Source organism: Haematobia irritans, chromosome 1 (assembly GCF_050003625.1).
Source record: "Haematobia irritans isolate KBUSLIRL chromosome 1, ASM5000362v1, whole genome shotgun sequence".
NCBI classification, from domain to species: Eukaryota; Metazoa; Arthropoda; class Insecta; order Diptera; family Muscidae; genus Haematobia; species Haematobia irritans.
The window spans coordinates 64,693,866-64,765,954 of NC_134397.1; the positions used below are offsets into that span (position 1 = coordinate 64,693,866).

Here is a 72,089-nt window from a genome sequence, read left to right on the forward strand (position 1 = left end):
TTGACTAAATTTTCTATAGAAATAAAATTTTGACAAAATTTTCTATAGAATTAAAATTTCGACAAAATTTTCTATAGAAATTAAATTTTGACAAAATTTTCTATAGAATTAAAAATTTCGACAAAATTTTCTATAGAAATAAAACTTTGACAAAATTTTATATAGAAATTAAATTTTGACGAAATTTTTATTGAATTTAAATTTTGACAAAATTTTCTATAGAAATAAAATTTTGACTATAGAAACAAAATGTTGTCAAAATTTTCTATATAAATAAAATTTCGATAAAATTTTCCATAAAAACAAAATTTTCTATAGAAATAAAATTTTGACAAAATTTTCTATAGAAATAAAATTTTGACAAAATTTTGTATAGAATTAAAATTTCGACAACATTTTTTATAGAAATAAAACTTTGACAAAATTTTATATAGAAATTAAATTTTGACGAAATTTGTATTGAAATTAAATTTTGACAAAATTTTCTATAGAAATAAAATTTTAACAACGTTTTATATAGAAATTAAATTTTTACAAAATTTTCAATAGAAATAAAATTTTGACAAAATTTTCTATGGAAATTAAATTTTGACAAAATTTTTTAAAGAAATTAAATTTTAACAACATTTTTGTTAGAAATAAAATTTTGACAAAATTATCTATAGAAATAAAATTTTGACAGAATTTTCTACAGAAATAATATTTTTAAAAAATTTTCTATAAAAATTCAATTTTGACGAAATTTTTATAGAAAATAAATTTTGACAACATTTTCTGTAGAAATAAAGTTTGACAAAATTTTCTATAGAACTAAAATTTTGCAAATTTTCCTATAGAACAATTATTTTGACAACACTTTCTATAGAAAAAAATGTTGACAAGATTTTTTATAGAAATAAAATTTCGATAAAAATTTTTAGAAAAAAAACAAAATTTTGGCAAGATTTTCTATAGAAATAAAATTTTATTTGTTGTTTTGATCTCAGCTTTGGTTTTAAAGCTGAGATCAAAACAACAAATATGATTGAAGTACAAACCCTTAATGAAAAACAAAACACGAATGAAGAAAGAGAAAGCACGCTCAAAATAAACCTAGCCAACTGCACTCAAATCGATGATTTGATGGTGGCAAAGGATAAGAGAAATGCTTGTTTGCATGTATTTCGGCATAAGCCGGCTATCATAAACTTGTATTCGGAAGGTTCATGTGTGGTTCACCAGGTTCATGTGTGGTTTACCATTTTGACGAAATTTGTATTGAAATTAAATTTTGACAAAATTTTCTATAGAAATAAAACTTTGACAAAATTTTATATAGAAATTAAATTTTGACAAAATTTTCAATAGAAATAAAATTTTGACAAAATTTTCTATAGAAATTAAATTTTGACAAAATTTTTTAAAGAAATTAAATTTTAACAACATTTTTGTTAGAAATAAAATTGTGACAAAATTTTCTATAGAAATAAAATTTTGACAAAAATTTATATAGAAATAAAAGTTTGACAAAATTTTCTATATAACTAAAATTTTGACATTTTCTATAGAAATCAAATTTTGACAAAATTTTTTTATACAAATTAAATTTTGACAAGATTTCCTATAGAAATAAAATTTTGACAAAATTTTCTATAGAAGTAAAATTTTGACAACATTTTCTATAGAAATTAAATTTAGACAAAATTTTTTTTATAGAAATTAAATTTTGACAATATTTCCTATAGAAATAAAATTTTAACAAAATTTTCTATAGAACTAAAATTTTGACAAAATTTTCTATATAATTAAAATTTCGACAAAATTGTCTATAGAAATAAAATTTTGACAAAATTTTCTATATAATTAAAATTTCGACAAAATTTACTATCGAAATAAAACTTTGACAAAATTTTATGCAGAAATTAAATTTTGACAAAAATTTATATAAAAATAAAATTTTGACAAAATTTTCTATAGAACTAAATTTTGACAAATTTTTCTATAGAAATAAAATTTTGACAAAATTTTCTATAGAACTAAATTTTGACAAATTTTTCTATAGAAATAAAATTTTGACTAAATTTTCCATAGAAATAAAATTAGAAAGAAAAAAAATTTTAACAAAATTTTCTATAGAAATAAAATTTTAACAAAATTTCCTATAGAAATAAAATTTCGACAAAATTTTCTATAGAAATAAAATTTCGATAAAATTATGTTTCGAAATAAATTTTTGACTAAATTTTCTTTAGGAATTAAATTTTGACAACATTTTGTGTAGAATTAAAATTTTATCAAAATGTTTTAAAATATTTTTTTTTTTAAATTTAGATGTAGCCGCATATATATAGGTTAGGTTAGGTGGCAGCCCGATGTATCAAGCTCACACAGAAAAAAATTTAACGAAAATTTTTCCAATTAAAATTTTAATTGAGTTTTAAAAAATATTCAATTAAAAATTTAATTGATTCAACAAATTGAAACAAATGAAACAAAAATCAATCACAAAAATTTATAGTATCAATTAATTTTTTAATTGGATCAATTAATTTTTTAATTAATCTTCAATTAATTTTTTAATTGATACTATCATTTCTGTGATTGAAGACATTTCAATTAAAAAATTAATTGGATCAATTAATTTCGTGATTGAACCAGAAAAAATTTTTTTTGTGTGCACTTAGACTTTTCAGACCACATTGGTCTGAAAACTTCTCTCGTATCACAGAGTGCTGCCCGATTCCATGTTAAGCTCAATGACAAGGGATCTCCTTTTTATAGCCGAGTCCGAACTTCGTTCCACATTGCAGTGAAACCACTTAGAGAAGCTTTGAAACCCTCAGAAATGTCACCAGCATTACTGAGGTGGGATAATCCACCGCTAAAAAATTTTTGGTGTTCGGTCGAAGCAGGAATCGAACCCACGACCTTGTGTATGCAAGGCGGGCATGCTAACCATTGCACCACGGTGGCCCACACCCTCAAACAAATCGCTTCTGTAACATATACCCCAAACACATTTTGCTTCAAGCATATATATTTTCAGGATTGGTCCAAACAAAATATTGTTTGTATTGTTCAAACGTATTATGTTTCACCTTAGTAGTAAAAAATTTTAATGAAATTTTCTTTGTGTGGATATATTTTTAAGGCGCCAATTGATTACTTCCACTATTTTACTTGCAGCATACTCTCTAGATCTCTCTTTCTAAACACATATATGTTTATAGGCTATTTCCAAATTAATATATGTTTGCATCTAAGCTTATTATATATACAAACATTTTATGTCCCAAACATAAAATGTTTGGGACATATGCTAGTTTACGAACATTATATGCTTGCACTTAAAAATATTGTGTTAAAAAATTTGAGTTTTAAACATGTAATTTTTACACCCAAGCCTATGAAAAACAGTCTTTTTCGTCCATGTATGTGAGACGAGCGGTGTAAAAAAGTGAGCAACTTGTAGATGGTTGCAAGACATATCAGTCACCCTATATGATTAATCAATTTATTTCCTGCTCTCATATTGGCGTAATCGTATTCATGATCCATTTCTTTGTATAGTTAAAGCCGAGAAATTGGTTGGTTGTGGGTCTTACATAGGCACATTAGTCCGTATACAAGCTTTCTTACTTGTTTGACTGATAGACGTATGTGTCCTTTATTTCTTTCATATGTATTAAATTTTTTTTATTGTATTTCGTCAACAAACGGAACTCGATTAACTCATTTCCGTTTCCTATTGTTTGAGTAGACACTCTCATGCCAATGCCAAGAAGAAAAAAAGGCAAACAATTTGCCATGAAATTATTACTAATGAATGATGAGTATGGGTGGCCAGAGGATAGCAAAGAGCAAAAAAACAAAGGACTCTCATTAAAAAAATAGAAGAAAATTAAAAAATTAGAATAATAGCAAAAATCAATTTTCTGCTGAAACAAGGTGCAAAATTATATGAATGAAATTTCACAAAAAGAAAGAAAAACATAAAAGACTAAACTAACATAATTTTTACAAGTAGCCACAACAGATGGATTTCAGTCGGCTAAAAAGTGCCAAAACAAAAAACTACTAGAAAAAATAAACCATTAATGCTCATTTAGCCACAAAGGTATCTAGAAATGAAAATACCATAGAAAAACAAAGAAAATTACACCTTTTGGATAAAAGTGGATTTATGTTGAATTTTTCTACAATAGTAGAGAAAAAGTCTATTGGATATTTGTAGTAAATCGTAAAAACAAAAATTTTTAGTTTTTTTCCTAAGTCCAAACGAAAAAAAACCTTTTGAATAAATATTTTTTTTAGTGGAATTTGTACGTCTCCTTATCCTCTAAGACAATCCACAAGCTGAGATAAGATCATAGAAAAATAAAACAATAAAGGATGGACGGCCTAAAGAACGGATGCTTGAATGGACACATACCAAGATCCATGGCTAGGTGGAAGGTTTAAGGTCAGTTGCATCCAGCCACCCCTATGAAAGAAAAAAAAACATTTGTTTGACAAGCCATTTCGGCACCATCCCTTTTCGTGCTTATATGAAATTTTGGAATTAGAATTTCATCATGATAACCAATGTCTGCCAAGAGAAAAAAGAGAAAAGGAAAAAAAATCATTTCAATTATTTTTAAGGATGCTGAGTGGTATGCCACCAAAGGTCAATGCTTAGAATAAATTTGTATGCGTTTCTTTATGTTAGAAAGATCACCACCTTTGTGGCAAGATGCTGTCTTCCTCGATCTTATGTACGTGTGCCATAGTGAGACTACTTTAGAGAATTTGGCTCATCGCATGCCACACTTCCCTAATAGAGGAAATCATGTTCGGCATTTTTTGCTCTAAGATGCGGTTAGGTCAGATGTGGTGATTTTTGTGGCAAGATAAAGTTGTTAGATCTCCGAGGTATTAGGCTATTATAAAAAAAAGGATACCATGTTCCTTTTCCTTGGATTTTGTTAATAATATAATTGGCTGATTATGATAAGAAATTCATCATAGAGTTGATGTATGATGATCTTAAACTGGGTGATGAGATTAAATTGAAGATGATTGGCTATGTGGTTTTCAAGTTGCTACTATGGAATTCAGCAAAAAAGGGAATGTGATGTAGCTTATGGAGGTTTAAAAGAAAATTATTTGCAAGGTAATATCATGAGGCTAACTATCAGCACGTAACTACTATATTTTCATAGCAATCATATTTACTGAAATTCTAAATTTAGTAGTTAATTGTGCCGTTTGAATTTTTCACTTCCATGGAAGTTCTTTTGAGAAGCTTTTGTAAATTACGATATTTATTAATATACAATACAAAAATATATGCCGAAAATTTTTTTTAGAAAAATCTAATATATAAAAATAACTCGGGTTTTCATTCCTGACGCAATAACTCCAGAACGCACGAACCGTTTTCTACGGTTTTGCATTCGTTAGAAAGGTATCGGGCTCCGTGAGGTTTATAGCAAAGAAAATTCAAGAAAAGGACGCCCTGCTGTGTCAAAATTGGAATTATAATTTGCTTGAGATTTTCTGGGACGCCTACAAAATATATACTTTAGGCTAGGTTGCTTAGATGGCAGCCCGATGTATCAGGCTCACTTAGACTATTCAGTCCATTGTGATACCACATTGGTGAACTTCTCTCTTGTCACTGAGTGACACAATATACGTTACATCATTTTTCGATATTGGGACGGGGAGGGAGACCTCCTCTGAATTCTCAAGTGTACTTGAAATTTTCAAAGGCCGTAGGGGAAGGCTATGAAATCAATATGGTGTACTTGATTTTTGGGTATTTGGATGGGAACTTACTCCCTGCCCCACACTATGAAACTTGAAGGAAAGATTACAGATTTTCTTGGAATTTGCAGAGAAAGTGTCGTCCCTTTACAAAAAAAGGGCAAAGTCTAACCTCCTCCGATTTACTTCAAATTGGGAGAAGAAGGGTACGTGAATTTACGATATCTGGTTGGGGTGGAGCGAAGGAGGGGGAGGGGGTTCCCTTTTGCCCGATTTTTTGAAAATAGAAAGTAGAGGATTGTCGATAATTGGGAACTCGGTACATAATTTTATGATTTTTCCACAGGCTTTTCTAAGTAAAACAAGTAAGAAAAGTCTAAAGTCGGGCGGGGCCGACTATATTATACCCTGCACCACTTTGTAGATCTAAATTTTCGATACCATATCACATCCGTCAAATGTGTTGGGGGCTATATATATAAAGGTTTGTCCCAAATACATACATTTAAATATCACTCGGTCTGGACAGAATTTGATAGACTTCTACAAAATCCATAGACTCAAAATTTAAGTCGGCAAATGCACTAGGGTGGAACACAATGTTAGTAAAAACAAGGAAAATGTTGATATTTTGACCATTTTTGTCGAAATCAGAAAAACATATATATGGGAGCTATATCTAAATCTAAACCTATTTCAATCAAATTTGGCACACATTACTATACTACCAAATGTACTCCTTGTGCAAAATTTCAAGCTAATCGGGACAAAACTCTGGCTTCTGGGTCCATATAAGTGCATATCGGGCGAAAGATATATATGGGAGCTATATCTAAATCTGACTCGATTTCAACCAAATTTGGCACGCATAGCTACAATGTTCAATCTACTCCCTGTGCAAAATGTCAACCAAATTGGGCCAAAACTCTGGCTTTTAGGACCATATTAGTCCATATCGGGCGAAAGTTATATACGGGAGCTATATCTAAATCTGAACCGATTTCAATGAAATTTTGCACACTTGACTATACTTTTAATTGTACTCCTAACGCAAAATTTCAACCAAATTCGGCCAAAAATCTGGCTTCTGGGGCCATATAAAACCATATCGGGCGAAAAATATATAGAAAGCTATATCTAAAATTGAACCGATTTCAATCACATTTTGCACACTTGACTATACGACTAAGTTTTATGTTTGTACAAAATTTCAAGCAAATCGATATAAAACTCTGGCTGCTGGGTCCATATTAGTGCATATCGGGCGAAAGATATATATGGGAGCTATATCTAAATCTGAACCGATGTCTTCCAAAATCAATAGGGTTCTATTCTGACCCAAATTAGGAACATGTGCCAAATTTGAAGGCGATTGGACTTAAATTGCACCCTAGACTATGATCACAAAAATGTGTTCACAGACAGACGGACGGATGGACGGACGGATGGACGGACGGACAGACGGACATGGTTATATCGACTCAGGGACCCACCCTGCGCATTATTGCCAAAGACACCATGTGTCTATCTCGTCTCCTTCTGGGTGTTACAAACATATGCACTAACTTATAATACCCTGTTCCACAGTGTGGCGCAGGGTATAACAACTTAAATTTACATGAAGTTGACAAGACAACATAGAGGGTGCTTCATTTTCCGGTAAATGTTTGGGAAAGGCATGTTCTCCGTGTCCAACACTTTAACAAATGTTAATATGGTCAATTTTTAAGTACTTTTTTCGATTTATTGGTCGGTATGAAGTCTACCTCGCCTTGACAAACCACGCTTGAAATTCACAGGAAATATAAAAGATTGTCCAACGATTTGAACACAGAACAATTAAAAAAATGGTTGAAAGTGAATCTGCATAACCGCCCTATTTCTGTATATAAACGAAAAAGCAAGTAGTCCTATTTTTTTGAAATGTACGGTACACGTGTGTGGAAACCATGAAGTGATTTATCAGTACTTCAGTTTTTGTGCCAGACTTCCCCTGATCCTACTCTTTAAAAGAGTTCAAATCTTTTCGAATTTGTTTTAAAATCGAAGGATAAGGTTGACTAAGTTAAGGAAAATATGCTTCGGGAGGCGCAGCGAAGCGGGCCGGGTTACGCTAGTATATTCTGTTATGTTTGCATGGGCTCGTGGGCGCTGCAAACTATGCTATATAAATGTAACTTATAACGATAATTGTCTACTGGTACCTATAACAGCTACGTAGCCCAGTGGATAGTGTGTTGGATTACAAACTGTATGGTCCTCGGTTCGATTCTCCGTCCAGGCGAAAGGTAAAATTTAAAAAATTTATAAAATTGAAAAACTAAAAAATTTCGTGGAAGTGAAAATATAAAAATAAAACAAACATATTAATGTTTCGGCAGTATCCAATAATATATGTGCTTCCTTCAAAATATGTTTGAAACATATGTTAGAGAAGCGATTTTTTTGAGGGTGTGGCTTTTTTCATATTTTTAATTGGAAATTTAAATTTTTTTTATTTCAAATAGGTTAAAAAAGATTAACAATTTATAAAGTGGTACATTGCGAATTTTTGAAAATATTTGATGTCAAACGTTGAAGACAAGCGTTAGATTGCATTAAAAATCATAACAAATTTTAAAAATGAGTTATTTGTCAAAATATCACAAAATTTCTTAATTCACATCTAAAACACTGAATTTGCATCACACCTTAAGAAGTGATGCGAATTTAGTGCACCGGCTGTCGAAATGGTGGACATCCGTCCTATGACAAGCCCATGTTAAATTCATCGCTTCTGCGCGAATTTTGCACCACTTCCGGATCCAAAAAGAACATTTTCGCCACTTTTTTGCCGACGCTTTTTTTTCGCTGGGATGCTTCTGGTATCCAGTTTATACAACACATAAAGTTTTACTGTTTTTTTTTGAAAGGATCTCTTTTATAATCCATTTTTTGAATGGGGAATACTTACCTTTCATCGAAGCCTTTGATTTTTTCATTAAAAAAATTCAAATAATTCACTTCAATATTTTGTTTTGTCAAAATTTTTAAAAATTTGATATATTTTTCTTTATCTTCTCAAATGATTCACATTTTGTTTTTTCCTGTTTTATTTGGTTTGTTTTTTTTTTTTTTGTTTAGTTTTATTAAATCTAGACTTCATTTCCGTTTTTTAAAAAACATCTAAAATGTAAACTTAACCTGAATTCATAAATTGTGTATGTGTGTGTTAGTATGTATATATGTGTAAGGATGTGGCAATTCGTTATGTTTTAGAGAAATTAAGAAAATCTATCTAAAGTTTTTTCCCAAATAAAAAATTAATGAAATTTTTGTTTTTATTTGCCTTATATACAACACATAGTACATACATAAGTTGTATTAGTAGTACAAATTTTACATGTGATAAATTTTTGTTTGTTTTTTGTTTTCAATCAAATTTTAATTTGTTTTATTTTTTTATAGTATACTGATATTTGCAAGACTATCCAAAAATTCGTATATTCGAAATTTTTTTTACAATTTTGTTTTTTTTTGTTAATCTTTCGAAATTTTAAAATTTTACAGAGTTCATTTTTATTTTCTTTCAAATAGGTTTATGGATATTTTATTTAATTTATTTTTTTTTTGTCGGAGTAAAAATGCATTTTTCTTAGCTGATTTCGTTTGAGTTACGCTTTTGAAAATTTTGTACTTTTTTGTATAGAGGAAAATAAATATTGTCTTTTCGTCGTCTTGTGTATCGGAGTGTATTGGTGTATGGTTTTCGTTCGTGGTGAAAAATTCTTTATGAAAAAAAAACATATTTCATATATTTTTAGTTACATTGTTACATACATTTAATTTATTGTTACAAAGAAAAACATAATTTTGGTTATGATTTTTACTAAACAAAGAACAAAACGAATTAAATGTTTTAGGCTTTTGGTGGTAAATGGTCTAGCTTTAAAAATTATTCTGTAACAAAAAAATTGTTCTTGTGAAATTTAAAGTCTCAGTTTCCTGTGATTTATTTTTTTTTATTTTGTATATAATAATAATTTATTATTAATTATTATTATTTTTTTTTCAATAGGTATTAGTTACTATATTGTATATTGTATATATATTTAATTTAAAAATCAACATGTCTTAGGTTTTTTGGTTTGTTCACAATTTGTTTTATTTCACTTTAAACAAGAGATCGAGAGATTTGCGAGATTTATTTTTTCTTTTGATTTTATCAACACAAACGAAATTTAAAAACTCATAAGAAAAACATTTGAAATATGTTGGTTTGGTGGTTAAATTGTTGAATTTTAATTTTAGTTAGTATTATGACATTCATCCAAATTAAGTTAGAAAATTGTTAAAAATTTTTGTTTTTTAAGTTTTTTTTTTGTTTTTAATTTTCAAAAATATTTTATCCTGTATTATTTTTTTTTGTTTGTTTGAGGGGAAGGTTTTCATTATTTTCGAAAGACATTGTAGTTGAAGTTTGTTGAAAATCTATTGTTAAAAATACAAATACTGACTTAAATTATTCGTAAATACTATTGTAATATACTGGTTTATGGCTTACTATTGTGGCTTATGGATCTAGTTCTATTGTTGTTTTTGTTTTTTGTTTTGTTTTAAATCTGTTGTGGAATAATATTTAGGTGATTGCAAATTTAAATTCAAACTCATGGGAGAAATTTTGAAACAACAAAAACAAATAGTTGCTGGAATTAGGCTTTGACGAATATAAAGACCAAACGTTGAAGACTTCTTCGATTATCAAAAAAAAAAAAAAAAAAGAAATAAAAATCTATTAAATGCGGTAATAATTCCTCAAAAAAGTATATACATATTGACATATTTTTAGTAAAATCTACTGTTCGATACTTTAAATCGAAAATAACTTTTAATTGAAAATAAGGCTAATTTGAAGAATTAATAATTTACTTTTCATTGACTTAAATCGACTAAAACACTATCGATATTGTTGAAATGCGATTAATAGATATCATCATAATGGCCGAGAAGTCCAGTTTCGAACTCGAAACTTAAGTTTAGCCATCTAATGTGGAAGAAAGGAAATTAAGGATCGATTTTTAACGAATCGCTAAATATCTGAAAGTCGAAAACGACTTTATGAGTAATTGTTAAAAAAAAAATCATGGTCGACTTTGTGCAAAATTTACATTAAAAAAAACATGCCCTGTTCCAAAGATTTTGTCTTTACAGTAATGATTTTGGTATTGATTCCGAGGCAAATAAGTAGAGAATTGAAATAAGGATACATTTAAGACACAATTCTCTTTTAACTGCAAGTTTTGCGCACTTGATTCTCGGAAGATTGGGTTAGGCTAGGTATAGTGGCAGCCCGATATTTCAGTTTCACCACTGTGGTATCACAATGGACTGAATAGTCTAAGTCCATTGTGATACCACAGTGGTGAACTTCTCTCTTATCACTGAGTGCTGGCGATTCCAATGACAATGGGCCTCCTTCTTATAGCCGAGTCCGAACGGCGTTTCACATTACCGTGAAACCACTAAGAGAACACCCAAAAAAAAGTGATCCCACCGTGGAAGAAAACGTAGGTTTATTTTAGAAAATTTTAACTAAAATAGTTTTCTAATTGCAACATGTTACAAATAAGTTACTACTTTTTGTCAAATTGAAGAAAATTTTTCAAAAATAATTAATTTTTATCTGTTGTTTAAGAAAATTTCATATGTTGGAAGTAAAAATTGGATTTAACAATTGTTAAAATGTCTTTAGCGCTGTACGAAGTTCGAGACAGGTAAATTTTAGTAAAATTTACTCATTTGAGAGACTTATCAACTCTAGTTAAGCAAACTTCTGTCATTTTCGGAAAATATGAACTATATTATTTTTTAGTAAAATTGTGCACTATATTTGTATACAACTTTTTTCTTATTTTTAGTTCACGTCATTAAAGTTAGCAAAAAATTATTCAAATAAGGAACATTTACTCATATTGTGCAAAATTTAACTAAAATCAACTAATCTTCATGAACTTAAATAAAGTTCAGTTGGCATTAGAGCCCCTTTTTTCTGGGTGAAGCTTTGCAACACCTGTAAGTTCGGACAGGCCGAATTTTAGGTCTTCTTCCACCATGGATTGCGTAGAAAATTCTACTGTCATCTACAATCGAATTACTTCTTACTTCGGTTGTGGTAACATTTGTCTTAGTCCATATGGAGGTAGATAGAAAAGCCCATATATGCCAACAAAGTTCTTAAATACAATTTTCGTACTGTATTTATGGGGTATAGACTAACACAAAAAATTCCAACCAGATTGTAAGAAATGTGTATTTGCAGGAAGCTCGGAAAATAAAATCTGGGGATCGGTTTATATAAAAGTGGTTCGATATGACCCTCGTACAATACCATTCGACCGACATCAATAACAACTACTTGTGTCAAGGTTAGGTTAGGTGGCAGCCCGATGTATCAGGCTCACTTAGACTATTCAGTCCATTGTGATACCACATTGGTGAACTTCTCTCTTATCACTGAGTGCTGCCCGATTCCATGTTAAGCTCAATGACAAGGGACCTGCTTTTTATAGCCGAGTCCGCACGACGTTCTACATTGCTGTGAAACCAATTATAGAAACCCTCAGAAATGTCACCAGCATTACTGAGGTGGGATAATCCACCGCTGAAAAACTTTTTGGTGTTCGGTCGAAGCAGGAATCGAACCCACGACCTTGTGTATGCAAGGCGGGCATGCTAACCATTGCACCACGGTGGCTTCCTTGTGCCAAGAATCAGGGGCCAAATCACCGCAGTCGAAATCGAGTACTTCGTCATCGTAATGTAGTTTACGCGGATCACCGCAGTCGTTATCGAATTGTTTCTACTCGAAGTTGAACACGATAGGTAGCATGCTATCGAAAACGAAGTATGTTCTGATTTAGGAGCAGAAAAAAGGTAAACAAAAAGTGAAAGGTGAATATGTAAGTATTATTCTATTTGGGCAAAATAGATTTAAGAATATTACTTGCATTTAGGGAAACGGATCAAAGAAAGGAATGCTCAGTGGCCGAAGCTTCTTTTGACGGACGAAAACGTCTTTTAAAACTGTTTAATTAACCCTAGACAGTCATTAACCCTAGACAGTCATCCTACGTCAAAACTACGACTCACAATTCCATTTTCGATGTAAAATGCGTTCTTGATGATAGGGAAATAATAAATTTAAATTATACTAATTCAACCATTCTATGAAACAAAATAAATTGAATAAGAAAATGAACTCAATTTTGGTTATCATTTTTGCTCATGATGCAAAATATAGCGTCTTAAAATAGGCCGTAGTCCAAATGACGAAGGATGACGTGTACAAAAAATAAGGACGACTTTCCAGGGTAAAAAAGTGATGGATTTTTTGTTTTTAATTTTTAACTAAAAATTTATTTCAAACAATCAATTTTGTATTCAAACTAAAAACCAGTGTTCCCAGTATTGGTGATATTTGCCCAAATTGGGGATATTTTTCCGTGAATGGGAACGAAATTTCTGTGTTGGGGACTTAGGGATTTGGTGGGGAATTTCCATAAATTTGGGGATTTTTTATTTCTATAAAAATTTTTGCCAGGATTTTATGTCTATAGAAATTTTTGTCAAAATTTTATTTCTATAGAAAATTTTGTCAACATTTTATTTCTATAGAAAATTTTGTCAAAATTTTATTTTTATAGAAAATTTTGTAAAAATTTTATTTCTATAGAAAATTTTTGTCAAAATTTTATTTCTATAGAAAATTTTGTCAAAATTTTATTTCTATAGAAAATTTTGTCAAAATTTTATCTCAAAATTTTATTTCTATAGAAAATTTTGTCAAAATTTTATTTCTGTAGAAAATTTTGTCAAAATTTTATTTCTATAGAAAATTTTGTCAAAATCGTTAACAATTTTACGAAAAAAAAACATCTACAATTTTTTTCAAATTCTACCAATTTTGGCAACGTGTCTATCACCTAATTTTACTACGTGAAGATTTAGAAGTAAATTTTGGTTGATAAATGTAAGGTCACCATTTGGGAGCCACCTTGGTGCAACCTAACGACTAGAGGTCTGCACAATTCCATTTGTACATGCAGAGTACACGTGTACTTGCTACATGAGTACATCTATTTGAGAGAGTCGCAAAACTATTGGTACACATTTTGATGAATACCAAAAGCCACGAGTAACTTCTTGTTGCTACTCTGATGTCATCACTACCAACAAACACATATTCCTCTTTCTTTCTTATTGAAGTGTACTCAGAGTGATCACGTCAAGTATGTTGCGAGAACAAAACTTCATAGAGTACTCCATGTACCACGTGCAGTTTCAGAAATACAAAAAAACAGTTACTCTCCATAATATATGTTTTGGTTTGTTATAAAGAACAGCAAACGTTAAGGTAAGTGTGTGACATACATAAATATATGAAATATGTGAAATACATACATATCTATGATTAATAATAATGGAAAGTTTGCTTCGCACATAACTGAGAAATACTTGTGGTACCACGTGAAGTGAAGAGAATCCATGTTGTACTTTTTCTCAAGTACTTACATTTTTATTGTTCCTTTTTTTCGGAACACATATTGTTTCGGATAAGTCTTTGGTGGTATTTGACAAGCAAGTGTTCTCTTCACTTCACTACTTGCGCTCTGAGAGAAAGACAGTGTATGTACTATATTCGACAGCGAATTGCATACATGTAGTGAAAAGTTATTCGATGCAGACCTCTACTAACCACTCTCTTGGTGTTGTGGTTCGAAATCTTGATTTTATTGCATTTGCTGGATTTGACAAAATGTTAATTTTTAAATTATTACTGATTTTCTACAGCAGAGCCTTTTGCTTTATTAAAAACAAGTAAGAAAAGTCTAAAGTCGGGCCGGGCCGACTATATTATACCCTGCACCACTTTATAGATCTAAATTTTCGATACCATGTCACATCCGTCAAATGTGTTGGGGGCTATATATAAAGGTTTGTCCAAAATACATACATTTAAATATCACTCGATTTGGACAGAATTTGATAGACTTCTACAAAATCTATAGACTCAAAATTTATGTCGGCTAATGCACTCGGGTGGAACACAATGTTAGTAAAAAATATGGGAAACATTTAAATCTGAAGCAATTTTAAGGAAACTTCGCAAAAGTTTATGTATGGTTTATCGCTCGATATATTTGTATTAGAAGTTTAGGGAAATTAGAGTCATTTTTACAACTTTTCGACTAATCAGTGGCGATTTAACAAGGAAAATGTTGGTATTTTGACCATTTTTGTCGAAATCAGAAAAACATATATATGGGAGCTATATCTAAATCTGAACCGATTTCATTAAAATTTGGCACACTTAACTATAGTACTAATTTTGCACAATTTTAAGCAAATTAGGGTAAAACTCTGGCTTCTGGGGCCATTTAAGTCCGTATCGGTCGAAATATATATAGGAGTTATATCTAAATCTGAACCGATTTCTTCCAAAATCAATAGGGTTCTATTCTGACCCAAAACACATACTTGTGCCAAATTTGAAGTCGATTGGACTAAAACTGCGACCTAGACTTTGATTACAAAAATGTGTTCACGGACAGGTGGACATGGCTATATCGACTCAGGGGCCCACCCTGAGCATTTTTGCCAAAGACAAAATGTGTCCATCTCGTCTCCTTCTGGGTGTTGCAAACATATGCACTAACTTATAATACCCTGTTCCACAGTGTGGCGCAGGATATAAAAACTGGTCAAAAATGTATTGGGGAATTTTTGTGAGGAATTTAAGTTTAAATTGGGGATTTTTGGGGACGAAAACATTATAATTTGGGGACAAGAGCCAGAAAAATACTGGCAACACTGCTAAAGCACTAAGTCAGTTAAGAAAGTAATTGCAAATAATTGCGGCTTTAATAAATAAAATTAATTGAGTTTTTTTTTAAATTTTTTTAAGTGAAATTTTTTTCCATCACGAAATTATTTGAACCAAATTTTTAATTGAAAAATGTCTTCAATCACGAAAATGATATTATCAATTTTTTTTTGGTATAAAAAAATATTTGATAAAAAAATTAATTGGTTTGATTTGAACTTAACTTTTTAATTGATTCAAATAAAAATTAAATTGATGTTGATTTTAATTAATTGTTTTCGAATTAAAAACTATTTTCGATTACTTTCGTGACTTTGTGTTATTAGTTTGATATAAAGTTTTATCTAAAAATTAAAAAAAAATCCATTGGAAATATTTTGTTGATATTTTTTTCTGTGCGAACATATAGATAATTCTTATAATTGTATTTCATATCAACAGAGTATACACTTGAAGAATATATACGAAAATGAAAAAAAAATTGAGATAAACTGGGGCATCGGTATCAGTTCTTTTACAAGTCCGTTACGGTCAATTTTGCAGCAAATTCCCAATAAATGGATTTTTTTTGTGTTTGCGACAATATTTTTTTCAACGAAATTGTATGCCAACGAATTAATAGTTAATTTTTATTTTACTTCGCGTCATTTCATAAAACCTCAATTTAACATTCATTGTTTTTTTTTTTTTAATTTGGAAGTTGAAAATCTTGTAGAACTTTAGAATATCACTGAAATTAATTCGACATCGAGCGTATCGACCGCGGTTTTCCATGACCCTCTGAATTGAGCTTCGATTTTACTTGTTTTGAAAATTTTTAATATTTTTTTCTTTTAAATAAATTTTATTTTTTTTTTAATTATCCCATGAGCTTGACTTTAAATTTTTGTTACTGCAAAGAAAATCTATGATGTATGCTGATATATGGCTATTGTTGGTTTTGCTGTTTGTTATATACGTATGTCTATGGAAACTTAAAATTAGTAGTTGTTGTTGTTGTTGCTGCTGCTGTTGTTTACAAATTAAATATGGTTGGTTGTTGGTTGGTTGATTGGTTATTTGAGTTGATATCCCAAATATTATTTGGGATTTAAGATTATGGGTGGTTGTAGTTTGGTTGGTAGTGGCTGTTTTAAATTTGCGTTCAATAAAAACTGATGATGGATCAAAATAAAAATGTTCTTGATAAAAATCATGAAATAATATTGAAAGAAAAAAAAAACTCATGGAAAAATGCAATAAATAAAAACAAACTGAATATTTAAATTTTCAAAAAAAATTAGATTTCTCATTTTATTTCTCTTCTTGTGTGATTTTATAATTTTTTTCGTTTTGGTATTCGTTTAATAAATTCTTAAAAATTACAATCTCTCTAATAATTGTTAATAAATTCCTTTATATTAAAAATACACAGCAATAAAAACATTTTGGTTTATGAAAATATTTTAGCATTTTTATTATTATTATTATTAACTAAAAACTTAAACAGAACTAATGACTTTGATTGTTTTGATTTTCGTTGTGGTAACTTAGAAATTAGAGAAAATCGAAAGAAAAAACAATAATTAAAAAATAAAAATCCTTGTTTTCTAGGGCATTTGTTTTTGATTTTGGCATATTTGTATATTTTATATATAAAATTAATTAAAAATAAAACTTAGAATTAAAATTTTTAAACCTTTAAAGGTTTTTGTTAAAATTAGCAGAGATAAGGAGTAGCAGGAGGAGAATCATACATAAAAATTAAAAACTAAAAAAAAAAAACAGAAAATATTTAAATTACGCTCGATTTGTTTGTCTTGCACTTACACTAACATAAAAGTGAAAAATTAATTATTTTTTTTAGAACATTCATACATATAAACATAATTTGTTTAAATTAAATTTATAGAAAATATAATTTTTCTCAAATCATTATAATTAAAAGGAACCATTTCTTGAGCAATGTAATATATAAAATAAAAATAATATGATATCTTAAAATAAAAATTAAAAACTAATTTGTTTTTTTTTTTGATATTTACAATTCATGACAACGTTTCGTTTGTAAAGATCTCTCTAGGGGCGCCTCGTTTTGTGTTTGTGTTTTTGGGTTCCCCAAGAAGAGATCCTACAAACTACTTAAAATTTTTTTCTATATACAATTCAAAGCAACGAAATAAAAAATAATAACAAAAAAAAAATTTACAAAAAAAAATTGCATTCAAGTCAAGTCAAGACAGAGTCGCAGGTATTTTCAAAGAGAGTGTGAGTGTGTATGAGTGTTGAGGGGGTGGGGGAGTGTGCTGAATTATCTTACGAATGGGCATTTCTGGCCATATGGACAAATAGACCCACTGGCCCATCACATTTCTCACCGCACATATTACATTTGAAGACATCATCACAGCTATGATAGCCCATGTGTATGGTATAGAGGACTGCATCCTTGAAGAAGATATCACAGTACTTGCACTCGTACATGGTGGTATTCGCAGGACTAGTGACCGCCGATGAGGAACTATTTGAGGCTGAGGTGGAGGAGCTATTGGAACTATTACCTGAAGATGAAGCCGTTGAACTTGCACTGGTATTGGCTGCATTGGCGGTGGGATTATGTGAATGCGATGTTTGATTACCCGTTTCCATGGACTCATCTGCCGATGAGGGATCATCGAGTTTCGCTTGTGATCCCACAGCCATGCCATTTGTATGTATGGGCGACGATGTGGTGCGTGGCATTTCAGCAGGATGTTGGGGTGAGGAGGGAACCGAATTCGATTGCAGTTGGCTATGGTTTTTCATTTGTTCTTGGTCCAATTTCAAAACTCGACCCTTACGTCTTACTGCCGCCGAGGAGCTAAAGAGTGGGGTGTCACCATGATCTTCAGCAAGTTTCAAATTCATGGCCATATCGGGAGTTTGTTGTTCCTCTTTGGTGGGGGTGCCTTGTGACAGATCCATTGCCGAGTCTACAGATTTGCGATCGAATTCCTCTTGTTCCTCCTCATCTTCGGCCTCTTCATCCTCATGCAAGTCCTCGGGGTCTTGGTTGAATTCCCCTGCCATTTCTCCTTGTTTCTGTTGCAATTGTTCCCTCATACGAGGCGATAGCTGGGCCAACACGGCCGCCTGCTGTTGGGCAGCCAACATTTGCAAATTCAAATTCCAATAAGGGAAGAAGGCCATATTTCTATTCTGTTGCAGCAATGAAGCCAATGGAGGCAAGAGGTTATTGATTTGCTGCTGCTGCTGCTGTTGCTGATTATTGGAGGCCTGTTGTTGATTTTCTGTGGAGACTGAACTGGGCGATTGTTGAGGAAGCCGGGCCTGTTGTTGCAAAGACATATTCAAAGTGAGGGCTGGTAAATCGGAGACCACAGAGCTATTACTTTTGGCAGGAGAGGCTGGCATTTGATTGGAGATCAAAGATGAGGCAGAGGTATTTTGACCCGCTTGCATGGGGAAACCCTGCAAGGCCGCAGACAATTGAGAAGTAGGAGGAATTTTCAAATCACTACAAGCCTTCTTTAGACCCGCGGCACCCGAGGATGATTTATTCTTGGGTCCTCTTCTGGTGCCATAGACATCAATGATTACCGATGGATTTGGGATGCCCTCTTCGTCTAGGACCATTCCTGGTTTATGCTCATATTTCCTCAAATGCAATTTGAAGGAGTGGCAATATTTGGTGGCATAATCACAATCGGCACAGCGATATTGATAGACCGAGGAGTGGGATTTACGATGCGAGTTCAACATGGATTTATTCACACAGGAATAGGAGCATTTGTCACATTGGAATGGCTTGAGATTCTTGTGCTTGCGTATGTGATATTCCAAATGATGCTTGAGTTCGGTAACAAAGGGACACTTGGGGCATTGTAAAATCTTCTCGGGCTTCATGTGGGTACGGGCATGTTCCCAGAAAGCCATTTTGGTAATGGCCACCATTCCACACGACTTGCATTTGTGATTCTTCATTTTTCCATGGGAATTGTAAATGGGCATGCGTATCGATTCATCATCCTCAGACTCAACTATGTATTTCAGATCCTCACTGGAGTTCGAGATAAGATCCTGATCTTCGTGGCTTTGTTGATGATCCACAAGCATGGCAGATCCATTCTGTTGATTAACGGAGGCAGCAGAATTTTGGTTATTTGAGCTCTTGGGTGACTTGGGAGGTGTAATATCCATGGGTGGTGTATGTCTTGGGGTCAAGGCCGACTTTTCCAAATTCTCATTTAGACAAGGACTAGGAGTCTGTTGGTGATGTCTTTGTTGTGTGGCCTGTGTATAATAATGAGACATGGCTGGCAATACAGCATTGGGTAGACCAGGAGGTGTCAAAGGATTAAAACCCAAAGGTAAATGAGAGCTAATTTGATTTTGGGCAGCTGCCTGTTGAGCCTGTTGGAAATGTTGTTGATATTGCTGTTGTTGCAACAATTGCATGTTGTTGTTGTTGCTGTTGGAGGCCTCAAAGAATTCCGAATTATTGGTGGGTGAAGGAGTCATGGCGGCGGCTGTATGTTGTGTAGCTGACACATCATTGTTGGCAGCAAATTGTTGATGATGTTGCTTTAGATAGTTCTCCAAATGGCTGGCTGTATTCATGGGTGAATGCTGGGGCGGTGAGACCACTGTGCCCGGCTCTTGTTTTATGTTGGCGGCAAACATTTGGTTATACCATGTGTTGTGTTCCAAAAAATTGTTGCTATTCGCTGATGTTTGTTGCATGGTGGCAGTGTCCCAATTTTGCATGTTTGTGAATGGGGGGGTTGGTGGTGGGTGAAGGCAATGTTTTTAAAGAGAATTTTGAGTTTTGTTACCAAAAACTCTCCCTTTTTAGGGGGGAAGGGAAAATCCTTTGGTTATTTTTGGAAATCCAGTTTTCCAAAATGGGGGGAATCTAAAAAGACAAGGAAAAAAAGGAAAATTAACAAAAATATTCAATATTCATAAAAAGGAGGCTTAAAATTATTTGTAAAAATTTGTGATTTTGTTGTTAACGGAATGTTAAAAAAATAGGCAGTAAAGGGGGGTTAAACTTCTGCAAATCATTAACAAATTTTGGATACAGCGCAAGCGCTAAAATTTACGCGTTTTCTGTGCAGATTTTCATCGGCGAGCGTATGTGTGGAATAACAACGACATTATCCTCTAGTGATTCCGCTGTTTTTGTTTTACTCTCTTTTTTTTGTAAGATTTTTAGGAGGGATTTTTATGGTCATTGATTTTTTTATTTGGTTTTGTAAGGGGAAATATGAAAAAACACACAAATAAATATCAGAGAGACGGAGAGAGAAAATTCTTAAAATTGGGGGGAATGAGCCCGAATTCTCCAAATAAAAACAAAAATTGTTTAAATTTACATAAAATCCACAAAAGGGCGACAAAAGGCTATCTTTTTATTTTTGTGTGCTTTTCTTTTTTATGGGTGGTGAGTTCTGTCTCCAAATGAGGGGTAATCATTTTTTTTACTTTTTAGAGGGTGTTGCGTTTTTTTTTGCCAGGCCATATTTAAACCAATCACGTTTTATTTTGAGAAAAAAATATCACTGTAATCCAAATGTGCGTGTGTTCTTGTGTATGGTAGAGAAATTAAGTCCTTGGTGATATATACCTTTATTGATAAAGAAATCCTTTTGAATGAGTTCACTCTTTATAAAACACTAATTTTTTGTTATTATTTTATTTTGAATGGAAATTTTTTTCCAACACTGTTTTTAAACTTCTTGGAAGTTTTAATTTCGATTTAAAAATATTTTTGATTTTCGTTACTTTTTAAGAAAAAAAATTTATAAACACTTTTATGTTTTTAAAAAAATCTCGTTTTCTTCAAATATCTCTTCTTGTGTGGGGAGATATTCCAAAAAACAGAGAAGAGAAATAAGAGAAGAAGAGCGTATATGTTTCACGTTTCGTTGATGAAATGCAACTGATGCTCAAACCAAAAAACCGACGAGTATTTAAACAACGTTGACTGTGTGCGGTGGTGGTGGCGGTGAGAAGATGTTGTAGGTTTGTGTCGTCTTCCTACAAAAAAGGACCCACAAGCAAACACACACATACACACGCACGATTTACGCATCTAAAACACGCACCATATTAAAGGCCCTAAACAGCAGCCGAAGCATCGGTGGCAGTGGTAGTCAGCCAGCCATACACAGCCTCTCAGCGAAAACTCATGGAAACGAAACCTAGCAACACGCACACACACGCAAATATACGCACATGAGATTAGTAGAAAAAAAGTCAATATTTATTCACTGAAGATAAGTTTGAAACGATGAGTAGAGGGTCCATACATGTGTGAATGTGTGCGTGTGTTTTTAAAATCAACGAAATCATTTGTGGGTCTCTATTCTAAACAACACAGGTAGTGGCAAACAAGGCTCTTTCTAATATTCAAAATCTACTCTCCTCTCACATAATTTCATTTCACTCCTCACACACACGCACACAGTGATTTGGTTCACCAACCAAACCGCGCCATTCAGGTAAGGTCAGGTATGTGTGTGTGTGTGTGTTTGTGTTTATGTTCGTTTTTAGTTTAGTTTTTGTTCTAATGTCGGCTTCATAGCTAACACTTCGTGGATCAATTCGGTTATGTTCATGTGTGTGTGTGTGCGTGTGCCTTGATTTTTAGAATGGATTAAAAACATAAGTCTCTCGCTCTCCCTAAAAGCCTGTGTTATGATTATTTTTTTAAATCGCTCAGATTAGCGTGCGATTTGTATGGACATTGCTTAAGTTGATCTCCTTTTAAAATGAACCTTACTTAACTTTTCACAAACATTTCACAAATCCGGGATTTTATGAACGGAATTAAGCAATCCTCCTACTTCGTCGTCATCTAATCATGCAATATTAGAGGATTTACAAAACGGATCAATTTTTTGTTTTGTAGGTGATTTAGAAAACTAGAGCGATCTATTAAGCTGGAAAAAAAATTCTCAACAACATAGGTCACAGATGATTTTAAGCCATGAAAACATATGTCTCTCCTTAAGAGCTAATGAAAAAAAATTTGCTTTTCCACAAAAAAGATCATAAACAAAAAAATAGTCATAAAAAAGAGTTGGGAAGTGTGGCATTTCCAAGAGCAAAAGGAAAGAGAGTGTGTGTAAAAAAAACACAAACAACCTGCTAGAATGTTTACAAAAACAAAATAAGGCCATAGAGGAAACTATGCATTAGGATAGTATGAATGACTTGAGATTTTTTATGAGTTTTTTTGTTTGCCAAAGAAACAATTAAAAAAGAAATGCAGTTTTTACCTGTTTTTTGTATGTTTTGCTAAAAAAAATAAAGGATATGAATATTATGTATGGGTCATCATAGACAAGAAAAACGCCACTGAGTTCGGTTGGACAGAAATGTAAGCATACTCTTCCTTAGATTTGAATGAGTAAGCTCATATTTTTTAATAATTTTAAAATCGAATAGATTTTATTAAATAAAATGCTACACTGAAAAATCAGTAAACCCACAAAGAGGAAAACTTTTGGTTAGTTTTAGAAAATGTAGATTATTTTTAGTATATTTTAACTAAATAGTATTACAAAAAAATTCAAAAAAAAATTAGATTAATTTTTGAAAATTTTAACTAAACAGTATTGCAAACGCTGGCATAACGCCGATATAACAAAAATAAGTAAATATTTTTCAAGAAAATTTATTATAGGTAAATAATTTTTTCACTTGTTAGAGAAAATTTTGTAGTTTGAAGGGAAAAATAGGAGTTCAAAATTGCAAGAATGTCTTTAGTGCCATACGTAGTTCAAGATGGGCGCATTTGTAGTAAAATTTACAAATTTAAAGAAATAATGAGCTATTGTGTGAGAAGTGTGAACTTAGTAAATCTTTATGCTTAATTTGGGTATAATTAGTTCATTTAACTAACGTAGGCACAAAAATGTTAGAGTAAAGGAAACTTTCTTCGAACATAAAATTCTATAAACCAAAATAAAGCTAAATTGGCTTTAGTGAAATAGAGAGTTCACAGTTTTTTAGTGTGATATATTATTAAATATAAATCACCTTTATAATATTTATTTATTATTTACTAAAACTTTTTGACCCAATTAGAAAGACTATTCAACCTTATCTTCGGCAGGCCGAATCTTATGTACCTCCAACATGGATTGCGTAGAAACTTCTACGAAAGACTGTCATCCACAATCGAATTACTTGGGTTGTGGTATCTTAAATCGTCTTCTAAATTGTGAGTTAGTCCATACGTGGTATATATTAGACAAAAAAGGTATGTGTACGTAAGTCTACAAATAATTACGAATCAATATGGACTTTTGCACGGTACGTAGGGAGCCAGAATTGAAATATGGGGGTCGCTTATATGGGGGCTATATACAATTATGAACTTTATATGGACCAATTTTTGTGTGATTGGGGATCGATTTATCTGAGGGCTATATATAACTATAGACCGATATGGACCTAGTTAGGCATGGTTGTTAACGGCCATATACTAGCACAATGTACCAAATTTCAACTCGGATGAAATTTGCTCATCTAAGAGGCTCCAAAACCAAATCTCTGGATCGGTTTATATGGGGGCTGTATTCGATTATGGACTAATATGGACCACTTTTGGCATGGTTGTTAAATATCATATACTACCACCACGTACCAAATTTCAACCAGATCGGATGAATTTTGCTTCTCCAAAAGGCACCGGAGGTCAAATCTGGGGATCGGTTTATATAGGGGCTATATATAATTATGGACTGATATGAACTGCATGGTTGTTGGATACCATATACTAACATCACGTACCAAATTTCAACCGAATCGGATGAATTTTGCTCTTCCAAGGGGATCGGTCAAATCTGGGGATCGGTTTATATGGGGGCTATATATAATTATTGACCGATTTCGACCAATTTTTGCATGAGTGTTTGAGGCCATATATTAACACCACGTACCAAATATCAACTGAATCAGAGGAATTTTGGTCTTCCAAGAGACTCCGGAGGTCAAATCTGGTGATCGGTTTATATGGGGGCTATATATAATTATGCACCGATGTGGACCAATTTTTGCATGGTCATTAGAGACCATATACTAACACCATTTCAGCCGGAAAAAAAATTTGATTTAAGTTGGTTATTTGATTTAAGCTGAGTATTAATTTCGAGTTTAGTCGCTAAAATCGAACAAAATCTGTGAAAGCGGAAAAAATTTACAACTTTTTTGGCAAATTATTTTAAAACTTGATCCAAAGCAACAATTGATAATGTTTATTTTCTTTAAAATGGACTATTAAAGAACAGTGACCGTGAAAAAATTACTATTATTGTGCAATAATGCGAACTTAATACCGGTCTTTAAAGAAATTATTTTTAAATTAACTAGGATATTGCATGTTTGGATTTATTTTTGAGTATTTGGAATATTAGATTTAAAGTTTTCTTGAAACCAAAAAACCAAAACAATGTTTTTGTTCTGAGGTGGCTATTATAATTTTGACTTTTAAACTGAAATTATTTGCTTTTTAATAATAGTTTTTACACTTCAATAACAAATGTACCTAAATTATTTGTTTCAAATCAAAACTAAAACCCTTAAGTGAGGAAGTAAAATCCTTCATGGGATTCAAGCAAATTTTTTAGTGTAAAATCAATAAAAAAAAAATTAGACGACTATTTCTGATTTCAGGCCTTAGAATTTCTAAATACTCGGTGTATATGGAAATATGAATCAAAGAAGCAATGAAAATTACATGAATTTCCCAACTAAAAAATTTGGAAGTTCTTTCAAAGGCACAACTTTAAAAGCACTTCCAGAAGACGCACTCCCAATGATGTTCTTTATTTTAACTACCCAGGGAGTTATTTTAATTCAATTTTTTATAACTTGGTTTTTTCATACTTTTAATGGGTAATTTTAACTTTTTTTGTTTCAAATAGGTTAAAATCAGGTTATGAATTCATAAAATGGTACAAATCATTTAAATTTTGTCGAAAAAAATGCTAAATACAATATGAAAAATTTGTGAATTTTGAAAATATTTGAGGTCAAACGTTTCCGACAAGCGTTAGAACCCATTAAAAATTATAAAAAAATTATCAAAAAATATTTAATTGACAAAATATCACAGAATTTTTTAATTTACATCCAAAACATTGAATTCGGATCACGCCTAAAGAAGTGATGCAAATTCAGTGCAACGGCTGTTGAAATGGAGGATTTCTGTCCTATGACAAGCCCATGTTAAATTCATCGCTTCTGCATCCAAGGAGAACATTTTCATTACTTTTTTGGCGACGCTTTTTTTGCTGGGTTGTCATAGGTCGGATGTATTCTTTTTAAGCATCCGCTACATTGATTTCCCATTAGTTCTTCAGATGTGATGCTTTTTCGGATTTCATTTTCTAAGTCTGCCGAGAAATGGAGCAGTACACTTATTAAATATTTTTTGGAAATTACTATTATTTTGTGTAAAATTCAAAATGTGAAGTATTTGTTATAATTTGAAATTTTTCTAGAGCCTAGATTTAAAACTGAATCCGCATTAATCTGGGATCAACTTAGATACATACCTCCAAACCGAGTGTGATGGAAAACTGTCCTATACTTTAGTTAGAGTTAAAGCAATAAAATAATATAATAAATAATAATAATAGATTTAAAATTAGATAGCTTCCTAAAAAAATCAGTATTTCGAGAATAGCTGCACCTTTTGCTCGGAATCAATACCAAAATCCTTAAAAGAAGTTTAAGGATCCAAGTAAAAGCTTATCTGAAAATAACTACTTCCAAAATACCTTGGCAATTTTCGTTAATATCCTTTCAATATGCAATTTTATTTTCAATAATTCCGCTTCTACACTCAAAAAAAAGTTTACTTGGATCCAAAGATTTTGACCTTCCTTTAAGGATTTTGGTATTGATTCCGTGCCAAAGATGCGGCTTCTTTAAAATAAAGACATTTTGTAGGGACCTCTCTGGCTTTAAATCTAGGATCGATAAAATTAAAATTGGATACAGATCTCATTCATAGAATTTTTATTCTCTGTTTGCGATATATTAATAAAGGTAATCATGTACAAACATATTCCAGTTTCAAAATCCAAATTATGCCAAGTACTTCAAAGTAAAAACTGTTTTCTTAATGTTAAAAAAACTTTAAACCAAAGATTCAAATCCTTAAAATAAATCTTAGTCTATATTTGAAGCATTTTTATATTAAATTTAAAAATTCAATATGTCAGTTGAGTTAAAGACGATTTCTTTAAATTAAAAATGTTTTTCTTTATTTTAAGGAATATTTGCCTTACTTCAAAGATCTACAAGTTCAACAGAGGGACTCCAAATTTTAAGATTTGTGTCCTAAATTTAATGAAAAAAATTTTGAATCAAAGATTATAAACTTTCTTTTAATTAAAATGTCATTATTTGAAAGAATTTTGTCCTTAGCATTGCATAAATTTCGAGTCCTAAAATTTAAGATGCATAATCTTCCATATTAGGTCAATATTTTTTTTCAGTGTATGATAGAAAAAAAATCGAGTGGATCGTAATCCATTGCATATTGAATTTTTTTCAATTGAGTATTGTGGTCAAAGAAGCTACTTCCTTCACTCAAAAACGAGGAAAGAAAGTTTTCGTTAATTTTAGAAAAAATAGGTTAGTTTTGGAAAATGTTAAATAAGTAAGTAAGTAAAAATAAGTAAACAATTTTTTGTCAAATACAAGAAAATTTATTGTGCATAATTAGTTCTTTTCAATTTTAAAAGAAAATTTCGTAGTATGAAGGAAAAAATTGGAGTGCAAAATGGCAAAAATGTTTTTAGTGTTGAACGAAGTTCAACATGGGCGCATTATTGGTAAAATTTACAGATTTTAAGGAATTCTGAGCTACTTGATGGGACATACGAATTTACTTAATCTTTATGCTTCATTTGTGCATATTTTTTCCACCTTTTTTAGTTAATTTAACTAACGTACACAAAAAATTATTAAAGACAAGAAAACTCGCTCTCAAAATATAATAATTGCATGAACTAAAATATAGTTAGGTTAGGTTAGGTTAAAGTGGCAGCCCGATTAAGTTTCAGGCTTAACTACCTATTACATATGGGCAATTCTAGTTTTAACCGCTGAACCTTCTCGATTATTTTCTTCAGTTGAACCAACCAGATTGCTCCAAAAACATTAGCAGACTGCTAAAGTTTTAACGTTTTCCAGGTCCGCCAATAATCTAAAGCTATATGTCCCTAAAATTTGCTTACGCCTTACACAAAATGCAGGACACTCACACAATAGGTTTTTAATTGATTCTTTTTCCTCCGCATCATGACAGCTCATACAATAGTCATTATATTTCGCGCCAATGGTTTTTGCAAATATAGTTAAATTGGCTTGTTTTGAGTGTTGTTGAACACAAAACAATTTTTTTCGGAAGTCTTATCCTTTTATAAAAAGAATCGATACGAGAAGCAGAATGGCAAGTAGTGCCACCAAATTTAATTAACTCGTTACTGTCAATCCCACGATGGAGGGTTCTTTGCACCGGATTGACCCGATAGATACAATTCACCGTTCAGCGCTACCACATCAGTGTACGTGTTGTTTCGTCCGTATTTATACCCTGCGCCATACTGTGGAACAGGGTATTATAAGTTAGTGCATATGTTTGCAACACCCAGAAGGAGACGAGATAGACACATGGTGTCTTTGGCAAAAATGCTCAGGGTGGGCTCCTGAGTCGATATAGCCATGTCCGTCTGTCCGTGAACATATTTTTGTAATCAAAGTCTAGGTCGCAGTTTTAGTCCAATCGACTTCAAATTTGGTACAAGTTTGTGTTTTGGCTCAGAAGAGAACCCTATTGATTTTGGAAGAAATCGGTTCAGATTCAGATATAGGTCCCATATATATATTTCGCCCGATATTGACTTATATGGCCCCAGAAGCCAGAGTTTTACCCTAATTAGTTTAAAATTTTGCACAAGAAGAACAATTAGTACTATAGTCAAGTGTGCCAAATTTTATTGAAATCTGTTCAGAATTAGATATAGCTCCCATATATATCTTTCGCCCGATATGGACTAATACGGTCCCAGAAGCCAGAGTTTTACTCCAATTCGGTTGAAATTTTGCACTAGGAGTAAAATTAGTAGTGTTGTCAAGTGTGTCAAATTTTATGGAAATCGGTTCAGATTTAGATATAGCTCCCATATATATCGTTCCCCCGATTTACACTCATATGACCACAGTGGCCAATCTTTTACTCCGATTTAATTGAAATTTTGCATAGGGAGTAGAATTAGCATTGTAGCTATGCATTTGGTTGAAATCGGTTCAGATTTAGATATAGCTCTCATATATATGTTTTTCTGATTTCGACAAAAATGGTTAAAATACCAACATTTTCCTTGTAAAATCGCCACTGCTTAGTCGAAAAGTTGTAAAAATGACTCTAACTTTTTTAAACTTCTAATACATATATATCGAGCGATAAATCATAAGTAAACTTTTGCGAAGTTTCATTAAAATTGCTTCAGATTTAAATGTTTCCCATATTTTTTTTTTACTTACATTGTGTTCCACCCTAGTGCATTAGCCAACTTAAATTTTGAGTCTATACACTGAAAAAACAGTGAACCCACCAGGAAGAAAACTTTTGATTAATTTTAGAAAATTTTGAATAGTTTTAGAAATTTTTAACTAAACAGTATTACAAGCGCTGGCATCACGCCGATATCACAAAAATAAGTAAATATTTTTCGACAAATTCAAGAAAATTTATTAGACATAAATAATTTTTTTCACTTTTTAAAGAAAATTTTGTAGTTTGAAGACAAAAATGGAGTTCAAAATTGCAAGAATGTCTTTAGTGACATACGAAGTTCATGATGGACACTGCTGTAGTAAAATTTACAAATTTAAAGAAATAATGAACTATTTTGTGAGAAGCACGAATTTAGTAAACATTTTTACTTCATTTGTGTATATTTTTTTCCCGTCTTTTAGTTCATTTAACTAACGTACGCAAAAAATTATTAGAGTAAATGAAACTTTCTTCAAATATAATAATTTCATGAACTAAAATATAGTTAAATTGGCTTTAGTGAAATAGTGAGTTCACTTTTTTTTGAGTGTAGATTTTGTAGAAGTCTATCACATTCTGTCCAGATCGAGTGATATTTAAATGTATGTATTTGGGACAAACCTTTATATATAGCTCCCAACACATTTGACGGATGTGATATCGACGGATATCGAAAATTTAGATCTACAAAGTGGTGCGGGGTATAATATAGTCGGCCCCGCCTGACTTTAGACTTTCCTTACTTGTTTTTTTTTTTTATTAAGAAAACATTTCTTTTGTACATCACATTTGGATTTTATATCGCTAAAGGAAAATTAAAATTCGATAAATGAGATGTGTATTCTAATTTTACTTTTATTGAGCCAAGATTTAATTGTTAATAGCTCCCTAAACAACGGTCTTTATTCGAATGAAGCCGGATTTTGGTATCGAATGAAGCCGGAATTTGGTATTGATTTCAAGACAAAGATCTTGAAATCAATACCAAATTCCTTAAAGGGAAGGTGATAATCTTTAAATCAAACTATAGGGTCACTTTGTAGATACTACTACTCCTCTAGCTATACAGAATGATACAGACTATATACACCATCTCTATATAGCTCAAAATATATGGAAACTCCTTCATAAACTATGGAAATGCCCCTTCCTAAAAAATACACAATTTCTTCGAAAAACAAAATACACAAAATCCACCATCTCTTACCAAAGAATTAATTATTCGCCCCAAATGCTTAAGTATTTTATAAAACCTAAAATAATAGACTAATCCTAGAAGAAACAACCCTCATTTTAAGTAAAATTTGCATACTCCTCCTTTCCTTGTATATAAAGAGTAACTCCCACAATTCCACAAAAAAAAAACGAAGTTTAACGCGAAAAATGTCATTAATTATTCAAGAAGTCTATGTAGAAATTCATTCATAGCCCCATTTGGCCCTCCATACATAAAGATCCTTTGAACAATTTGAATACTCTGGCAGTTTTAAAACATTCGTTTATTTTTCCCTCTATAAGGAAATAAAAACCACCCGCCACCATCTTCCTCATCATCAGCATCAACATGGTGTGGAAACAACAAAAACAAACAAACAAAACTGTCAGTTCGAACTCCTCACCAAAATAAGACACCTTTCTCTCTCATAAAAGAACCAAAAAAAATTGAATTTCATTTCACATTCACACTGTTGTCGGCTGCCACAGAATAGCAACAAACATTGGCTCCAAAGGAAACAAAAAAAGAAAAAAGAAAAAGGACATAAAACTCGACAGTTTTACAAAAACTCCTGTAAAGAATTTTTTCCAACAAGAGGTTCTAAATCATCATCATGTCCTTGTGTAAACACCACCAGAGCGTGTATGTGTAAGACTTCGTTTTTTTTTCGAAAAATACCAACAACAACCAAATATGTTCAACCCTCCACCAAGGCTATGGGCCTGTTTTATAGCTCCTCAGTCTCTTGCCATACAGCCAACAGCAGGATTCGCAGCCGCTACTTCCGCATTCGCATTCGTATCCTCATCATCATCTTGAGATGTTGGAAATTTTAAAATTACCCCTTTTTTCCGGACCTTGTCTCCAGCCCCATGGTGAAAGACAGAAGAAATTTTTCTTCATCACCAAAGTTTGACGATTATGTACTTCGCGACGAGTTCCTAAAACACCAAGCAGAACTGCGACAGAGCGGAACTGCGAATTGTTTACGCTGCTCTTCTTTCCATTCGCTGGTTTAGGCGATGCGTCGTACATGGTCTTCTTGTTCTTGTAGTGGGGGAAGAAAATGTTCGTAGTCGATTGTTTGTTGTTGTTGTTGTTTTTTATTTTGGTGAAATAGAAAATGCGCGATGAGTCGCCGAATAAAGCAGCCTAAAACAACGGCATCAACATCACTCTTAAAAACTCCTCTCCACCTTCTTTGGAGTTTCTTCTTCCCTGAGCAATATTCAAATTTACTCCACCCAATAGAATGTAGTCACCTTTAACTTTACGCTACAAAGGATTCTTTGAGTATGATTTTATCGTTGCGTGTGTGAGTGTGTGTATGTGTTTACTTACACAGACTCACACTCTAGGGAAATTTTCTAAGGATATCCGTATGCATCGATTTTTGCATATGTACTTGGTAGCTAATGCGTGGAGCCACCACTTTACATAAGAAAGAGATAGAATAGCACTTACATTTGCGTAATGTATGTGTGGGTGGGTGTGTGTGTATGTGTATGATGGTATAAAAAGATAGCTGCGCCACCAAAGGCAAAATAATTGGCAATAGATTTTTCCCTCTAAACTTTCAAATGAAAACCACCAAACTTTTCCATAGACTAAGAAAGATAAAATTTTCTAGACTTAAAGGAAAACTAACAAAGAAAAGAAATAAAGGGAGTGGTAACATGCAGTTCTATTCTGAGTTTAAACTCTACGGAAAATTAAAATTCAGAAGAATATACCAAGTACAAATAGTTGAATCTTCCGGCTCTAATGTGCAATATAGACGATTTTTAACGGGTCCAATAGACAAGTTATCTTGGCATAACTGAAACAATGAAGACCAAATTAACCAGAGCCTAGGATACGATAATGGACTTAAGAGCTATAGAGGCTCAGATCAAAAGCTTGAAGGATGTTTGACTAATGAACGGAAAAACGAAACATCATCGAAACCATCAAAGGATAATAGGGGAGACTGTGGGTGTAATGGTGGATGCCGCAACAATACCTGAGATGGTCATAGCTGTCGAGTGTGACATTCTTACGGCAGTAAGATGGTCTTGGGAGAATGGGACTCTAGAATAGATACCAGACTTGCAGCAAAAGATTTTTACTTGGAGCAAAAGATTGAGGATTAAGGTTTTTTTTAAGGATTTTTGTATTGATTCCGTGCCATAGATGCGGTTTTTTTTTTAAATTAAAGCCTGTTTTTAAGAAGTTATTTAGTTTTTAAAATTAAAACCAGAATACAGATCTTATTTAAAGTATTTTCCATTATCTTTTGCTAACATATTAATATTGCTGTTCATGTACTAATACATGTCAGTTTAAAAGCACGGTTGCCACAGATGGTAGTATCCTACCAAAAATGGTAGATTTTTTATTGTTGGGTTAGAGGTTGCGCGTGAGTGAAATTTCACTCACACTCACGCACATTCACGAAGTCAAATATTTATTCACGCACGCTTACGCACGATAAGTGTTGTAGCCACTCACACTCACGCACATTCACGAAATGAAAATCAGTACTCACGCACGACCTACTTTTACAGACTCACGCACGATTCACGACAATTCACGTGATTCACGAAAAAGTCACGAGACTCTCGACATTTTCCAACCGGGAATGAGCAAAGATAACAAAATTCATAAATAAAATATAGTTAGAGAGCTAAATCAATTTAATTTAACATACAAGTAAGAAATAAATCGTGAGCGTGTTTTTGCAGAAATTTTGTTCACGCACATTCACGAGCCGATTTTATTACTCACGCACGACATATTTATTTTAGTCCCATTCACGCACATTCACGAGAGTTGCTTCAGATTTTATTCACGACTCACGTAATTCACGCGTGTATCAGGTGTGTCACGACAATTTCGTGTCACGCGCACACCTCTACTGTTGCGTAGATTGGTAGCAAGATATTCCACGCCACCTAAGAGGTACTTCACAAATTTTCTATAGAAATAAAATTTTGTCTAGATATAAAATTTTGACAAAATTTTGTCTAGGAATAAAATTTTCACATAATTTTATCTAGGAATAAAATTTGTGAAAAATTTTCTACGAAAATAAAATTTGGACATAATGTATCTATTAAAATAAAATTTTGACAAAATTTTCTATAGATATAAAATTTTTACACAATTTTCTATAGAAATAAAATTTTAATAAAATTTTTTATGGAAATAAAATTTTTACTAAATTGTCCATAGAAATTTTGTCTGGGAATAAAATTTTCACACAATTTTATCCACGAATAAAATTTGTGCAAAATTTTCTATGAAAATAAAACTTGGACAAAATTTTAACAAATTTTTTTATAGAATTAAATTTTTTTAGAAATAAAATTTTAACAAAATTTTTTATAGAAATAAAATTTTGACAAAATGTTTCTCTTAAAATAAAATTTTGACAAAATTTTCTATAGATATAAGATGTTGACACAATTTTCTATAGAAATAAAATTTTAATAAAGTTTTTTATGGAAATAAAATTTTTACTAAATGATCCATAGAAATAAAATTTGGACAAAATTTTCTATAGAAATCAAATTTGGACGAGATTTTCTATCAAAATAAAATTTTAACAAAATTTTCTGTAGAAATAAAATTTTGAAAAAATTTTCTATAGAAATAAAATTTTGACAAAATTTCCGTAGAAATAAAATTTTGACAACATTTTTTGTAGAAATAAATTTTTACAAAATTTTCTATAGATATAACATTTTGACACAATTTTCTATAGATATAACATTTTGACACAATTTTCTACAGAAATAAAATTTTAATAAAATTTTTTATGAAAATAAAATTTTTACTAAAAATTTTCTATAGAAATAAAATTTGGACAAAATTTTCTATAGAAATCAAATTTGGACGAGATTTTCTATAAAAATAAAATTTTAACAAAATTTTTTATAGAAATAAAATTTTGACAAAATTTTCTTTAGAAATAAAATTTTGAAAAAATTTCCGTATAAATAAAATTTTGACAAAATTTTCTATAGATATAACATTTTGACACAATTCTCTGTGGGAAGAAAATTTTAATAAAATGTTTTATAAAAATAAAATTTTTACTAAATTTTCTATAAAAATAAAATCTGGACAAAATTTTCTATAGAAATAAAATTTTGACAAAATTTTCAATAGAAATAAAATTTTGACAAATTTATCTATAGAAATAAAATTTTGACAAAATTTTCTATAGAAATAAAATTTTGACAACATTTTTTATAGAAACAAAATGTTTACTAAATTTTCTATAGAAATAAAACTTTTACAAAATTTTCTATAGAAACAAAATTTTGACAAAATTTTCTTTTGAAAAAAATTTTGACAAAATTTGTATAGAAATAAAATTTTGACAAATTTTTCTATAGAAATAAAATTTTGACAAACTTTTCTATAGAAATAAAATTTTGACACAATATTCTATAGAAAAAATTTTTTGGCAAAATTTGTCTATAGAAATAAAGATTGACAAAATTTTCTATAGATATAGAATTTTGACACAATTTTCTATAGAGAGAAAATTTGATTAAAATTTTGTATAGAAATAAAATTTTTACTAAATTATCTATAGAAATAAAATTTGGAAAAAATTTTCTAAAAAAAATAAATTTGGATGGGAATTTCTATAAAAATAAAATTTTTACAATTTTTTCTATAGAAATAAAATTTTGACAATGTTTCCTATAGAAATAAAATGTTTACTAAATTTTCTATAGAAATAAAATTTTGAAAAAATTTTCTATTGAATAAAATTTTGACAAAATTTTCTATAGAAACAAAATTTTGACAAAATTTTCTATAGAAATAAAATTTTGACATAATTTCCTACAGACATAAAACTTTTACAAAACTTTCTATAGAAACAAAATTTTGACAAAATTTTCTTTTGAAAAAAATTTTGACAATATTTTGTATAGAAATAAAATTTTGACAAATTTTTCTATAGAAATAAAATTTTGACAAACTTTTCTATAGAAATAAAATTTTGACACAATATTCTATAGAAACAATTTTTTGGCAAAATTTATCTATAGAAATAAAGATTGACAAAATTTTCTATAGATATAGAATTTTGAGACAATTTTCTATAGAGAGAAAATTTGATTAAAATTTTGTATAGAAATACAATTTTTACTAAATTATCTATAGAAATAAAATTTGGAAAAAATTTTCTAAAAAAATAAAATTTGGATGGGAATTTCTATAAAAATAAAACTTAAAAAAATTTTTTTTATAGAAATAAAATTTTGACAAAGTTTCCTATAGGAATGTTTACTAAATTTTCTATAGAAATAAAACTTTGACAAAATTTTCCATAGAAATAAAATTTTAAAAAAATTTTCTATTGAAAAAAATGTTGACAAAATTTTCTATAGAAATAAAATTTTGACAAAATTTTCTATAGAAATAAAATTTTGATATAATTTCTTACAGAAATAAAATTTTGACAAAATTTTCTATAGAAATAAAATTTTGACAAAGTATTCTATAAAAATATAATGTTGACAAAATTTTCGATAGAAATAAAACAAAATTTTCGATAGAAATAAAATTTTGAAAAAAAATCTGTAGAAATAAAATTTTGATCAAATTTTCTATAGAAATAACATTTGGATAAAATTTTCTATAGAGAAGAAAATTCTCTATAGAAATGAATTTTTGACAAATTTTCCAAATTTTCTATAAAATCAATATTAAATTAACATCTTTAAACATTTGAATTCTCGTCATATTATCAAAGTTTATTGCAGATAACTTCTCCCTTTTGGTAGAAGTAGCAATTTTCCCTTGTTGGTGCGAGCTAAAAATATTTAAAACTTCAACACATTTATAGTTCAAGGGATATGTAGGAGTTGAATCAAAAACTGTAAAATAAGGCTTTTATACTTAGTATGTTTTTGGTAATTTTTTTTTTAAATTTTGGTAGATTATTTCTGGCTCGAGTGGCAACCGTGTTTAAAAGTCCATATTATATCAAATATTTCAAAATAAAAAATGTTTTCTTAATTCTACACAATGTCCACCAAAATCTCCTGATTTTAATCCGTTGGACTTTTGCCCCTGAGGCACTTTGTAGACTAAGGTTGGTACTAAAAAATACCAAAGTGTAGATCACCTCAAGTAGGCGCCTCGTCCGGAATGGGCCAAAATACCACAGAGCCACTTTCATGCAGCGTATGATGGTTTTATCGGCCAAATTATAAATTATCAAAAAGTCCAAATAGAGGAAAAGTAAAAATTTTGAGAAATGTGGCCTTAAAAGTAACGATTTGAAAGTCGATTTTGTATTCATAATTTGTAATAGACTGATAAAAATATGGGTCTTATGACGTGTATGTACGCGCACAGATCTAAAATAAAAGTCTAATATTGAGAAATTTATTTTAATTGCATATATTACGAATTTTGTGGAAGGTAGAGTTGTTTCAATTGCAGCACAAAAAAACGTGTACTCATTCAAAGCGCTGACACAAAACATCACGTTCATCAAACTAAAAAAAAAAAAAAACAAAATGCTTGGCACCCAATTTGTCCAAAATTTGTGTTTTTAATATTAATTAAATATTTTTAGCCCGCAAAAAAAAACAAGTGCATAACTATTTTTATCCACATACGTACGCGCTTTTCAATTTTTTTTCCAAAGAGATTGTGTGGACACATTTTTGCAATTTAACGCATTTATTTTGCGGAAAACATCTGAAACAATTAAGTTTTTGTAATTAATTTCTTCTGCAGTGCTTACGTGTATCTCTCTGTACAATATGGTATTTAGTTAAAACTTTTTGTCATAAATACAAAAAAAAAAAACGTCATGAACACAACATCAAGCTCGCGCAATTGGAAAATAGCCGAAATTTTGGTCAAAAATGACTGGCAACAATATAGCCTAGCCATCATGTACGCCGTCATGTATTCCCAGTCAAAAATTATGATGTTGACAAATATTAATTTATAAGATTATGTATTTTTTTGGGGGGAGGAGATTTTCTAAAATAATTTTTGTTCTTTAAAGAATAAATAATAAAGAAAATGCATTTTACACTATGAATAGCATTACACGCTGTTAGAGGAAGCCAAAACTATTACACTGAACGATAAAAGTTCACATAATTTTTGTTAAAAAATTGATCAAATAATTTTGAAACATTTAATTTTAAATTTAATTTTAATTTGAATTGGACTAATCTGAAATGAATAAAAATAAACTACACAATTCACAAAAATCAGTGTAGTAATTACATGGAATGAAACATAACTACACTAAAAAAATAAACTGTTTTATATGAAGAATGATCTACCTCACGCGAAAATTCAATTAAATTATACTACACATTTTGAAATTTCCACAAAGCGGTTGTGTATATTTTTAACTGCAATTCACGAAACTACATCCTCTGAAAGAAAAAAAAAACATGAACTAACCTCAAAGAAAACAATCATTGGCGGCAAATCATGATGATTTTAACCAAACTGTAGTTCATTCTTACTATTTTTGGGAATCTTACGCAAATCGCCTTGTGCTATAGTTCATATTGAATTTATATGAACTTATATGTACGGTCATTGAACTTGATACTCACGTTTAATTTATAAAATGAATGAGGCATACTTAAAACAAAGGAAAATTTCATTGGAAAATTTCTTAAAAGATAATAACATTAAAGTACAATTTTTTTGCAATAAAAATAAGTTTAATATAGCTAAGGATTTTTTTCTGTGTAAATTATATCCTTTTTGGGATCTGTTTTTGCATCATAGACTTTTGCCTATGCTGTCCTTACGATCAATATTTGTAAGTATAATTTTGGTTTTAATAAAATTTTAAATTTTAGTTTTACTTTTAGATAAAATTTAAAGTTAATTTGTTTTTATATTGTTTAATAATATTCTCAGATCCCATTGAAATGACCAAATATTTTATGTTTTTATATCTAGACACTACTCCTTAATTTAATTTTAATTTTCGTTCTTATTTTAATTTTAACTTTAGTGCAATTTTAATTTTAGTTTAAGTATTGGTTTTTGTAAATTTTAATTTTAGTTTACATTTAAATTTTAATTTAAGTTTTACTTTTAGATAAATTAATATTAAATTCAAAGTTATTATTGTACAAAAATATTTTTTGGCAATCAAAAAAGTTTAATTTAGCTAAGGATTTTTTCTATGTAAATTATATCCTTTTTGGGATCTGTTTTTGCATCGTAGAATTATGTCTATGCTGTCCTTACGATCAATACATGTAAATATAATTTTAGTTTTATTACAATTTTAATTTAAAATTAATATAAATTTAAATTTTAGTTTTACTTTACTTACTAATTTAATTTTAATTTTCGTTCTTATATTAATTTCAGTTTAAGTATTAGTTTTTTAAAAATTTTAATTTTAATTTTCATTTAAATTTCAGTTTTACTTTTAGATAAATTAATATTAAATTCAAAGTTATTATTGTTTTATTTTCTTTTTTTATTTTATTTTATTCTCAGATCCCTTTGACATTAACAAATATTTTATTTTTATGTATAGATACTACTCATTTAATTTTAACTTTAATTCTAGTTCTAATTTTAATTTTAACTTTAGTGTAATTTTAATTTTATTTTAAGTTTGTTATTTAAGTTAGTTTGTTTATAAATTAAAATTTTCATTTAAACTTAAATTTTAGTTTTACTTTTAGATTAAAATTAAAGTTATTGTGTTTTTATATTTTTTTAAATTATATTCTCAGATCCCATTGAAATTTTATGTTTTTATGTATAGACACTACTCACTAATTTAATTTTAATTTTAGTTGTAATTTTAAATTTAACTTTAGTGTAATTTTAATTTTAGTTTAAGTATTAGTTTTTTGTAAATTTAAATTTTCATTAAAATTAAAATTTTAATTTTTTTTAACATTAATCTATAAATTAATATTAAAAGTTAATTATTGTTTTATTTTTATAGATAATCTTCTTAGATCTCATTAAAATATAATAATAATATTTTCTTTTTTAGGTCTTTACACTACTCACTAATTTAATTTAAAATTTTTTTTATGAAATTTAAGTAAAATTAAAATAATGTTTTTTGTTTTTTAGATAATATTCTTAGATACCATTAAAATTAACAAATATTTTATTTGTTTAATATATATTTTATTTGTCTAGACACAAGTCGCTGCTTTAATATTAGATTAATTTTAATTTAAATTTTAGTTTTATTTTAGATAAAGTAATTTTAAAATTAAAGATAAATTACATTAGTTTTTTTTTAGATAATATTCTCAGATCCCATTAAAATTAAGAAATATTTGATTTTTTATGTCTTGACACTACTCACTAATTTAATTAAAATTTTAATTTTAGTTTTACTTTTAAATAGAGTAATATTTAAATTAAAGTTAAATTAAATGAATGTTTGTTTTTATTTCCTAGGTAATATTCTCAGATCCAACTGAAATTACAAAAAAAAGTATTTTTTTTATGTCTAGACACTACTCACTAATTCAATTAAAATTAAATTAAATTTTTTTTTTATAAAATATTTTTTTTTTCATTTTTAGATAATATTCCCAAATACCATTGAAATTAACAATTATTTTATTTTTAACTTTACACCCTAAAAAAAATCGCTTCTGTAACATATACCCCAAACATATTTTGCTTCAAGCATATATATATATATATATATATATATATATATATATATATATATATTTTCGGTATTTTTTCAAACAAAATATTGTTTGTATTGTTGAAAAATATTATGTTTCACCTTAGGGCATACACTGGTAGTAAAAATTTTTAATGACATTTTCTTTGTATGGATATATTTTTACGGCGCCAATTGGTTACTTCCATTATGTTACTTACAGCATACTCTCTAAGTCTCTCTTTCTAAACACATATATGTTTAAAGGCTATTTCCAAATTAATGTATGTTTGCATCTAAGCATATTATATTTACAAACATTTTATGTCCCAAACATAATATGTTCTAACGTATTAACATATATGTCCCAAACATGTTATGCTAGTTTATGAACATTGTATGCTTGCACTTAAAAATATTGTGTTAAAAAATGTGAGTTCCAAACATATAATTTTACACCCAAACATATGAAAAACAGTCTATTTCGTCCGTATAGACAATACTCACTAATTTAATTTAATTATAATTTCACTTTCAACTTCAATTTTAATTTTTTAATTAATTTTAATTTTAATAGCAATATTAATATTACTATCAATTTAAATTTTCATTTAAATTCAGATCCTATTGAAATTAACAAATATAATATATTTTTTATGTCTAGACACTAATTTAATTAAAATTTAGATTTTTGTTTTACTTTTAAATATATTAATATTAAAACTAAAATTTAATTAAATTATTGTTTGTTTTTATTTCGTTTGATAATGTTCACAAATCCCATTGAAATTAAAAAAAAATACTAAAAAATTTATTTTTTATGTCAAAACACTACCCACTAATTTAATTAAAACCTAATTTTATTTTTTATAATACATAAAAGTTAAATTAAAGTAATCTTTGTTTTCATTTTTAGATAATGTTCCCAAATCCCATAGAAAGTAACAGTTATTGTATTTTTTAATTTTAATTATAATAATAGTTTCAACTTCAATTTTATTTTGCATAATAATTTTAAATTTTATTTTTGTTTTCATTTTTAGATAATGTTCCCAAATCCCATAGATATAAACAATTATTGTATTTTTTAATTTTAATTATAATAATAGTTTCAACTTCAATTTTATTTTGCATAATAATTTTAAATTTTATTTTAATTTTAATATTAATTTAAATTTAAGCTTTAGTTTTACTGTTAGATAAAGTAATATTAAGATTAATTTAAAAATTAATAAAAAGTCCTATTTAAATTAATATAAACAAAAATATTTGTATTATAATATTGCAATAAATGTATTAAACGCAATAAAATGAAAATTTCTTTCCGTCGATTAATTATTTTATAATCAGTGGATTTTCATTTTATGGCCATTCAAAACCATATTGTTTTTTTTATTTATTTTTTAATTAATCCAATTAATGATTAACTGGAATTTTTTTCAATTACAGTAATGATGGTATAAATAACCAACTTTATTTAAAAATTTACTTATTAAAAAATTATTTGATAGGTTTAATGTCTGTGATAGATTTAAAAAAAAAAAATAGTCCAATCACTTAAATGTTTAATTTAATATTGTTTAAAGCTCAATTCAATTTTTAATTTGGAAAAAAATATTGATGCAAACTTTTCATCCACACTGTTCATTTTCCCAATTACTGTGACTCTTCCCAGCATGAAAAGATAACAACAAAAATGCCCAAAATGCACATATCCATTTGTGTGGAATCGAACAATGAATACACAATTATTATTTTTGTGAAAAAAAATCAAATGAAATACGCACATTTTTCATTTTGATAAAGAGTTTGTTCTTTTGTTGTTGGCGTTGTTGTTGTTTTCTTCTTTCTATTTGCTTTTGTGGGATTTCTAAACAAAACACGTTGCTACTTTAAAATCTTCTGGTAAAGATCGCGTTGTTTTTTTGCTTCGTTCTTGATTTGGGGTGCTGAGGTTTTTATTTTGTAAATATTCAAAAGCGTAGGAATATTTGGATAGTTTTCTATGAAACACAGATATTTGTTCGATTTCGTTGTTGTTGTTGCCAACGTTCCTACCATTTTAGAGGCCAAGTGTAAAATTAATATTAGGATGGCAAAAATGCAACGAAAAAAAAATGTATCCGAAAAAACACACAACACCGGCTGTAGAAGAGCAGCCCCATCACCACTATCATTATCGGGAAACTGAAAATAATTTCGATAGAGTGCATTTGTTGTGTATTATTCACTTTATAAGATATGAGATGAGTAGATCATTACTATGTGTACAGTGCATTGAAAGTAATTTTAATTGAATTTATTGATTGAGTCAAAAGGAACTTTTTCGTAAAATGAAGATATTTTAAAAATAAATTAAAGAGAAAATAATGTTGGACAAATTTTAAAAATTTTGATAGATATTTCCATAAATGATTACAAAGCAAAAAATTTTGCAAAACCTAATTATTATGGCCCGCAATATTACACTCATAAAACAGTGAACCCACCAAGAAGGAAAATTTAGTTCAAATTTAGAAAATTTTAACTAAACCGCTTTCACAAAAATTATAAAAATATTTTTCGACCAATTTAAGAAAATCTATTAGACATAATTACTTTTTTTTCACTTGTTAAAAATATTTCGAAGGAAAAAACTGGTTAAATTTCTTTAAAATAATGAAATTGTATTTAATAGAAAGTACCTATTTATATGCGTCCAAAAATTTTATAGTTACATATAGGACACGAAATTTTGGAAATTTGAGTACATCCGTTGAAGTTGTATGTCTTTGAAGTAAGGAAAAAAACTAATTTAAAGAAATCGCTTTTAAATTAACTGACATATTGAATCTTTGGATTAAAAAGGTTTCAAATTAGGATAATACCTATTTTTAGGATTTTGCACCTTCGGGTTAACCTTGTTTTTGGAATTAAGAAAATATTTTTAATTTGAAGTATCTGCACCAATGTGTTATATGTTTTTGCAGAAATTAATTTGTAAATTTTACAAGAATTACTTTGTTAACATATAGCAAAATGAGAATGAATACTCAACAAATGAAGTCTAAAAAGAGATCGGCAAATGAGAATGAAAATTCAAAAAGTGAGGTCTGTATTACAATCACAGTTACCAAAATTTAAAGAAAATTTTACAAAATTAAAAAATTCCAAATAAATATTCCTATAGAAAATTTTAACAAAATTTTATTTTTACAGAAAACTTTGTCAAAATTTTATTTCTATGAAAAATTTTGTCAAAATTTTATTTCTATAGAAAATTTTGTAAACATTTTATTTCTATAGAAAATTTTATCAAAATTTTATTTCTATAGAAAATTTTTTAAAATTTTATTTTTATAGAAAATTTCTTAAAAATTTTATTTCTAAAGAAAATTTTTTTTAAAAAGTTTATTTCTTTTTTCTCATTCGTCTTGTTTTGTTATTGTTGGTTTTGTTCTTTAAGCATTGTTGTCGTTTTGTGTTTTTTTTTTTGATTCCAGCTTAAAACCATGCATTGACTAAACTACAAGTGTAGCTTAACCAACAGAGGAAAAGAATGTTTGTCAAATTTATTTGGGCAAAACCCTATAGACTGGTTGGATGGACTGAAGTTTCGGAATTATCAGAATAAATTCAGGCAGTTCATTAAACCCAACAATGAACCACACTTGAACCTTCCGAAAAAAAGGTTTTGCATGATAGCCGGCTTATGCCGAAATAAATTCGTACAAACATATCTCTTTTCCTATGTTGGTTAAGCTACACTTGTAGTTTAGTCAATGCATGGTTTTAAGCTGGAATCAAAAAAAAGACAAATTTTATTTCTATAGAAAGTTTTGTCAAGATTTTATTTCTATAGAAAATTTTATTTCTATAGAAAATTTTCTGAAAATTTTATTTCTATCGAAAATTTTGTCACAATTTTATTTCTATAGAAAATTTTGTTAAAAATTTATTTCATAGAAAATTTTGTCAAAATTTTATTTCTATAGAAAATTTTCAAAATTTCATTTTTATAGAAAATTTTACAAAATTTCATTTCTATAGAAAAGTTTGTCAAAATTTCATTTCTATAGAACATTTTGTCAAAATTTTATTTCTATAGAAAATTTTGTCAAAATTTTATTTCTATAGAAAATTTTGTGTAAATTTTATTTCTATAGAAAATTTTGTCGAAATTTTATTTCTATAGAAATTTTTTTCAACATTTTATTTCTATAAAAAATTTTGTCAAAAATTTATTTCTATAGAATATTTGGCCACAATTTTATTTCTATAGAAAATTTTGCCAAAAATACATTTCTATAGAAATTTTTGTCAAAATTTTATTTCTATAGAAAATTTTATCAAAAATTTATTTCTAGAGAAAATTTTATTTCTATAGAAAAGTTTGTCAAAATTTTATTTCTATAGAAATTTTTTTCAAAATTTTATTTGTATATTATGTCTATAAAAAATTTTATGAAAATTTTCATTTCATTTATTTACCTTCGCATTTGGCCACAATTTTATTTCTATAGAAAATTTTGCCAAAATTACATTTCTATAGAAATTTTTGTCAAAATTTTATTTCTATAGAAAGTTTTGTCAAAATTTTATTTCTATAGAAAATTTTATCAAAAATTTATTTCTAGAGAAAATTTTATTTCAATAGAAAATTTAGTCAAAATTTTATTTCTATAGAAAATTTTATCAGAATTTTATTTCTACAGAAAATTTTATTTCTATAGTAAATTTTGTCAACATTTTATTTCTATAGAAAATTTTGTCAAAATTTTATTTTGTGAAAATTTTGTGAAAATTTTCATTTATTTATCTTCGCATAATATGTAAGCCAAATCGATTATAAGCATCAACATAAGAGACCATAAATATAATATTGAGATATTTAATAATTAATTGATAATTGGATAACTTAATAATTAAAGCTACAAATAAAAATTATCATATCTATAGAACATTTTGTCAACATTTTATTTCTATAGAAAATTTTGTCAAAATTTTATTCCTATAAAAAATTTTGTGAAAATTGTATTTCTATAGAAAATTTTGTCAACATTTTATTTCTTTAGAAAATTTTGTCAAAATCTTACTTCTATAGAAAATTTTGTCAAAATTTTTTTTATAGAATATATTGTTAAAATTTAATTCCTATAGATTTTTTTTTTTAATTTTATTTCTATAGAATTTTTTTTTAAATTTTATTTCTATAGAAAATGTTGTCAAAATTTTATTTCTATAGAAAATTTCGTCAAAATTTTATTTCTATAGAAAATTTCGTTAAAATTGATTTCTATTGATAATTTTGTCAAAATTTTATTTCTATAGAAAATTTTCTCAAAATTTTATTTCTATAGAAAATTTTATGAAAATATACAATTCATTTCATTTATTTTTTTTTTCGAATTATCTGTAAGTCTGGTGTGGCCAATTTGATTTTAAGCATCAACAGAAGAGACCATAAGTATAATATTGAGATATTTAATAATTAATTGATAATTAGATAACTTAATAATTAAAGCTACAAATACAAATTATTATTTCTATAGAAAACTTCGTCAACATTTTATTTCTATTGAATTTATTGTCAAAATTGTTTTTATATGGAAAATCTTGTTAAAATTGTTAAAAAATCTATAAAAATATAGAATATTTTTTCAAAATTTTATTTCTATAGAAAATTGAAGTCCCTCTTAGTTGGAGAGGAAAACATCAAGAAATGTTGACATAAATATATATTCGGAAAATAAACATGATCCAGGGAGGATTCTGCCAGACACTGCCGCAAATCTCTCAACGACATGTTGGTATGCCTCTGGCTAGCTGCAAGCTCACACTACATGAGAAGGCTGTTATGAAAGAAGAGCTTTCATTTCTGGGCAACGAAATTTTAGACGAGCAACGCAAAGAAATTATGTTTAAAAATAAATAAAAAAAAAATTGTTACAAACCCCATTCATAAATTCGAGTTTATTTGCTAGTAGGGGAATTTCGTTTGTCTAATACTTCGTTCCCTAGTATAGGAACGCAAAAATTATACGTTTGTCAAACATATAATTTTTACACCCAAACATATGAAAAACAGTCTTTTTCGTCCGTGTATTAATATAATTTTGTTTCGCTTTACTTCAATTTATTTTATATAAATTTAGGGTTATCTCGTTAACTCCTTACGTGTTCTTTACAAATCATTTTCCATTATGCCATTCCATTGTAATACCTAAATTATCCTCTGGTTATTATTTTCCGTCACCACCTTCAATAATATCTTATATGCCACCCCCTTTTCCGTATGACCTTGACTGCGGTTGTGTATTACTCTTTTAAAAAATATTTATGCCTTTGTGAAAAAAATGCATTGCAAAAACTTGTAGCTGATAGCTGGTCTGTGGTCTTTGGTTCTGGTAATTTTCCCCCACGAGAAACGGACAGAATAATGCACATAGATGATATTTTGTTTATTTAAAAAATATATATTTTAATCTTTTTTTTTTTTTGATTTGGTTGTTTAGAAGATGCAATAGCGTTGCTGGTTTTTTTCTTTTGGCAAAATTTTTCGAAAATATACCAAAAGACGTAAATGCTAAAATTTATGCATTTTTTACAATGAAAAACAGAACAAAAAAGCATTTTGTAAATATTCCACTATACTACATGTGACTATGTGTGGTTGTCAGTATGAATATTTGTTGAATATAAGTATGTATATATTTTTAAAATAATGTAGTAAGAAGCTTTTTTTGATGATTGAAATGATTAGTAGTGGTAGGTAATGCTTTGGTTCATGGGTGGCAATTGTCGTCAGGAGCGTATGTTAATGGATTGGGGATAAATGTGAAAGAATGGAATTTATTCGACCATTTAATAAATTCAATGTGGGGTCATTGATTTAGAGATGTAAGTTAAGTTTAGGTGGCCGCCTTCTTTATTTCAGGCTCACTTAGACTATTCAGTCCATTGTGATACTAACTTATAGTTTTTTTACCGCTGAATCCTTACGATTATTTTCTTCTGTTGAATTAACTTGATTTTTCCAAAAATCATTAGACTGCTTAAGATAATATTTTCCAGGTCCTCGAGTTATAGAAATATGTCCCCAATGCTTATATGCTTACGTCGCAAACAAAATGCAGGACACTCGTACAAAAGGTATTCAATTGATTATTTTTCCTCCGCAGTTGTCAATGTACTTCACGCCGATAGTTTTTGAAAACTTGAAATTCAGGCAGCGTTATTGCAGATATCAGGAGTGAAACTTTACGTCTTGAAAACACTGACATATCTAGTGCCATATTTGCAACACTGGCAATACTTCCATTCAGTGTTGCCAGGGAAAATTTTCGGTTTACCCACAAATAGTAGATTTTGTTCTGTTTGGTAGAATTTTGATGTTTTGGTAGATCAAATCTCTATAGAAATAAATAAATTTGGAAAAAGTTTCTATAAAATTTTTTTGAGAAATGTATAGAAATAAAATTTTGACAAAATTTTCTATAGAAATAAAATTTTGAAAAAAATTTCTATAGGAATAAAATTTTGACAAAATTTTCTATAGAAGTAAAATTTTGAAAAAAAAATTTCGGTAGAAATAAAATTTTGGCAAATTTTTGACAAAATTTTCTATAGAAATAAAATTTTGGCAAACTTTTTCACAGAAATAAAATTTTGACAAAATTTTTTATAGAAATAAAATTTTGACAAAATTTTCTATAGAAATAAAATTAATAAAAAATATAAATATAATAGAAATAATAAAAAAAAAATAATTTCTATAGAAATAAAAGTTTGCAAAAAATCTATAAAAATAAAATTTTGACAAAATTTTCTAAAGGAATAAAATTTTGACAAATTTTTCTATAGAAATATTTATTTGATAGATTTGTGGTAAAAAGTTCTTAAATTTTTGGTAGATATTTGTTTGGCAACCGTGCTTAACACACATTGTTAAAGATCAAGCCTTGCCTGCTTCTAATTTCCTCCTTTAGGACCACCACAATGTAAAAATTATTAAAAATTGTGTTGATTGATAAAGTGCCCTTGCGTTCGTACAAAACGCTAAATTTTAGAAGAAAAAAACCTACATGTAGGGAATTTCCCCCACTTCTAGAAACACTGCCCCCATTAGACATTCGTCGTCATAACAGCCATCTCACTCTGTATGATCTGGCAGGTGTAGCCAACAGAGTCTAGTTACCATCGAATATATAACGTAGCTCCGAGTATTGCTAACTCATTTGATTTGCAAAAAAAGCGTCGCCAAAAAAGTAGACAAAATGCTCTTTTTGGATCCGGAAGTGGTGCAAAATTGGCGCAGAATTTAACATGGGCTTGTCATAGGACGGATGTCCACCATTTCAACAGCCGTTTCACTGAATATGCATCACTTCTTTAGATGTGATCCGAATTCAGTGTTTTGGATGTGAATTAAAAAATTTTGTGGCATTTTGACAAATAATTAATTATTATAATTTTTTATGATTTTTAATGCAATCTAACGCTTGTCTGAAACCCTTGATCGCAAATATTTTCAAAACGTCGCAATTTTTCTAGAATGAATTTAGGAATTTTTTCGGCAAAATTTGTACCATTTTATTAATCCTTACTCTGTTCTTAACATATTTGAAACAAAAAAAAATTAAAATTGCCCTTTAAAAGTATGAAAACAGCGAGTTATAAAAAAGTGCATTAAAATAAAGAACATCTGTGGAAGGACATTTTTGGAAGTGCTTTTAAAGTTGTGCCTTTAGAAGTACTTCCAAATTTGTTTGCTGGGTGATAATGCATTTACCAGAGATCTCAGATCGAGGTTGTCGATGTATTGAAAATCCACTTTTGTCTATTCATTGACTAACAGTGAGGTTTCAAAGCTGACTAGTTCATGCAATGTGGTCTCAGTAGACCTACTCCATTTTAGTTTCGAGAATAATTTTATCTAATCAACTTTAGTTCTCAGATTAATGTCTATCAACCTGTCCAGAGTCTTAAGAAGAGCATCCTTGTGCTAAGTGGTCGGTAATCCTTCACACCTGAATGAAAGAATTTTCCCGTTTTAGGGATAAAAACAACGTTTGTCTCCTTCCACTTTCTTGGGATATGCACTGTCTCAAACAATTGTCCGTACACCAAACTTGTGAAAATATATTTCATCGTATCGTAGCAACTATATAATTTCATTTTATTTTATTTTTTTTTCGTATAAAATAGAAAATAATCATTCAAGCTTGATCTTTAAAATATAATTTACTTGAAACGAACTGGCCTGAGATGAAATGAAATATAACTTTAACAGTTTGGTGTACGGACAATTGTTTGAGACAGTTTATGCTAATTGGATGCAGATGAAAATCATTTAATTTTGAAAAATTGGAGTTAATTTTAGAAATCTTTTTTGACGGGGCCTGTGTTCATAACGCCTCACTATTCAAATTTCTTGGATTTCACCAGATTGTAATACGCTGTCTTTGGCACACTTGGCACAAACGTTGACCATTCGTTTCGCCAACTCAAGTAAAATTTAAAAGTAATTTTTTAAAGTATTGATAGTCGATTTTTCAGGTGATGACTTCGCCTTTGTGTTTTTTCGACATTAGTCGACTATTAGTCGAGTTTTGGACGTTTGTATCCTTAGAAAGACATTGAAATTTGAGCACTATCCACATAACACTGGGGTCGAGTATATGAGTTTATAAAAATTCTATTGTGATAAATTTACCCCCATTTTGCTTATACGCCCTTGTTCTAGCACGTTTTATAAATTATTCGATTAATTGCGAGTGTGTGGGAACAAGGAACAAAGACTAACAAAATGTTCTATCATTTTTTCATAGAAAACAGAAAAAATCTCTGTAAAGATGATTAATTTTTTTCCTTATTACTGCACCGCTCTCCGCAACTCCCTTAAGCAAGTGATAGTAAAGAAAATCCACCACCCTGATTTATATCTGTAATCAACGTCACGATGGGGGAAAAATGAAACAATTAAAACTCAAGACAATTTCGTAAAAACATATTCAAAAGCCAACAATAACACCAAGAGACATCTTAGGGAAATTTGAACAAAAAAAACTCAAACTGACAATATTAACAAAAATGCAGGCATTTTGAAAAAAATTAAAACAACAATAATTAAAAAATATAAAATAAAAAGTGCCAAAAATTTTAAACAAATCAAAAAAATTAAAATATAGAAGGACAGACGGACCGCAAAACATTTGAAGGAAGAAATGTATTGTAACACAAAAAATGCTATAAATCAACATTGCAAAAAGAACAAACAAAACAAAAAAATTAAATAAATAATGAAATTAAATAAACATGCATTTTGCATCTGTGCGCATTGGATTACCAATAGTTTTAAAAATAGTTCTACAGATAAATTCATTGTGAAGGTGATTTTCGGAATAATATAGAAAAACACTGCACTTGCTTTTTGGCAAATTTATTAATGGAGATCACAATGGAATTAGAGCAGGGACAATAGAGTAATAGACTATGGCTACAAACTCCAGGACTTTTTAATCGTTAAATTCGAATGGGTTTTACATCGATTTCCGACAATGACTAAAAGTCATAATCGTTTTACTTAGGTCGTCATTTCTTTAGACATAAGTACACTCAAAAAAAGTTTACTTGGATCCAAAGATTTTGACCTTCCTTTAAGGATTTTGGTATTCATTCCGAGCCAAAGATGTGGGTTCTTTAAAATAAGGAAATTTTTTTGCGTCCTATCTGGTTTTAAATCTAGGATCTATAAAATTAAATTTAGAATACAGATCTCATTTATCGAATTTACATTCTATTTTTCCGATATATTAATAAAGCTATTCACGTACAAACAAATGCTAGCTTAAAAATCCAAATTATGACGGATACTTCGAAGTAAAAAATATTTTCTTAATTCCAAACAAAAAAAAAAAAACTTTAAACCAAAGATGTTCAATCCTCAAAATAAGCCTTAGCCTATATTTGAAGCTTTTTTATCTTAAATCTAAATATTCAATATTTCACTTAATTTAAGGACGATTTCTTTAAATCAAAAGTGTGTTTCTTAACTTTAAGGAAAATTTGCCTTAGTTTAAAGACATGCAACTTTAACGTAGGGACGCAAATTTTCAAAATGTCTGTCCTAAATGTAATGAAAAAAAAATGTTGAAGCAAAGATTATACAATTTCCTTTAATTAAAATTTCATTATTTTAAAGAAATTTGTCCTTAATAGTGTGTAAATTGTGCATCCTAAAATTGAGGTAGCGTAATCTTTAATATCACGTAAATATTTTTTTCAAAGTAGATGCAATTAGATAGAAAATTAAAATAACAATTTTGATCTTTCCTCAATTTAATAGAATTGAGGAAATATGTTGGGTGTATTTTGAATTAAAGGGGTAGTGCAATTTGATTTTGATGAATGCTTATTGACAAAACTATTAATAAAAATTAAATTATTTAAAATTTTAATTTAATTAATTTTTATGCCCTCCATCATAGGATGGGGGAGTCCGAACGGCGTTCCACATTCCAGTGAAACCACTTTGAGAAGCTTTGAAACCGTCAGAAATGTCACCAGCATTAATGAGGTAATGCTGAGCAAATTTCATCAGATCCGTCTGAAATTTGGTACATGGTGTTGGTATATGGTCTCTAATAACCATGCTGAAATTAGTCCACATCAAATGTGGAACATGGTGTTAGTATATGGTCTCTAACATCCATGCAAAAATTGGTCCACATCGGTTCACAATTATATATAGCCCCAATATAAACCGATCCCCAGATTTGATCTCCGGAGCCGCTAGAAGGAGCAAAATTCGTCCGATCCGGTTCAAATATAGAACGTGGTGTTAGTATATGGCCCCTAATAAACTTACCAAAATTGGTCCATATCGGTCTATAGTTATATTTATTTCTATAGAAACTTTTGTCAAAAATTTGTTTCCATAGAAAATTGTGTCAAAATTTTATTTCTATAGAAAAGTTTGTTAAAATTTTATTTCTATAGAATATTTTGTTAAAATTTCATTTCTATAGAAAATTTTACCGAAACTTTATTTCTTTGGAAAATTTTGTCAAAATTTTATTTCTATAGAAAATTTTGTTAAAATTTTATTTCTATAGAAAATTTTGTCAAAATTTTATTTCTATAGAAAACTTTGTCAAACTGAATTATATACGTATTTAATCGGTATTTTTTGATTTAATATATACCACGTATGGATTTACTTACAATTTAGAAGACGATGTTAGAAGGTCGTAAGATACCTTGCCATCGGCAAGCGTTACCGCAACTCAAGTAATTCGATTGTGGTTGGCAGTGTTTAGAAGAAGTTTCTACGCAATCCATTGTGGAGGGTACATAAGCTTCGGCCTGGCCGAACTTAGGTTAGGTGGCAGCCCGATGTATCAGGCTCACTTAGACTATTCAGTCCATTATGATACCACATTGGTGATCTGGTAAACCGAATTTTATCATAGAGATAGCTGGGTTTCCGTTTGTAAATCAGTTTATGTAGAAATACTAACGACTTGACATTAAGCAGGGTATTAGAACTAAAGCCAAAGAGGGAGTTTGTAACATGCGAAACATGATCGGTCCTGTGTAACCCATACACATAACGAACTATACTATTGAATGCCACGTTAAGTCTATTTTTGCTCACGGAGTCACAATTCGCGAAGAGTTCAGATCCGTAAATTAGACCCGGTAATTTAGACAAAAAAGGTAATTTTATTTAACTTAAATTAATTAGAAACAAACGAGTCACCTGTTGATATCAGTCCTAAGTCATACCACTGAGTTTTCAGGGCAAACCAAAGCTAGAACTGTCCGTCCGCTCTTCGGTTATAGTAAATGTTGTTTTATGTATACACTGAAAATAAGAATGGAAAATCTAAAGTCATGCGTGGCCGACTATATTATGCCCTGCACCACCTTTTTGATCTACATTTTCGATACCATCTCAAATCGTTTAATATTTAATCGTCTCGCTGCTCATAGTTTCGCATAAATTGGAGTAAAACTTTGGCCTCAATGATCATATGAGAAGTGTTGCCAGTATTGGGGATTTCCCCCAAATTAAGGATATTTACGTGGATGGGACGAATTTTTTGTGTTGAGGACTTGGGGATTTGGTAGGAAATTTTCAGAAATTGTTCAATATCATTAAACAGCAACATTAAGAGATCTAGAGATAATCCGCAAGTAAATGAATGGGAGTAACCAAGTGGCACCTTAAAAATATAGAAAATTACATTAAAATTTTATTCTACCAGTGTATGCCCAAGGTAAAACATAATAAGTTTAAATAATACAAACAATATTTTGTTCGGACAAATCCTGAAAATATATATGGTTTGGGGTACGAGAGTCTGGGGTACTAGTATATGTTACAGAAGCGATTTTTTTTGAGGGTGTATAGAATATGGTTCATTTTTCGGTTCATTTTAAATTTTATTTCTTGACCATTTAGAAGGAAATTTTCGTTCATAAATACACCGAACTCTTATTTTTATTTCTCGAGCATTTTGGCCATTTGCATATGATAAAAATCCGATGACCTATATACCCATAAGTAATTCTAATGAGAGCTTTTATCGGATGATATTTTGAACACTCGTCTCCTGGTTTTGGTTTTGAAATATTGTTTTTATTGCAATTGACAAACTTGTGTAACAAAAATTTCATATTTTTTCAAATTCTATTTAATTTTTTACTTTTTTTCAGAAAAACTTGTGAAAAACTTATTGGGGAATTTTTTTTTTTCAGGAAATTTAACTTCAAATTGGAAATTTTTGGCAACGACAGAGTCTCAATTTGGGGACAAGAGCCAGGAAAATATTGGCAATACTGCATATGAGTGTAAATTGGGCGAAATATATATATGGGAGCTATAGCGAAATCAGAACTGATTTCAATCAAATTTAGTACACTTGGCGATAATATTTTTTATATTCCTTGTGCAAAATTTTAATCAAATCAGGGTAAAAATGTAGCCCATATAAGTACATATCGGGCGAAAGACATACACTGAAAGAAGAGTTTTCTTTTCTTAGGAACGATGTTTTACACAAGCAAAAAATGTTCTTTTCACGTTAAAGATTTTTCTTTAAAGGCAAATTATGTTAGAACAATTGGAGACAATCATTGAATCGCATATTATACATTTAGGATTGTTTGGAATAAAAGAAAATACTTTATAAAAAAGGAGAATTTCGTTTGTCTAAAATTTTCTTCCTGAGGAAAGCATTTTTTCTTTGGGTGTATATATGGGAGTTATACCTAAATCAGAACCTATTTCTTTCAAAATCAATAGCGTTCAATTCTGACCTAAAATTCATAGTTGTCCAAATTTGAAGTCGATTGGACTAAAACAGCATCCAGAGAAGGAATATGATCATCCCAAACATGTCTCAAGAGCAGGAGTGATTCAGGGTATAAATATTGAAATTAAATCTTATTCTTAACTTGCAACAAAATGGGGAATTTGAAGACACCTTTCAAAAATCTTTATTCTGAATCTGAATCTAAGAGATATCAAAAAGTACAAAAAAAAAACGAACCCTCTATTTCACTAAAGCCAATTTAACTTGATCATTTTAGTTCATGGAATTGTTATGTTGGGAGAAAGTTTCCGTTACTCCAATAATTTTTTGCGTACATTAGTTAAATGACCGAAAAAATTTGGAAAAAAATTGTAAACAAATGAAGCATAAAGATTTACAAAATTCGTACAAAATTGTTCATTATTTCTTTAAATTTGTAAATTTTACTACAAATACGTCCATTTTGAACTTCGTATGACACTAAAGTCATTCTTGCAAACTAAAGTCATTCTTGCAAAAAACTTCTCTAGAAAATTTCATAAGGATCAGTCAACAATTACGAAGGACTTTATTATTGGTTCTGACTGTAATCTCTATATAGATATGTGAATATGAGAACTCTTTGAAATCTTCACCATAGTTTGAGAAGAAGTTGCTTTGATGGTAGAATCTTAAACCAATTTCCCAACTACGAGTATAACAACATTCACGTTATTAAATAGATTTTTGTTTATTTTTTTTTTATTTTATTTTTTTTTAATTTTCCCCTTATATCGACTAATACCTCCTGTAGAGTATTCTAATATTATTCCATAAAATGTGCGGGATTAGGTTTTTTTGGTTTTACTTATTCAAATTGTTGCTGTAGTTGGGATAAATGGTGTGCAGTATGTCTGTTGGTCAGTCTGTATGATGTTCTAATGGTGTGGTGTAGTGTCCAAGTGTTGAATAGTGATTGAGGACTTGTTTTGGAAAACACAACCGACACAACTTTGAAGGTTAGCTGCTAGTCTCTCCACAGACACTGACTGACCAACAAATAGTCGGACATACAGACAGACAAACAGCCATACAGATGGTCAAGCAGATTTTGTGTAAGCAGACACATGGGGGAAGGAGTTGTGAATGGCAGCACATCCAGAGGCAAGAATGGATGGAGGACAAAATACATTGGCTTTCTCCCTCTCTATCTTTCTCTCGCTCTCTGAATGGTTTCTTGCAAAGGACTCAAAATAAAACATTTTGAATCAGAAAAAAAACAATGATTAATATTTACCTTCTTTAAGTCCTGAGATGGAAAGTTTCCTTTTTAATTTGGGTTGTCTGGTTTTTTTAAGTTTTTGGGCACAACAGCAAATCCTTTTTGCCAAAGGGGATGTTTTTCTTAATGAATTTTTTGTTTTTTTGAAAAACTTAGTTACTGCCACATAAACCTTATGCGTTGCTATTTAATCGCCTGGATTTTGAAGGTTTTTTTTGTTTTTTTTGGAAGAAATGGGGTTTTGTTGGGTAAATTTGCTTAAAGTGTCTTAAACTTCAGTTATTAAAAAGTTTGTGATGATGACCACTCATTTAGTTAAATTTTTCATTATTTTCGTTATGTTTTCGAGGGTTTGTTTTTTTTAATGATTAGACGACTCTCATCTCACGCATGACCGTTGAAAAAAAAAAAAAAACAGCATTACAAAAACAAAAATGCATCGATAAATTTTGCGTTTGTTAGAACCGAAATGACGGTGTAGCAAGGCATGGCATAATTTTTTTCCGGAGGAGGGAAGGCAACGACTGCGTCAACGAACAGCGGCGAAAAATGCATAAATGCACACTCCAACAACAAGAACAAAAAAAAACACAAGCAGTGCACACACACACACGTACGGCACACAAAGCAAATAAGCTGGACAACCAAACGAACACAAACCGCAGACAAAATTTACTGTTATTTTTTTAATTTTTTTCCGATGGGTCTTTTGTTTAATAAGTTAATAAATTAGTTTGTTTTTTTTGGGGGGGATTTAGAATTTAGTTCTTAATTTTTGTTTCTTTTTATTTCACGAAAATTTTCAAAATTCTTGTTTTTTCGAAATTTATTTCAATTTTTTTTAATTAATTTTTGTGTTTTTTTTTCTCTAAATTATTTATTTGTTTCTTTTTTTGTTGTAATATTTTTTTCCTTTTTTTGTTTGATTATTGTTTAGTTTCTAATGTCTGCACATCCTTTTCGTTTGGAGGCTCTGAGCGCGACTAATGAAAAGTTTTACTCAACGCCGCTAAAAGTACGGAAAAAATTAACTAAAATCTAATGTGTAATGAATGCTCCCCCGAAAAACGTATCCAAAAACACAGACACGACAATGGTGGTGGAGGGCATATTTTACACAACACGGCAGAGCTCAAAGCATAGTAGAAAGCATCTCATTTGCAGCAGTAGCAGCATTCAAACCAACCACCATCATTGAATGTCCCCCCTTCCCTAGGCAAAAACAACGAAACACATAATCACAAAGAGTCATCTCCAATGCTGCAGTTTTGGGGGGCGACAGCAACGCTAACGTAGTCAAACCAGAGAACGACCTTAACTAATTTCTAATGCATTTCATGTGATGCTCTGCGTCGTAGTCGTCGTTGTCTCCCTCAAATAAACAAAAACAACAAAGGCAAAAGCATTCATTGGGCAGCACGCGCCAAGAGTATCACGACTATACACAAAAAAAAACAGCAGAGCAGCATCATTATCACACCACCGTCATCATCATCATCGTCTTAATCACAACCACCATATTTAAAAGCAACAATAACATTGTAGAGAGAAATATCAACATCATTATTACCATCATATGTTAGATTTATTCTTCTCTTGTATCAACAGCCAGTTTGTTGTTATTCTCCGTTGTTTTGACTCTCATAATATCCATATGCCGAAAATATTCTTACAACAGTTTACAGCAGCGACAGCAGCTGCTGTAGTATGCGTCAACAGCATCTTGCTTATAATTCACCTCAAACACCCACTACTCACTCCCCACCATAATTGACCATACTAAAAATATACTCTTTCTCTGTTTGCATTTGCTCCCATCTTTGATTGTTCTCATTCTTTAGTTTTAATATCTCTCATTCTCTTATCACCCCTCTCCACATCCTCGACCCTCCACCCACTCATTAAATAAATGCCTGTGCGTGCATTTTGTTAGGCACAGAGACCAAAATCAAAAAACCTTTTCATTTCATTTACTTTCACACTGTGAGGAGTCACATCAGACGCCGCACACTTGTGGGTAAAGTTTTCCTTTTGTAGGCAATCACCTACACTCTCTTCTAAGGCCAGAGATGGAAATATGGCTAAACAATGGCATAATGACAGGAATATGATATATTTTTATTGAAAACTTAAAATTTAAATCTACAACAGTTGAGGAATATGTGCTATGTTTTAGTGTGAAGTTTACACTGTGAACACAGTCAAAGCGGCTGTCGGAAGATGTGTAAAAATGTGATTCGTAATTTATAATAAATGTTTAACTAAAATCTAGTTAATAACGTTACGACAAGTAGAAGAAAATTTATTACACATTCAGTTTTTTATCTTGTTAAAGAAACATTTCGTAGTTCGAAACAAAAAATTATAAGTATGGCGCATTTTGTTATAAAATTTACAAATTTTAAGATATTCCAAATTATTTTGTTGCAAATACAAATTAAGTAAATCATTAAACTTCGATTGCGCATAACTGTTTCCCTTGTTTTTAGTTCATTTAGGCAAATATTTGAACAAAATGGATATCAATATTTTTCATTGGACATCGTGGACATCCACCTACCACAATAGAACATTTAGGCATAGATTGAAAAAAAAACAATTTTAATAATTCCAAAAAGTTAATACTTTTTTTATCGAATTGGAGAAAATTTATTAAAAATACTTTTTTTCTGTTGTTTAAGAAAAAATTTAAAATAAAATTGTTTTATGTGTCTTTAGCTCTATACGGAATTCGAGATAGAAACCATTAAAGTAAAATTTACTTATTAAAAAAAAAAAACTATGAACATAATTTAAGTAAAATTTGCACATTTTAGGAAAATATGAACTATTTGGTGCGAATTTTGAATTTAGAAAAAAATTATTAACTTCATTTATATAAAAGTTTCTTATTTTTATTCATTTCAAGTAAGAAAAAAGCCATAAAAACTAGAAAAATGTTCTCATTTGACAAAATTTAATTGATATCAAATAATTTGTATGATCTCAACTAAAGTTAAATTGGCTATAAAAATGTCGTTCAGTTGTTTACTAAAGGTCAGTACTATGTTCGCTTTTCGCGTTGAAATTTTCACGGTTACTTTTTTAAAATAGTGCGATTAAAAGCAAATAGTTTAACTCAATTGATACGCATTGTCTTTTTCATACCATAGATTTGGTCAAGATTTAACAGATTGTTTTAGAAAAAGTAATCGCGGAAATAATGTGATTTTAAACTCGAAAACCAAAGGGATAACATTTGTTTCCAACAATTTAAAGTTAATTGATTCGTTTATTCTAGTAAAATGTTCCTCAATGCGAGAAAAAAATGTCTTGATTTTTTTTATATAAACTCAAAATGAGAAAACAATTTTCGAACAAATGAATGAACACTTCGATTTTGCCAAAAAAATCATCTTAAATTTCAAATATAGCTTAAAATTTTTTTATCAAATTTTAACTCCAACCGCTGTTTTTGCTCAAGATTTTTTTAAAAAAAGGCCGATAATCAACACACATTATCGCTCTAACACGATTATATTTTTAATTATTCATTTTAAAGAAAATAAACTTTTTCAATTGTTGCTTTGGATCATTCGCCATCAAGTTATAATAAAATTTGCCAAATACAAATTTTATTATGTTTTTACAGATCTATTTTCGATTTTGGCGGCTAAACTCGAACTTAATAGCTAACTTAAACAATAAAAAATATTCCTTTGTAATATTTTATATATATTATGTAATATTTTATCTACTCTGATCTTTTTTTATGATTGTAATTTTCCTCAAAATTAAGAAAATTCCCTGTTTTTCTTGTCTAACATCTCTATCTACAGAAGGCATTGTGCTAACGATGACCATTGTAAACTGCCATCACTGGATTTTAGTTTTACTGTCAGTGACATTCTCTTTCCACGTGTCTACCTCAGTCTCCATAAATACTCACTCACTCACCTTGCTCATTTACAAAGACGATTGTCGGCCGGTCCAATGCTCTCCTCCTCATTAATTACAATTATGTGGTTTCTGAATGGCTCTCCGCGTTTGTTTTGATTTCGCAAAAAAACAAAACTGCACGCACACGTAAGTTTTCTATTCTCTTCTTGTTCTCCGTAGTAGAGCTGCTGCCGGTGCTGCTGCAGATGCTGTTTATTATTTTGCAGAAGTGCATGGATGGCTTTTGTCATGTAGCAAGCTCTCCATAATATTATTTCTCTTTTTCTCACTTAACTTATATGCTCACTTCAAGCGCCAAATAAAATCTCTTGGTATCTTTTGGTTTGGCCAACAAAGCTAACACTACAAATGTTGTTGTTGGTTGGATTTCTTTGTGCATTTTCAAATTTCTCCGTTAAAAATCCCCACCACCGATGGGGGAAAAATCATCACGACACAAACAACTAACAGTCATTCGTTCGTTCGCTCGCTCGCTAGCTAACTGACTGACTTGACTGCCTGAATTGTGTTGTGTTGGTTTTTTTTGGAGTGCGTTGAGCTTTGGTTTTTTTGCTTTTATTTTTCTTTAGGATTCCTGTTGTTTATCCTGTTTGAGTGGATGTATGCTCTGCCATACGCCTATAGATGTGTATGTCCTTGTGTATGTGTCACACTCTGTATTTGTATGCGTAGTCGAGTTGGTGGTTGTAGTTGTATTATCCTTGTTTTTGTGTGCTTTTTTGTTGTATAACAAAAACACACTCAGCCGTTGTCGTTGTTTGATGTTTTTTTTTCGTTAGATTTTTGCCGATGTCGTTATATTTTTTTCTAAATTCTGTTATCGCTTTTGTATTTGTTGTTGTTGCTTTTTGGCGTTTGTGTATCCGCCAAACGCCTATTTTAGAGACAATCTTTTTTGTTTTTGGATTTGTTGTTTTATGGAAATAGTTTTGTTGTTGTCTATTTCTATTTCGTTGGTATAATAAAATGTTTAAATTTTAATTGCTTTTCGCGGAAAAGTTTTTCATTAAAGAAGGATATTGAAAAATCCAAGAGAAAATTTTGCATATCGATGTCTACACTGATTGCTTTAAAATTGAAAATATAAATATATGAAATAAATAAAAATATAAATAAAGAATATATTAAAAAAATATAATAATAATAAATCTCTTTTATTTTAAATTATTTTTACAATTATTTCATATTTAAGAATTTAAAACGAATATTCATTGAAGTATACACATTCAAACAAAAAATCCCTTTCTCCGGAACGAAATTGTTGACTAATGAAATACGTCTTTGTTATGAATACTTTCTATTAGAGAAAATAAAACAGAATTTATATCAAGCATGGTAACGTTTGTCTCTAAATATGTTTATTACCAAACAAAAATTGTATTCCTCCGGAACGAAATTTTTGACTAATGACATTCCCTCTTGTTATGAGTACTTTCTATTAGAGAAAATAAAACAGAATTTATGTCAAGCATGGCAACGTTTGTCTCTAAATGTGTTTATTTGCGTTAAATTTTTTTTAGCGTCAAAAGAAATCTTTGTTTGTTTTTTAAATTTCGTTCCTCTGCAAGTACAATTGTTCGGTCACAGTTACGGTCACAGTTCGGTCCTCAAAATAATACCAGATATGCCTAACGTAGTGGATTACACTTTGGCGAGTCCACTTTTCGACAAAAAGTTTGAGACTCTAATCCCCAACAGTGAGGCGTGGTGCACACGGACCCCGGGGAATAAAGAATATATAGATTTCTACACTGATGGCTCCAAATTGGATGGACAATTGGGTTTCGGAGTATATTCTAATGATCTGGAACTTCGTATAGCGAAAAGATTACCTAATCACTGTAGTGTTTTACAGGCTGAAATATTAGCAATAAGAGAAGTGGTGAATTGGCTGAGAAGTAATATTCCAAAAAATGTGGGCATTAATATATACTCAGACAGTCAACCTGCAATAAAATCCTTGGACTCTGTGTTCCTCAACTCGAAAACGGCCATCGACTGCCGCAAATCTCTCAATGAGATGGCTGAGCAGTACAATATTCACCTAATATGGGTGCCTGGCCATAGGAACATACCGGTGAACTGCGAAGCGGATGAGTTGGCAAGGGACTACCTTACATATTCCAGGGGACCTAGAATCTGTTGGTATGCCCCTGGCTACCTGCAGGCTCATCCTGCGTGAGAAGGCTGTTATGATGGCAAATGTTCGATGGGTGAATTGCAAGGGTTGTAACGACACCAAGCAAATATGGCCCCATTTAAACTTAAACCACACACTAGATATGCTATTGTTCTCGAGACGTCAGATATCACTCCTGATATCTGCTATAACGGATCGCTGCCTGATAGGCGATTTTGCAAAAACTATTGGCGCGAAGTATAATGACTATTGTATGAGATGTCATGATGCGGAGGAAAAGGAATCAATCAAACACCTCTTGTGTGAGTGTCCTGCATTTTGTGTAAAGCGCAAGCAACTTTTAGGAGCATATAGCTTCAGATTACTGGCGGATCTGGAAAACGTTAACTTAAGCAGTCTGCTAATGTTTTTGGAACAATCTGGTTGGTTCAACAAAGAAAAATAATCAAGAAGGTTCAGCGGTTAAAACTAGAAGTGCCCATATGTAATAGGTGTTTTTAGTTAATGTGGTATCACAATGGACTGAATAGTCTAAGTGAGCCTGAATCTTAATCGGGCTGCCACTTTAACCTAACCTTACCTAATCACAAAAATAAGTAAATAACTTTTGACAATTTCAAGATAACCTCTTGGCATAATTAAAATTTTCCACTTGTTAAAGAATATTTTGTAGTTTAAAGGAAAAAATTGGAGTCAAAAATTGCCAGAATGTCTAGTGTCATTCGAAAATCAAGACGGTCCCATTTGTAATAAAATTTAAAACAAAAAATTAACTATTTGTTAAGAAGTGCGAATTCATTTGCGTATACTTTTGTCACGTTTTTAGTTCATGTAACTAATGTACACAAAACAATTTTAGAGTAAAAGAAACTTTCTTCAAACATAAAAATTCTATGAACTAAAATAAAGTTAAATTGGCTTTAGTGAAATAGAGGGTTCACTTTTTTTTTGAGTGTACATTGTGGCTGATATATATTGCAACTAACATCAGGTTGCTCTCATTTCTAAGCCACTTGTCTGAGAGCTGATAGATTTATTTTACTGATAGTTTATTTTATTATTTACAGCCTTACCAAAGCATTTTGACCTATTGCATTCAGAAAGAAAGTAATTCGTTATGGAATTCAAAAGTGATAGTGTGATTGCTTTATATTTACATTTCTTCAGCATTTAATGTGAATAAAATTACTCTATCATTTCTCGTTACTGTGATACAGGCTGTGTTGCAACGTGTCCCAAAAGTGGAAGTGGTCCTAGCCGAAAATACCTTTTTTGATCAATTCCGTAGTGTCATAATAGAAGAAGAAAACATCACGAGAATGAATGCAAATAATATTGAAAAATAAGCTTGGACTAAAGCCAGTAGGATTCCAAAAAGTACAAGAGCTCAACGATGCACAAAAAAATTAGACTGCAGATGAGCCAAGGATTTGTTTCTCTGGCACAAAAGGGGCCAGGTACCGAATTTGGTTTTTTCCCCAATGATAAGTCATTCTAAATTGAGCAGTTTGTAAATAAACAAAATTATTGAATTTACTTACCAAAGAGTATAGCTGTTACAGCTTCGATTGGCCACCATAACTCAAGCTCTGCTGATGTTAATGGTGTGAGTCACTCCCCGTTCGTATTCATCGACGGTGGGGTCAAAAGAAATACCAAATAATAACGGGGAAATATCCTAAAGACAGTATTGAAGACGTGATATAGGCCCCATAAAGACCTATGTCTTGAATTGCCTTCTTGGGCATCAAGACAACCCAATTTGAATCCGATTTGTTTGAAAATCTAACTCTGGCGTTTTTTTTTATATCTATAAGTAGGTGTGACGAATATGGTCCATGTTTTGATATAGCCCCATACACGCAAAGAAAAAAAAAAACGTTTGGAAAACGTGTACCGAAAACTTTTTTCTTTTATTAGAGTTTTTTGAATTGCTTCGAAAATTTTAAACTTTTATCACCAAAAAAATCGTTTGTTATAAATTTTTTATTTTTTCAATAAAAAAAGTTATTTTTGAAACAACAACAACACTGTTCTTTTCTGTCTTTAATAAGACACATTTTACAGTCCAAATTTTAATATACTACAATGTAATGTTGAAAATTTGGCGGAATCTTCCGAACATATCTGGAATATATGTAAAACAAAAAAAAAAAACTTTGGTCGAAGCAGGGATCGAACCCACGACCCTTGGCATGCAAGGACGTAGTAACCACTGCTCCACGCTGCCAAACTAAATGTTTGTTTCTGTTAAATAAACTTTGTTTATTCGATTCGTGGGCGCCGCAAGATATGCTATATAAATATAACTTATATGGATAATTATCTATTGATGACCATAACAGGTACATAGTTCAGTGGTTGGTGTGTTGGCTTACAAAGTGCGGTTCGATTCTTCGTTCAGGCGAAAGGTAAAAAAAATTTTAAAAATTTATAAAATCGTATAATTTCTTCTACATTGTTGGTATTACAAGAAAAGGTGTTAAGAACTAAAAAACCTCGTCGATGTGAGAAAGATGTGAGGGAAAATGCAATTAGCAAGAAACCAATGTTTTTTGTTTGAGTTTGTCTTTATGAAATTGTTTTTACAGCCTGGAAAAGAATAAACGTTTATCACAAAAAGTATATACTTTTCTTCCAAATACACTTCCTTACAGCGATGAGAAACGAACTTTGTTTGTCTAAAATTTCGTTTGGGAGGAAAGAATTATTTTTTTGCGTATATATACCGATCTCCCGATTTGACTTATTGTGATTCTAGACAAAGAAATTTTTATCCGATTTGCCGGAAATTCAAAGTCCAGAGATATATTAGGTCCACAAATAAGTGTACCGAATATAGACCGATCTCCCCAATTTATTTCTTTGGCTTTTTGAACCCGTAGCTTTTATACGATTTAAGACCTCAAATATGTGTGCTAAATATGATGTCTATCGATGCATGTTTTGGTATAGCTCCCATATATGGACCGATCTCCCGATTTGATTTCTTTGCTATTAGAAACCGTAGTTTTTATCCGATTTGCCTGAATGGAAAATCTAGAGGAATTTTAGGACCACAAATAGTGGTGCGAAATATGGTGTGTATCGGTCCATGTTTTGGTATAGACCCCATATAGAACGATCTCCCGATTTGATTTCTTTGACTATTAGAAACCGTAGTTTTTATACGATTTGCCTGAATGGAAAATGTTGTGGATCTGCCCATGTTGTGGTATAGATCCCATATAGAACGATCTCCCGATTTGAATTCTTGGGCTTCTAAATATCCCAATTTTGTATGCGATTTTCATGAAAATGGTATAGGTGTATTGTAGATCCAATAAAAAGAATATATTGCACCCAGAGAAGGAATATGATCACCTCAAACATGTTTTAAGAGCAAAATGTTATTTTTGGGTGGTGACCATGTAACATGGTTTTCGCAACCATGTTATTTTCTCGGAAATCATGTATCTGATTTCGACAAACAGGTTATATTTGACGAGAAAATAACATTTTAGTGACAAACATGTTACATGGTCACCATACAAAAATAACATTTTTCTCTTGAAACATATTTGAGGTGATCATATTCGTTCTCTGCGTGTATGTATGGGTTCATGGTTTGGTATAGCTCCAATATCTCCCCATTGATCTCCCGATTTGAATTCTTGTGTTTCTAAAATCTACAATATTTATGAGACATTTCTGAAATTGGAAACTTAGATGTATTTTAGGCCCAGAAAGGCCTGTGTCGTTTTGAGATTTTATCGGTCCACTGTTTGGTAAAGTTGTCTTGGGCGTCAAGGGCATCAAATTCCGCATTTCGAAAAGAAATGAGTTAGAATTTGTAAGAGCGTTTCATTATTCTTTTGATTTCAGTTTAAAATCAAGTGTTAATTAAACTGCAGGAGTACATTTGAACTAATAATTTCCATGAACATAAATTAAGTTAAATTGGCATTAATGTCGATTCGTTTTTAGTGCAGTACTACATTTCTTAAGTGTTCATTATATTCTTTTGTCTTTTATTGAACAAATTTAAAATTTTATAGAATTTTGCACAGAATTTTTGAAATTAATTTTCGGCAAATTTTATATTCTTTTTATAAATGTTGTGTTTTCAAAAATGGTCCCTTTGCCTAAAATAAATACATTTATGTTAAATAGCAAATGTTTTTTTTTTATTCTATTGATGATTATTTGAATCACCTGAAAAGAATAAAAGAATTTCTTTCAAATGAGTGGCCAGATAAGAGAAAACCTCATTAGCCACCACAAAAGTTGTTTCAAAAAAATGCAAACTACTATTATACGGTAAATAAAAAATATAAAGCAGCTTGAAATCGGCTTAAAACTCAAGATTGTAACCCAAAAAAATCTACTCTCGAAACCACTCGACAAAAGTGCTTCAAGCACATGTATTTTTAACAAATTACTTCTGTTCTTTGTCTTCTGGTAAAGAATTCATTTTCTAAAGAATTTCAAGGATCTCTTTTTGTGTGATTGGTAAACAAATTACAAGACATATTGTTTTGCATAAAATTTTAAGTAATCCACAAAAAAAAAGAAAAACAAATGAGTTCATCTCTAAGTAGGATTAAATCTAAAAAAAGAGAAATAGTTTAAGCATTCAAGAGATACCATACCATATGTGAGAGGGAGAGAGAGACAAAGAAAAACACAAAGATATCTTAAACATCTTATAAATAATAGTACTCACAAGAGAAAGAGAGAGAGAGAGAGGAGAACAAGACAATGTTTACATTAATACCATCTATGGTAAGTATTTTCCTATGAGACCTTCTTGCTCACACTTTGAGGTCAAATGGAAAATCCCTTGGTTTTGTGATGCTGTAACAAATAAAGATCTTTGCATTTTCTTTGGGGTGGAATGAGTGTGACGGCATTTTCTTGGCTTTGGCATGATCTCAGAAGGCAAGTCCTTGATGTGATCTTAATTAGTTTGACACACTTATTGGGTTAAAGTTCAAGATATGGAAATTGGGACTATGTTCTATTTGTGACGATATTTTGTATGACTTGTTAGAGAACGGAAAGGAAGTATTTCAACAAGAGAGGGGTCGGATTGGCTGTTTAAAGTACATTTGAGAAGTATACATTGAGTCAAATATTAGAATATTTGAAACATAATTGGCTTACCATTGTCATATAATATTTGCCAATTTGGGGAAATTTTCTTTGCTTCAATTAATTTTTATTGGAACTTGATTCAATCATGGAAAAGATAACATCAATCACCTATGCCATTAATTAATTTCTGTGACTAATTTTTGTTATGATTAAAATATTAAATAAATTAAATAAGTAGAAACTATAGAAATTATAAAAAAAGATAAAATAAGGTCGATATTTTTCTAAATAAATAAAGTCATTTTTTAGTTGAAGATATTTTCAAACTGATAAGAACCAAAGATTGCTCGATTGGAGTGTGGTGAAGAGTATAATATATAGAGTAGCTAATATGTAGTGCTACAAAGTAAAGCGCAATACTTTTTTAAATGTTATACCTTCTACCATAGGATGGGGGTATATTAACTTTGTCCTTCCGTATGTACGTGAGTAATATTTTACTCACGCACACTCATGACTGAAAAATCTTAGTCACGCACATGCACGCACGATATTATCTAAATCTGAAACGATTTCGACAGAATTTTGCATACTTTGCTAGTATATCAGTTCTAATATTTCTGCAGAATTTCAAATAAATTAGAGTGAAACTACGACCTCCGGCAATCATATGCGTCTAAATCAGCCGAAAGAAATATGGTAAATGGAAGCTTTGTCTTAAACTGAACAGATTTCTATTAAATTTAGCATATTTGAGATATTACACTCAAAAAAAAGCCTCTATTTTACTAAAGCCAATTTAACTTTATTTTAGTTCATGGAATTCTTATGTTTGTACACCCTCACAAAAAATCGCTCTTGTAACATATACTCCCAAACATATTTTGCTTCAAGCATATACATTTTTGGGTATTGCCCAAACATTTATATGTTTGATCTCTTCCATTATATAATATGTTTGAAAGCATATTGGTCTAAACAATATATGTTTGGGTAGTCTAAGTTCCAAACATTTTGTATTTTTGCATCCAAATTCAATAATGTTGTCTTCCAAAAAACAATATGTTATTATGTGAACATATAATATGTTTGGAAGCATTTTGCACCCAAAAATATTATATGCTTAAAAAAAAATTCTCCCAAACAATATTGTGCTCAAAATTTTATTTATTTATTTATATATTTACAATCATAATGAATTACGAAAATAAACAGGTAATATAGGTGCTAACAACATAGGTTTTCGACCTGAATGCTCAAAATTTTGTTTCTGCTAATTGTATATTCCCCCACATCTTTCTCACTTCCACGAGATTTTTTAGTTCTTAGCACCTTTTTCTGTAATACAAACATTGTAGAAGAAATTGTTCAATTTTATGATTTTTTTTATTTTAATTTTACCTTTTGCCGGACGGGGATTCGAACAGCGGACCACACAGTTTGTAATGATCAAAGAAGTAGCTGATCAATTGCCCAAGGAAAAATAAAATGTTAATTTTGTAATAACAAGCAAGAACCACCAACTTAATTCAATATCGCTCCCTGTTAAATAGCGCTCCAAGCTACTAAACACATATATGTTTATAGGCTATTTCTAAATTAATATATGTTTGCATCCAAGCATATTATATTTACAAACATTTTATGTCCCAAACATAATATGTTCTAACATATTAACATATATGTCCCAAACATGTTATGCTAGTTTATGAACATTATATGCTTGCACTCAAAAATATTGTGTTTAAAAATTTGTTTTCCAAACATATAATGTTTATAGCCAAACATATGAAAAACAGTCTTTTTCATCCGTGTAGAAAGTTTCCTTTTTAGCGTACGTTAGTTAAATGAACTTAAAAACAAGAAAAAATTATACTCAAACGAAGCATAAGGATTTACAAAATTCGTACTTCTCACAAAATATTTTTTTCTTTTTGAGTGCAGACAGACGGACATCGATAAATCGACTGAGTAGCGCGGTTGTCAAAAGTAATCTAGCAACATTTTAAGAAAATCCTACCAAATAAAAAATATTTCATATTGAAGTTAATGATTAGGAAAGAAATTTTTCTTCCAAAGAAATAATCTGGAATTTTAGAGTGGGCTAAAATTTAGTTCAATTTTCGCACGAGGTGGATAATTAACTTATTTAAAGACATGTAGTCTATGGATATAAATTTCCTTACAGACAAACACTAAATGATTAAACATTGGAAATATACAAGTATAAACGGCCGAAAGTTCGGCCAGGCCGATTCTTATGTACCCTCCACCATGGATTGCGTAGAAACTTCTACGAAAGACTGTCATCCACAATCGAATTACTTGGGTTGTGGTATAGTAAAATTTCATAATATCGTTTTCTAAATTGTGAGTCCATACGTGGTATATATCAGACAAAAAAGTTATGTATACACCCAGAGAAGGAATATGATCACCTCAAACATGTTTCAAGAGCACCATGTTACTTTTTTACAGCGACCATGTAGCATTTTTGACGTAAAAATATTCTTTTCTCGTCAAACATAACATGCTTTCCGAAATCAGATACATAATTTCCGAGAAAAGAACATGGTTTCGACAAACATGCAACATGTTTTCCGTGAAAAAGTAACATTTTGCTCTTGGAACATGGTTTGGATGATCATATTCCTTCTCTGCGTGTAGGTAAGTCTACAAATAATTACGAATCGATATGGACTTTTTGCACGATAGGTAGAGAGCCAGAATTGAAATATGGGGGTCGCTTATATGGGGGATATATATAATTATGAACTTGATATGGACCAATTTTTGTGTGATTGGGGATCGATTTATATGAGGGCTATATATAACTATAGACCGATATAGACCTAGTTAGACATGGTTGTTAACGGCCATATACTAGCACAATGCACCAAATTTCAACTGACTCGGATGAAATTTGCTCCTCCAAGAGGTTCCAAACCCAAATTTAGGGATCGGTTTATATGGGGGCTATATATGATTATGGACTGATATGGACCACTTTTGGCATGGTTGTTAAATAGCATATACTACCACCACGTACCAAATTTCAACCAGATCGGATGAATTTTGCTTCTCCAAAAGGCACCGGAGGTCAAATCTGGGGATCGGTTTATATGGGAGCTATATATAATTATGGACTGATGTGAACCAATTCCTGCATGTTTGTTGGATACCATATACTAACATCACGTACCAAATTTCAACCGAATCGGATGTATTTTGCTCTTCCAAGGGGCCCCGGAGGTCAAATCTGGGGATCGGTTTATATGGGGTCTATATATAATTATGGACCGATTTCGACCAATTTTTGCGTGGGTGTTTGAGGCCATATATTAACACCACGTACCAAATTTCACCCGAATCGGATGTATGTTGCTCTTCCAAGGGGCTCCGGAGGTCAAACCTGGGGATCGGTTTATATGGGGCCTATATATAATTATGGACCGATGTGGACCAATTTTTGCATGGTCATTAGAGATCATATACTAACACCATGTACCAAATTTCAGTGGGGTCGGATAAAATTTGCTTCTCTTAAAGCTCCGCAAGCCAAATCGGGGGATCGGTTTATATGGGGGCTATATATAATTATAGACGGATGTGAACCAATTTTTGCATGGTTGTTATAGACCATATACTAACACCATGTACCAAATTTCAGCCGGATCGGGTGGAATTTGCTTTTCTTAGAGGATCCGCAAGCCAAATTTGGGGGTCCGTTTATATGGGGGCTATACGTAAAAATGGACCGATATGGCCCATTTGCAATACTATCTGACCTACATCAATAACAACTACTTGTGCTAAGTTTCAAGTCGATAGCTTATTTTGTTCGGAAGTTAGCGTGATTTCAACAGACGGACGGACAGTCGGACATGCTCCGATCGACTCAGAATTTCACCACGACCCAGAATATATATACTTTATGGGGTCTTAGAGCAATGACAAAGTTAATATACCTTCATCTTATGATGGAGGATATAATAAAATCCAAAATCTCTCTGAACTTAACAAAATTTACACAAAAGTCAAGATCATTTTTGGAGATATTATTGAATTCATTTAACGCACGACAAATTGGTTCATTAGCCGGATAATTAGTTCTATGTATGTGAGTACAGAAAACAATATTGTTGCGCAGTATTCTACCAGGCACATTTTTCCCATAACTCAACTTAAATTTTTTTGTGTGTAGCAGCCCATGATTTTGTATGAAAATAAACCCTAATATTATATAGAAATTGGTTACTTAATCTTTAAAATTAAGTAACTATTTTTTAGAATAGTTTTACTCTAAAGTTAAGAAATGAAGTATTCTCGTATTTTTTGTTTGTTTTCAATTTCCTTCAAGGACCATTAAAATTCAATCCATTTAAGCATAACATTTTTCTACTAACATATACTACTCTTGCAAAACCTCTATATAATAATAATAAAAAATTGTAAAAATCTAAAAAACAAAGGTCCGGAAGCCATTACTCTTCACAAATATTTAAAAACAATGAAGGGGACAAATGTTGTAATCTTCGGACTACAATGTGGTATCATTAAATGTGTAAGGACATCTAAGTATCCCTATCTAAAATAATCTAACAGAGAAAAAAAACTAAAAAATGTTATAGCAACATGGTGACATACATTTTTATTTACGTAACTCACATTCAGTCACTTCGTTTTTGGAGTAAATTTACGATCTACAAACAATGCTGATAGATTGAAAATGTGCAAGAAATCAATGAACTCCATTGATTTGTTTTTTGACCGACCATAGACAAAAGAATGAAATCTAGCAACTGATCAAATATTACTTCGAAAAAGGATAAGGTTGATGTCCTTTAGAGCGCAAACTGAATGAATGAATTAGACAATAGACAAAAAAGTCAAATGCTTTTCGCCTTTTGTTTTTTGTGAAAATTACATAGATTTGGTCAATAAAGTGTCTTTTCGGTTAATAGGGGGCTTAAAATAAAAAATGGTACCAAAAGACGGATATCTTACCATGTGCCACTTCCAGGTGCTTCAAAAACTGCTAAACTGACCAAAATTCATTGCCTAGTATCGACATGCGGCCGATTGAAGATGCGGCAGGGAGTGTGAATTGTGATGGGTGGCGCGTTGGCACATTCATGCATTGGAAAAAAAAAATACTGTCCAACATACTCTCAAAAAACAGTGGACCCTTCAGGGTTCGAAAACCAATTTCACCCTGTTTTAGTTCATGGAAATTATTATGAGTTTTTTATTTGGTTTTTGGTCGATCTATTGTTAGAATAGTAAATTCATGTCACATGAATTTACTATGGAAATTATTATGTTTTTGATATAATCATGAACATCGATCACTTT

General features: G+C 30.2%; 1 protein-coding gene across 2 annotated transcripts; it reads right to left on the reverse strand.

The window, feature by feature from the left end:
• Nucleotides 1-17,439: 17,439 nt before the first annotated feature.
• On the reverse strand, nucleotides 17,440-56,594 carry hb (zinc finger protein hunchback). 2 transcript variants are annotated; one of them, XM_075290607.1, is made up of 2 exons: nucleotides 55,595-56,594; nucleotides 17,440-20,483 (listed from the first exon to the last, which is right to left on the reverse strand). In XM_075290607.1, exon 2 carries the CDS (start codon nucleotides 20,333-20,335, stop codon nucleotides 17,885-17,887), a length of 2,451 nt encoding a protein of 816 aa, XP_075146722.1. In that variant the 5' UTR covers nucleotides 20,336-20,483; nucleotides 55,595-56,594; the 3' UTR covers nucleotides 17,440-17,884. The 2 variants fall into 2 exon arrangements, with proteins under 2 accessions (XP_075146722.1, XP_075146723.1); XM_075290608.1 differs by lacking the exon at nucleotides 55,595-56,594 and adding an exon at nucleotides 42,077-42,189.
• Nucleotides 56,595-72,089: the final 15,495 nt, after the last annotated feature.

Excerpts from the sequence above, each read along its gene's own strand:
- hb (XM_075290607.1), bottom strand. The coding sequence starts at position 20,335 with ATGCAAAATTGGGACACTGCCACCATGCAACAAACATCAGCGAATAGC.